Source organism: Cricetulus griseus, chromosome 9 (genome assembly GCF_003668045.3).
Source record: "Cricetulus griseus strain 17A/GY chromosome 9, alternate assembly CriGri-PICRH-1.0, whole genome shotgun sequence".
Classification (NCBI taxonomy): domain Eukaryota; kingdom Metazoa; phylum Chordata; class Mammalia; order Rodentia; family Cricetidae; genus Cricetulus; species Cricetulus griseus.
The window spans coordinates 8,558,440-8,619,387 of record NC_048602.1 but is presented as its reverse complement, the minus strand read 5'-3'; the positions used below and the strand labels follow the sequence as shown (position 1 = coordinate 8,619,387).

Here is a 60,948-nt window from a genome sequence, read left to right as displayed (position 1 = left end):
AATATATTTTCATCATATTTTTCTCTTCCCCCAACTCCTCCAAAATGTTCCCCACCTCTGCTCACCTGACCTCATCTTCTCTCTCTCCCTCTATCTCTTACTCTCTCAAAAATAAAACAAATAAAAACCTGTAAGATAAAAGCTACCAAAATGAAACAAAAAGCTTACAAAAGAAATGTGGAATCTGTTATGTGTTGGCCAACTCTTCCTGGGCATGGATTTAAAAAAGGAAACACTGTGTGAGTGTGTGTGTGTGTGTGTGTGTGTGTGTGTGTGTGTGTGTGTGTGAGAGAGAGAGAGAGAGAGAGAGAGAGAGAGAGAGAGAGAGAGACAGAGACAGAGAGACAGAGAGACAGAGAGACAGAGAGAAAGGGAGAGTTCTCTCTTACATTTTCTTTTTCTTTTCTTCCTTCCTTTCCTTTTTGTTTTTTGTTTTTGGAGACAGGGTTTTTCTGTGTACCCTTGGCTGTCCTGGAAGTAGTTCTATAGACCAGGCTGGCCTCAAACTCACAGATATCCACCTGCCTCTGCCTCCCGAGTGCTGGGATTAAAGGAGTGCGCCAATACCACCCGGCCAACATTTTATTTCTTTGTTTTTCTTCTTTGGGATCCAGAGATTCCCAAAAGGGATCCAAAAATCCCCAAAAGTCAAGACTCTCTCTTCCTGCCTCTTCCCATACCTAAAATGTCACCAGCACCACCCAGCACAGAATTGGATGACAAACCAAAAGAAGGGCATCTAAAAGCCATCTTCCATTCTAGCCTCTAAGCTTTTGCAAACCTGCTGCCTCGCTCTGGATCAGTCTTTCACATTATCTCATGCATTTCCCAATGCCATTGAGGTCTCCGTCCTTCAGGAACCCAGCCTGGAGGCCAGACATCAGGGCTGGGTTAAGTCAGTCTGGGTTCTCAACTCACATCCAGATTCTATGGAAAATATTTATGGGTTCTATGAATGAGGTTAGTGTTTGGGTTGGCTCCTCTGCTCTCAGCTGGGGGTGAGTAACTTCCTGTTGCACTTTGGACAGGTTACTTTTCTTTCTTTCTTTCTTTCTTTCTTTCTTTCTTTCTAAACCCCCTCTTGGTAGGACTGAGGGGAAACTTAGGGCCTTCAGTAGCTAGGCAGGGGCTCTACCACTGAGCCACCCCCAGCCCCTCACTGGGGGATTCTAGGCAGGGGCTCTACCACTGGGCCACGCCCCCAGCCCCTCACTGGGGGATTCTAGGCAGGGGCTCTACCACTGAGCCACACCCCCAGCCCCTCACTGGGGGATTCTAGGCAGGGGCTCTACCACTGGGCCACACTCCTAGCCCCTCACTGGGGGATTCTAGGCAGGGGCTCTACCACTGAGCCACAACCCAGCCATTCATTGCTGGATTCTCAGCAAACACTACCACTGGGCCATTCCCTAAGTCCCTCCCAATTTTTTTTTGTTTGTTTTTGTTTTTGTTTTTCCAGACAAGGTTTCTCTGCGTAGCTTTGGAGCCTATCCTGGCCCTCGCTCTGGAGACCAGGGTAGCCTCAAACTCAGAGATCCGCCTGCCTCTGCCTCCCGAGTGCTGGGATAAAGGCGTGCGCCACCAACGCCTGGATTTGTTTGTTTGTTTGTTTGTTTTTTGCCCCTCCCAATTTTTAAATTTCATTTTTTCATTTCATTGAGTTATAATCCACAGAAACCACCATCTGCAGTGTATAATTCAATAGTAAAGTCGTGTGATGCAGGCCCCACTGAAGACAACATGGATTCTTGAGACACCCCCCCACACACACACACACACCTGTGATTCCTGGTGTTCATGGTCCTGGATTGTTAAGGGAATAGAACACTGCCTCTTCCTCTTCCATGCTGGGAAGGTTTGGTCAACTACAAAATGAAAGCTGAGCATGGTGGTGCACACATGTAATCATAGACACTGGGAGGCAGAGGAGAGCAGGATCAGGGGTTCAAGTCCGGGTTAGGCTACATAACAACCTCTTAGGAGAAAAAACAAGCCAGGCTGTGGTGGCCCACACCTTTACTCCCAGCACTTGGGAGGCAGAGGCAGGCACATCTCTGTGAGTTCGAGGTCAGCCTGGTCTACAGAGCTACACAGAGAAACCTTGTCTCGAACCCACCCCCCAAATAAAAGAAAAAACAAAATAAAAAACCCAAGACCCTAGTAACTCTGAAACATGATTACTCAGAAAATTAGAAAGAGAATGATAGAAAGGAAGGAGAGACAAAAAGACAGGAATCTGGGAAACTGCCCAGAGAAAAGAAGACGGGAAGAGAGAGAAACTGAGACAGGAGGGCCAAGAGAGACAAAGCCAGACTCGGTGAGAGTCATGGAAAGTAAAAGTCAGTCTTGGCATCAGGAATGGTGCGTTCGTGGATGACTGAGTGACTCAGCCAACTGTGGAGCTAGCTTTTGGGAAAAAGGAAAGGGCAGGCAGAGGCCGAAAGTACAAAATAGGTGTTTTAATTGACAATTTTATAAAAGGGATTGACAGGGGACCCAGGACTGGACCACGCCAGTCCAAGGGGCCGGTGAGCGGGGCTGGAAATGACAGGAGCAGTGAAAGGCACCCCTCTGTGTCTGTCTGTCCATCCGAAGTCCGGACTGGCTGACATCCTTGCACACTTGCAGACTCGAGGGAGGCAGGCGCGCTCTGGAAGCTCACAGTGCGCAGGCGTAATGGGACACTAGGGGCAGGTGCTCAGGCCCGAGGTCGCGCAGGCGCACAGTGATGTGGCTGGTGCGTGGGTGCAAACCCTGGACGGCAGACACAGCGGAAGGAGCCATCGGTATTGACACAGCGTGCATTGACACAGAGTGGGGAGGTTGCCTCAGCCTCGTCACATTCGTTGACGTCTGTGGGAACGGGTGAAAAGATTGTTACTTGAGCCCGGGAATGAGAAGCCCATCTCCCTTGTGAGGTAAAGAACCACAGATGCCGAGCCTCAACTGCACAATGCTACCTGCTGACTGTGTGAGCCCAGGCAGGTGACATATGTCTGTGTCAGTGGGATGAAAAGCTTTCTGTGCAAGTCTGATGACCTGAGTTTGATCCTTGGAACCCAAGTCAAGGTAGAAGGGGAGACCTGGTGCCACAGAGTTGTATCCTGACCTCTACATGTGTAACACGGGCATGCATACAGTAATAAAGAAAAGCTAAATACGAAAATGGATGGATAGATAGATAGATAGATAGATAGATTAGATAATATCTTCAGGGTTTTTTCTGTATTCCCAAGTCCGGCTTTTCTGGTACTCTGACATCATCTTCCTCAGTCAAGCTCCACCCACCCCAGGGCAAGAATAAATTTCCTCCCCCAAGGATGCGCTGGCCCCTGTCTGTAATGAGCTCCTTTCTTGGAGGTTCCTGGTCACCCTCTGGTCAGGCTTGCTTTCAGGCTTCCCTCTGCTCCCCTTTCTCACCGACACAGGACATGCGAGTGATGTCCAGGCGGTAGCCATCGAAACAGTCGCAGGTAAAACCTTCGGGAACCCGCACACAGCGGCCATGGGCACAGCCATCCAGGATCCCGCACTCCTCAGCCTCCAGGCCTTCATAGGGCTCAGCCAAGGCTGCTGCAGAGAACGAACACAGGGGGCAGCTGTGATTGGAGCTCTCCACCTTAGGTCCCTTTGTCTCCTCTCTCTCTCTCTCTCTCTCTCTCTCTCTCTCTCTCTCTCTCTCTCTCTCTCTCTCGTGTGTGTGTGTGTGTGTGTGTGTGTGTGTGTTAGCCTAACCCGCCCTTCCCACTCTCAGACTGCTGGGGGCGCCGTGCCAAGACCGTTTACCATGCTCAGTTCCCCTAGGCGTTGCTATGCATGCCAGGCTGGCCTCAAACTTGCAACAATCCTCCTGCCTCAGCCGCTCTAGTGCCGGGGTTACAGGCGTCAGTCACCCACCACTCCTGCTCTTGTATAATTCTCACCCCGACCCACCTTCTGCCTTCTCTCTCAGCACCCCCACCCCACCCCGCCTTGCGTTTTCTGTTTGTCTGCTTGGCATCTCTGGCCGCACTGCTCACCTGTATAGCCTCCGCGCTCCGAAGACTCCTCAGGCTCTGGGAAGGAACCACGGGTGTCTCTGGACCGGTATGGCCAGCCTGTGCCTCGGCTGGGTGGAGCAGGAGCCTCCGGCTCGCCATAGGGGCCGCCGTCGTCCTCAAAGTCTGGCATGTCGAAGGGTGGGGCGCCATAAGGGGCCTCCCGGCGGGCAAACGGTCCAGGAGGGGGTGGGTAGGGGTCATAGGGTAGCACAGGCGGTGGATACAGGTCTGGCCCGTAAGGAAGACTCTGGTAAGGTGGGCCTATATCTGGGCCGTATTCGTAGGGGATTCCAAAGCCCCCCGGGCGCGGCGGGCCGTATGCAGGGGGGCGCAGCACATTGCAAAGGGCCTCGAAATCGTCTGTGAACAAGGTCAAAGACATACCACGGTCAGTACCCACGGCTCATGTACCCACCCCCATCAACAGAGGAGAAGCACTGGGGCAGAAAGGAAGGAGCAGGGCTTTGGACAGTTCCAGGATGATTTGGGGATTCTGAGGTCCTAGGATCCAGTGTCCTCCCACTGCAGCTAAGAATTAGAGTCTAAGGCTGGAGAGATGGCTCAGATGGTTAAGAGCACTGGCTGCTCTTCCAGAGGTCCTGAGTTCAATTCCCAGCAGCCACATGGTGGCTCACAGCCATCTGTTATGAGAGTCTAAAGTGCTAGAATTTGGGGGACCCATGGGAGCTAGGGTGAGTAACCCAAAGAAATGAGACGAAGATGGGTTTTGGTTTGGTTTGGTTTGGTTTTTCGAGACAGGGTTTCTCTGTGTAGCTTTGGAGCCTATCCCAGCACTCGCTCTGGAGACTAGGCTGGCCTCGAACTCACAGAGATCCTCCTGCCTCTGCCTCCCGAGTGCTGGGATTAAAGGCGCGAGTCATCACCGCCCGGCGACAAAGGTGTTTTAAGGCTGGCTGAACACTGGGAGTTAAGGGGCCGAAAGTGCCTGGAGGGAGCTTGCATCTCTGGGACATGGAAGAATCAGCCTGGGATTTGGGGATCATGTTTTTAGGGGGCTAGTAGGCGGGGACCAGAGATCTTTGGGGCTGTGTTGAAATCTTGATAACCTGGAGTGTGTGTATGTGCACGTGCACACATGTTGTGTGGACAAGTGCTATGGGGATCTAAGGGTCTGGAGTGAGGTGTCTCCTAGGTTATGTCTTAGGTGCGTCTAGAAACCAGGAATTTAAAGATAAGAGACCCAACCCGGGCGTTGGTGGCGCACGCCTTTAATCCCAGCACTCGGGAGGCAGAGGCAGGCAGATCTCTGTGAGTTCAAGACCAGCCTGGTCTCCAGAGAGAGTGCCAGGATAGGCTCCAAAGCTACAGAGAAACCCTGTCTCGAAAAAACAAAAACAAAACAAAAAAAAAAAAAAGAAAGAAAGAAAGAAAGAAAAAAGATAAGAGACCCCAGAGCTGATGGGGCTAGACCTATGGGAGCCACTGGTTCAGACCTTGAGACTTCTGTTGCTGACACTTAGAAGTCTTAGGTCTGTGACTAAGGCCTTGGGATAGGCCACACACATGTAAAGACACCAAGAGGACCTATGAGGGCAGTGTAGACATATACAGTACCTGAGTCCTGGGCGGGGCAGAGAGCACAGTCCATACCCCAGGCTTCGCCGTAGAGACAGCAGCACTCTGTGTAGGTGGCCTGCCGGTCTAGACGAGGGCGACTGCAAACAAGATCAGGCCCCACTTCCTGCCAGCATACTCCCAGATTGTCATCTATGGGCAATGACAGAGGCATCAGGGCAGACTGGGACTCCCGCCCTCCCACACAGACCCAAGTCCAGCCTCCAGAGGGCTCTGTGAGATGGGGGTAGGTGTTTTCCTTCCCTGGGCATCAGTGTTTTGTTTTGTTTTGAGATGGTCTCTCTATGTAACTCAGACTGACCCAGAACTTGTGGCCCTCCTTCATCCATCTCTTGTGTAGCTAGGACCACAGGTAGACACCACCACACCCTGCACTCTGAGCAGTGTTTAAATGAAGCCTCAAACTTTAGGGATTTTTGTAGCAACAGAAAATGGGAAAAGAAAATTTGGGGCCGAGGACCAAGACAAAACAAGAGACACAAGGAGTGTGTGTGAGAGAGACTTAAGATAGGTGGACAGAGACTTAAGAGTGTGTGTGTGTGTGTGAGAGAGAGAGAGAGAGAGAGAGAGGAAAAGCCAAAAGAGTGAGCATAGTAGAGTAGAGCAGGCCTGTAATCCCAGTAATTGAGAGGCTGAGGCAAGAGTTTAGGCTAGCCTGGGCTACACAGTGAGACTCTGCACTTTAAAAAACGGAGAGGAATCTGGGGCCCCAGAAATGTGTGCGGGTATACACAGCAAGTGAACGAAAGACTGACACTAAAGCTTTCACCTTCAACCACCGGGCCAGGTTACCCCGAAAGAGAAGTGACCCCTGTCCACTCACACCTGTAATCCCAGCAATTAGAAGGCCGAGGCAGGAGGATTTCTATGAGTTCCAGGTCAGCCCGTACTACAAAATGATAATGATTTGGGGAATCAAAAAGCAAAAAGCTAAACAGTGTGGACCAGAGACGTTGCGCAAAGAGCCAGTCTCGATGCTCATCCAGGTGTTAGGGGTGTGGCCTTGACGAAGGCGTGGCCTAGGATTCTAGGGGCGGGGGTGGGTGGGGCTGGGCGGGTGGGTGGGGCTGGGCGGCCGTGGGCGGGGTTACCGAGGCTCTGGCTCTCGTTGGAGACGCAGCGGCGTCGGGAGCCGTCGAGCACCAGCGGGGGCTCGCAGGTGCAGTGGTAAGAGCCCACCGTGTTGACGCAGCGGCCGCCTTCACAAGCCGGCTCCTCGTCGGCGCACTCGTCGTTATCTAGGAAGGCATGCGGTGGGGGTGGGGCGGTTACCAGGTTGAACTTTAACTTCCTCGTCTCCCCGGGCTCACTGACAAGAGTGATGGATGCGGTCTAGACTTCGGGAGGACTTCCTGCTGGGATAGCCACATTCCTTCTTGGGACTGGCACGGCCCGGGTTGGGGGCGGGGGAAGGTGGGTTCATACCAATGCACTCCAGCCGCTGTGCGTGATAGTAGAAGCCGTTGCTGCAGTAGCAAGAGTAGCCCGGGGCGGTGTTCACACACACTCCGCTCTTGCACACCTGGTCCTGGAAGAGCTGGCATTCATCAACATCTGCAGGAAAAGGCGGAGACAGATGAAGGCAGGGGTGGGTGTGATCTGGGGGAGACAGGCGAGCGTGGGACAGCCAGTCACGGCAGAAGAAGACAGCAATGGCACCCAGAAGCTGAGACAAGGGAAAACGGGAACCAGAGGGGAGCTCGAGGCAGGGGAGACCCTAAAGAGAGTCAAGGTGAAAGACAGAAAATGGAGCCGGGTACGGTGAAACATGTATGTGATCCCAGCAGTCAAGAGGCAGAATTCAGAAGAAAAACAGGAGTGCAAGGTTAGCCTCTGCTGCCTAGCAAATTCTTGGCTAGCCTGGGCTACCTGACCCTACACACACACACACAAAAAAAAAAAAAAAAAAAAAAAAAAAAAAAAAAAAAACACACAAATTAAAAAAATAGGAAAGAAAAGAAAGGAGCACTGGGCATTGGTGACGCACGCCTTTAATCCCAGCACTCAGGAGACAGAGGCAGGAGGATCTCTGTGAGTTTGAGGCCAGCCTGGTCTACAGAGGGAGTGCCAGGACAGCCAGGGGTATACAGAGAAGCCCTGTCTCAAAAAAAAAAAAAAAAAGAAAAAAAAAAGAAAAAGAGGAAAAACCCAAACCATAAAAGGAGAAGGAAAGGACAAAAGAAGGAAGGAAGGAAGGAAGAAAGAAAGATGCAAGACATTGGGTGACTCACAAGTTTGAGGCCAGTCTGAGCTACTAGTGAGATCCACGCCTCAAAAATAAACAGATAAGAAAAAAAGCAGAAGAAACTGAGGCAGGGTGAGACAGAGCTGGGCCTCAGAGTTGAGGGTGGGTGGGGGTTAAAGTCTGGCCTTACCTCTCCGGGCGCTTAGGTCTCCACTGGGCACTAGGTAGCCCCGGCCGTGAGGACACAATGACTGGTACTCAGCTGCACACAGAAGCAGGGATGAGTTCTTGCCCGAGCCCGCTACCAAGTGCTAAAGCCCAGGCCAGGTCGTGCCCACTTCTCAGCTTTCCCCACCCAGGTGCCCACCTGGTGTCTGATGGCTCCCTCGTGTCCTGGAAGCACCAGTAACTCGATCCTAGACCTAAACATACCTCTTTTCGAGCTCCGCCCGCCCCCCCGTATCTCCACCCAGAGCGCAGGCTCTATGTCTCCCCACTGGGCATGCTCGCCCACCTGTCTCAGTGCCTGGACACTGCTGGATGCGGCAACCGCTGCCCCAGCCTTCACCCACGGTACAGCAACACTCCTGCCACGTCACGTTCCGGGCCAAGATATTGTCACATGCGTCTGGAGCCGCTGTGTCGAAGTAGCATTCTCGGCGCCCACTGCTCACAGGTCCCTGCCTGGGTGGGCTGGGTCTTCGGGGTGGGGGTGGGGGTGGAGGCCTGGCTGGAAGATTGGGGCCGGCAGGTGCTTGGGGCTGTGAGCCTGGGAACGTACCTGAAGAAACAAATGGCTTTAGCCAGGCATGCACTGTGTCTCCTACTCTCCCATGTCAGTGACGGGGAAAACAGGCCCAGAGGGTACCAGCCATCAGTAGCCGAACAAGACGGCACACTTAGGGGGTTAGCGGGACAAATGAGGTCTCATGTGACTCAGCATGACCCGTGCCTCTACATACCAAGGGCTAGGATTATAAGTGTGCCTCCATCATACCCAAACCTGGAGCCCTATGAATGCTAGGCAAGAAATTTGAAACCTAAATGACAATATATATTATGTATATTATATTATGTATATGGATTTGATTGGTTGATTTGATTTTTCTTTCTTTCCTGTTTTCTTTTTCTTTAAAGATTTATTTATTTATGTATATGAGTGCTCTGTCTGCATGTATGTCTACAAGCCAGAAGAGGGTATCAGATCCAACTATAGATGGTTGTGAGCCACCATGTGGTTGCTGGGAATTGAACTCAGGACCTCTGGAAGAGCAGCCAGTGGTCTTAACCTCTGAGCCATCTCTCCAGCCCATTTCATTTTTCTTTTTTTCTTTTCTTAAAGGTTTTATTTATTATGTATACAACATTCTGCTTCCATGTATATGTGCACACCAGAGGAGGGCGCCAGATCTCAAAACGGATGGTTGTGAGCCACCATGTGGTTGCTGGGAATTGAACTCAGGATCTTTGGAAGAGCAGCCAGTGCTCTTAACCTCTGAGCCATCTCTCCAGCCCGTTTTATTATTCAAGATAGGGTTTCTCTGTCCTGGCACTCTCTCTGGCTGTCCTGGCATTCAATTTGTAGACCAGGCTGGCCTCGAACTCACAGAGATCCTCCTGTCTCTGCCTCCTGAGTGCCACTGCCTGGTGAAATTGTTATTTAATCAATATTATTTAGTAGGCTAGTCTGGCTGGAAACTCACAGAGATCCTCCTGCCTCAGCCTCTAAGTGCTGGAATTACAGGTGTGAGCCAACATGCCCGCTTCATTTTGGCTTCTCACTCCCTCCTGACACTCCTGTATTCTTAGCTTCACAATCTCAGCTGTAATCAGGGACAGGTGACTGCCTGTGCTTTCCATGTGTTTCCTGGGTCTTCACACCCAGCTGGTGCCAGACGGTATCAAACACGTTCCACCGCCAGGCAGCCTCACGGCTCGTCCACATGGCTGGCAGATGTTTGTCCCACCCACTGTGTCTCCCCACTCAAGGCCCCTGCTCCAGTCCAGCTCTGCCCTCTCCTGCCCCGACCCTTCCACTCTCCATCAGTTTCACACGGCATCCCTGGGGAGATCGCAAACCCTTTCTTGGTTGGAACTGAGCCATGGTGCTCCATGCCCCAAGGTAAAAACCTCCTAAAGCAACTGCCCAGAGCAGTAGCGACGGACACACCCTCTGAGTATATCTGTGAGGGCTTTTCTAGAAAGGACTTCCAGAAGACCCACAGCCATTTCCCACGGGCTTGGGTCCTGGACTGAATTAAAAAATGGAGGAAGGAAAAGGCCAGCTGAACCCGAGTTCCCCGGTGGTCTCCACCTCCTGATCTATACGCTCCTGCCGCCGTGGACCCCACAGACGGACTACGCCATCACATCTTGAGCCAGGATGAACCCTTCTCCCTTCCGTGGTCACAGTTACACAATGCCACCTCACACACTTAAGCTCCTTGTTTCTGTTCATCCACTTAGTTCAGACAGTGACCCCTTCAGAAACCCTCCAAAGCCTCTTCTCATGCTGGCCTGGGTCTCGCCTTTTCCCCTATAGCTCCCTTTGCTCTTCCATCCTCCCAGCAAGTCCAGATTTCTCTATTGTATCATTAGCTAGGGCTATCTTTATCTCTTTGTTGTTTCTTTGTTTATTTTCAATACTGGGGATTGAACGGGGGCTTTGTGCACACCAGGAAAAATCTTTATTGCTGAGCCACGTCTCCAGCCCCTCACTGGCGGATTCTAGGCAGGGGCTCTACCACTGGGCCACGCCCCCAGCCCCTCGCTGGCGGATTCTAGGCAGGGGCTCTACCACTGGGCCACGCCCCCAGCCCCTCGCTGGGGGATTCTAGGCAGGGGCTCTACCACTGGGCCACGCCCCCAGCCCCTCGCTGGGGGATTCTAGGCAGGGGCTCTACCACTGGGCCACGCCCCCAGCCCCTCACTGGGGGATTCTAGGCAGGGGCTCTACCACTGAGCCACGCCCCCAGCCCCTCACTGGGGGATTCTAGGCAGGGGCTCTACCACTGAGCTACCACTGAGCCACGCCCCCAGCCCCTCACTGGGGGATTCTAGGCAGGGGCTCTACCACTGAGCCACGCCCCCAGCCCCTCACTGGGGGATTCTAGGCAGGGACTCTACCACTGGACTATGCCCCCAACCCTTCACTGGGGGATTCTGGGTAATTTTTCCACTGCTGAGCCACACCTCAGCCTTTCACTAGTGGGGTCTTGACAAGCACTCTGCGACTGAACTCTATATATACCTAGCCAACTTTTACTTTTATTTGAGACAAGGAAGGCCTAAGTTGCCCAGGTTGTCACTGAACTCACTTTACAGCCTTAAACTCTCAGCCCCACATCAGTTTATTGAGTAGCCACAGGCCTTCCGGCACCTGGTTTAGCTCTCCGTTGGATGCTGAGGCCATCAGGGCAGAGATTAAGCCTCTCTGCTTACTCCTGTGTTCCCAATACGCAGCGAGGGCCTGAACATGCTATTGGAGGAACATCCAGATGGCCTATGTATACATGCCAATTGGAGGGATCTAACAGGGTTCCAGCCGGGGGCTAATTCTCTTGAATATCATGCCAAAGGCTGCAGCCTGCAGCTCAGTGCAGAACACTTGCCTACTGTCAATGTCATCCTGCGTGTTCTAAGGCTGGGCTGGGGCTCAGTTGTCAGAGCGCTTGTCTGCCTAGCATGCACAAAGACCACAGTTTGATTGTCAGCATCACGAAAGCCAGGCGTAGCGGCACATGCCTGTGATCCCAGCACTTAGTCGAGGCAGGAGGACCAGATGTTCAAAGTCATCTCAGCTACACAGAATTTCTGAGCCGGGCGGTGGTGGCGCACACCTTCGGTCCCAGCACTCCGGAGGCAGAGGCAGGCGGATCTCTGTGATTTCGAGACCAGCCTGGTCTACAAGAGCTAGTTCCAGGACAGCCTCCAAAGCCACAGAGAAACTCTGTCTCAAAAAACAAAAAAAGAAAAAAAAAGAAGAATTTCTGGCTAGCCTGGGCTACCTGGAAAAAAAAAATCGGGCTTTCAAAGTGACCTCTTGGGTAAAGGCACTTGCTTGTCATGGAAGCCTGGCAATTTGAGTTCAAGCTCAGGAAGCCATGTAATGGTGGAAGGAGAGAACCAACTCCCCAGAGTTGCCCTCTGACCTCCACATGCCCATCATGGGACATAGCCATGTCTACACGCATGTGCCCACCACATCATACACTTTAACAAACTAAAGGCTGAAGAGATGGCTCAGTAGTTAACCTCACTTGCTGCTCTTGTGGAGGAATCAGTTAGGTCTTCAGCACCCATGTAGCTTTCTGGGGCATTCACACACACACACACACACACACACACACACACACACACACACACACGCACATAAATACTCACTCTCCACACACACATTAAAAAACAACAACAACAAACAGCTGGGCGGCGGTGGCGCACGCCTTTAATCCCAGCACTGGGGAGGCAGAGGCAGGCGAATCTCTGTGAGTTCAAGGCCAGCCTGGTCTACAGAGCGAGTTCCAGGACAGCCTCCAAAGCTACACAGAGAAACCCTATCTCGGAAAAAAAAAAAACCAATAAATAAATAAACTTATAGAATAGAACCCTTTTTTAAAAAAAAACTGAAATAATTGAAAACCTCAAAAGAACATATGAAAATTTTAAAAAATTAAAGTAATAGCATTTGACTGATGGAAGGTATCAACACACACACACACACACACACACACACACACACACACACACACACGGTTGAGCCACATAATTTTCCCACAGGACCAGAGGCATTTGTTAAGTGAATGAATACATGAATCTTACCAGCAGGAGTCCGTGGCGGAACACAGCGTCCAGTCATGGGGTCGAACTCCTCAGGGCTGGTGGGGCAGACACACAGGAAGGAGCCTTCGACATTTTCACACAAAGCAGAGCCACACACACCCTGCAGTGTGTCACACTCGTTTACATCTGTGAGCAGGAAATACATCGAGAGGGTTATGAACTCCTGTGGTTCAAGATGTCCAAGATTTCAACTATAATAGACTGGGCTGAAGAGATGGCCCAGCAGTTAGGAGCACTGGCTGCTCTTGCAGGGGACTTGGGCTCAGTTCCCGCATCCACATGGTGGCTCACAACTGTCTGTATGTCCAGTTCCAGGGGATCTGGTGGCCTCTTCTTGCTTCTACAGGCACTGTGTGCGTGTGGTACAGATAAACACTAGATACATAAAATTCAAATAAATATTCAAATATAATGGACTATAATCTGTCTCTGAGGAGATATGTCTTTTAAGGTAGGATCTCACTGTGTAACCATGGATCACACTCGGTAGACCAGGCTGGCCTTAAACTTGTGGCAATCCTCCTGCCTCTGCTTCCTAAATATCAGGATTACATGTATGGGCCAACATTGCCAGCTTTTTGTTGTCATTGTTTTATAAAAAACAAAACCAAAAACCAGCCAGGTGGCAAATGCCTTTAATCCCAGCACGCAGGAGACAGAGGCAGGCAGATGTCTGTGATTTCGAGGCCAGCCTGGAACTCTACACAGAGAAACACTGTCTTGAAAAAAACCAACCAACCAACAAACAAAAACAAAACAAAAAAACAATAAAGCTCCTAATTTGAACTAATAAGAAAAATTAAAAACAACAACAACAATAAAACCTTCTGCACGTGTGCGCGCACACAGTTTTACTCTTTAATCCAGTAATAGTTTGCCCTCAGCCTAGTGATAATCCTCCTTCTTCAGTCTCCTAAGGGGCTGGAGTTAGAAATTTACACCATTATACCTGGTTAATTTTGATTTTTAACTATTTTTTGTTTTTGAGACAGGGTTCTCTGTGTAACCTAGGCTGTAACTCACTCTGTAACTCACTCTGTAGGACAGGCTGACCTCAACACAATGTAATATTTTTTTAAAAGGCGTGTGTGTGTGTGTGTGTGTGTGTATGTGTGTGTGTGTGTGTGTGTGTGTGTTTGCATGCTTGTATGTGTGCCACGTGCACGGGTCCAGTGGAGACCAGGAGGGGTAGGATCCCCGGGAACTGGAATATAGATGGTTGTGAGCTACCTCGTGAGTGGCGGAACTGAACTGTAGTCCTAACATCCTGTCCCCTAGAGTGGGCATTTTTTAACAGCCCAGATCCTATGGTCTACTTTTCTTCTGGTTAGGAACCCTAACTATTCCTTGGAGATTTTCTGAGTTTCCAAGTTAGCCCCATGCATCCCAAGTTCAGCCAAGTCTCCTCTGGGGCAGAACCAATCAGGTTACTTCGATTCTCCGGTGGTAGATGGTGACCTCACCACACCAATCAAAGCCAGTCTCCGACTTTCTGGGTCACCACCTCCTTAGCTCTACAGCTGCCAGGCCGAGGGTGTCAGCCCAGACAGAGCTGGGGCCACCTGTCACTGCCTAAAAACAAACCCAACAGAGGGAGACAGACAGCTTTGCAGCAGCTCTTGGCTCCAGTTCCATCTGCACTCACAGACTTGGCAATTTCAATGCCTTCTCTCCTCTCAGCTGTTTCTTATTTCATTTTCTGTGTTGAGTGTCTGCCTACACGAATGTATGTGCATCACTTGAGTGCCTGGTGCCCTCGGAGGTCGGAAGAGGGCAGCAGATCTTCTGGAACTGGAGTTACAGCTGGGAGTCACTGTGTGGCTGCTGGGGACTGAACCTGATTCTTTGCAAGAGCAGTAGGAGCATAATCCCAGCACTCACTCGGGAGGCAGAGGCAGGCGGATCTCTGTGAGTTCGAGGTCAGCCTGGTCTCCAGAGCGAGTGCCAGGACAGCCAGGGCTACACAGAGAAGCCCTGTCTCGGAAATAAGTTAATTAATTAATTATAAAAGTATATGTATTTGGCAGGGCATGGTGGCACAGGCCTTTAATCCCAGCACTCAGGAGGCTAAGGCAGGTGGATCTCTGTGAGTTCGAGGCCAGCCTGATCTACATAGTGAGTTTCAGGTCAGACAGAGTTTCATGGTGAGATCCTGTCACACACACACACACACACACACACACACACACACACACACACACACAGAGAGAGAGAGAGAGAGAGAGAGAGAGAGAGAGAGAGATTTGGGGGCAGGAGAGACAGCTCAGTGTTTATGAGCACCTGTTCTTCCAGAAGACCCAAAGTTCATTCCCACAACCCACTTGGCAGCTCACAATTGTTCATAACTCCATTTCCAGGGAATCTGACACCCCTTCCTCCAAGGACACCAGGCACACATGTGCTACACAGAGAGACATGCATTCAAGCGAAATATATATATATTACACACACACACACACACACACACACACACACACACACACACACACATATATATATATATATATATATATATATGTAGTGGTTTTTTTTTTTTTTTTGAGACAGGGTTTCTGTGTGTAGCCCTGGCTGTCGTGAATTCACTCTGTAGAACAGGTTGGCCTCACACTCAGAGAGAGATCTGCCTTCCTCTGCCTCTCAAGTGCTGGGATTAAAGGGGTTTGCCACCATCATATATATATATATCAAGCAATCAAGCATATATCTCAAGCATATAGGTGTGTATCTCTACATGTATGTGGGTGTACGTATATGAGTGCAGGTGCCCTCAGAGGCCAGAAGCGACAGATCTCCTGGAGTCACAATTTTCAAGCCTCCTGGCAGGGATGCTGGCATTGAGACAGCAATCCACGCTTTTAACTGCCGAGCCATTTCTCCATCCCTTCCCATGACTTCTTAATTATCTTTTAAGAAGTAAATGCTGTTGGAGAAGTGACTCAGTGGCAGAATGCTTAACTAGCATATTAACTAGCAGGGTTCCAGGTTCCATCTCCATCACTTCGAGAGAAAAAAAAGAAAAAGAAAATTGATGCCGGATGTCTTCCTGTATGCTTTGAATATGTGTTGTTTGTATTGGTTGATGAATAAAGCTGTTTCGGCAAATGGCTAAGCAGAGTAAAGCCAGGCAGAGAATCCAGAGAGAGAGAGAGAGAGAGAGAGAGAGAGAGAGAGAGAGTAGGCAGAATCGAAGAGACACCATGTAGCAGCTGGGGAAGCAAGATAGCAAGATACCAGGGCAAGATCCACAGAGTGATAGAAATGGGTTGACAATTAAGAGAGAGCTAGCCAGTAAGAAGCCTAAGCCACTGGCTAAACAATTGTAACCGATATTAAGCCTCAATGTGGTTATTTCATAAGTGGCTGCGGGGACCTGATGGTTGGAGAGAAAACTGGTCCAGTGGGACCAGAAAAGACAGAGAAAAACCCTCCATCTATGCAAAACAAACAACAAAAAAGTAAAGCCATTGAGAACCGCTAGCTTAAGGTCTGCATAGTAAGACCCTGTCACAACCCTCATCCCCCCCCAACAGAAAAAGAAAACATAACAAAGCCTGTGTTTGCATTTGTGAAAATCAGTCTCATGCATTTCACTGTATATATATTGGATCTCTAGGGCCAGTAAGATGGCTCAGTAGGTAAATGCTTTCACTTGCTGCCAAGTCTAATGACCCGAGTTTGGTCCCCAGAGACCCACATGGTGGAAGGAAAGCACAGACTTCTCCAGGCTGTCCTCTGCCCTCCACATGCACTGGGCCTCTAATGAAAATATCTGTGAAGACATGATGAACTCTAACTAATGATACACAGACTGGAGATTGGCTTATGACTGCAATTCCAACACCTAAGAGACAAAAGCAGGAGAATCAATGCAGGCTGAAGGCCAGCCTGGTCTATGGAGTGAGTTCAGGGTCAGCCTGGTCTTTGGAGTGAGTTCAATGCCAGCCAAGGCTAGAGTGAGATTCTTTTCCCCAAAACAAACTCTCACCGGGCGTTGGTAGTGCACGCCTTTAGTCCCAGCACTCAGGAGGCAGAGGCAGGAGGATCTCTGTGAGTTCGAGGCCAGCCTGGTCTACAAAGCTACACAGAGAAAAAACCCTGTCTCGGGGAAAAAAAAAACTCTCAAAAACCCTACAAATATGTTCAAACATCTATAGATGGATATATTATAAATAATAATGATGATGATGATGACAACAGTGATGGTGACACTGGGTCTACATCATGGGCACGCAGGGATTCAGCCTACAACTTTCTCTATTTGCTGGGTGTAGAAATATCTGTCAGATCTGGTGGCCCAGAGCTGCCATCCTGGCTACTAGGGAGGCTGAGGCAGGAGTTTCACAAATTCAAGGCCTACCTCAGCTGCAAAGTGTGCTCAAGGCCAGCTTTGATAATTTAGAGGTTCTATTTCTAAATAAGACGTAAAAACTTGGCTGGAGCCGGGTGTGATGGCGCATGCCTGTTATCTCAGCCCTTCAGAAGTGGAGGCAGGAGGATCCAAAATTGGAGGCCATTCATGTCTACACAGTGAGTTCAAGGCACGAGACCCCTTCCCCTGAAGGGAAAACAAAAACAAAAACAAAAGAAACAAAACAAAAAGCTAGAAGAATTTGGGATGTAATTTCATCGAGAGGAAAAAAAATTAACGAACACACAAATCTTAATTGGGGATTGGAGAGAGCACTTACTGCTCTTGCAGAGGACCCAGGGTTCAATTCCCGGCACCCACACGGTGGCTCACAACCATCCATAACTCCAGTTCCAGGGCATCCAAGGCCCTCTTCTGACCTTTGCGGGCACCAGGCACGCATGATGCATGTCAATATATGTAGGAAAACATCCATAAAATAAAGTGAATAAATCCTTAAAAAATAAAGAAACAAGCAGCTGACTAAGGCTTTTGTCACTTGACTTTTTTGGGGGTGGGGTGGGGTTTGGATTCAGGGTCATATCCTATCGCCCAGGCTAGCCTGGGACTTTCTATGTAGCTCAGCCTGGCCTTGAACTCACAGCAGTCCTCTTGTTTCTGTCTCCCAAATGTTGGCACTACAGAAGCGAGCCACCGTGCTTGGCCCTGCGGCATCGATTTTGGCTTTGCTTTTTCGAGACAGGGTTTCTCTGTGTAACAGGCGTAGCTGTCCTGGAACTCTCACTGTAGCGCAGGCTGGCCTTGAACTCACAGAGATCCCCCTGCCTCTGCCTTCCAAGTGCTGCGATTAAAAGTGTGCGCCAGTATCGCCCAGCTGCAGGGTAGTTTTAGCCTGTATGTCTCAGACCTTAGATTCCGGGAACTAATTCTGCAACTCTAGAGGCTCACGTTTCTCCAGGAGAGTGGAGATGGGCAGGGCCAGACCACCCTACTCCCCCTCTGGTCCCACCCACCCCTGCAATCCCTTACCCACGCAATGACGCCCGTCCCGTGCCCCCTCGTAGCCTTGGTCACAGACGCACTGGAAGGACCCAGGCAGGTTCTGGCACACGGCGTGGGCACCACAAAAGGACCGGTTCCGGCACTCATCCACATCTGTAAGGACCAGAAGGCCATTTCAATAGAGCCATCTCGAAAGCTCGAGTCCCTTCCACGTCCCACCTACTACCCCGTGGACACCCACCCTGGCACCCGCCCCCTGGGGTGGGCTGATAGCCGGGGTCGCAGGCTGGGGTGCAGCGGTAGGAGCCAGGGGTGTTCTCACAGCGCTGGGCTCCACAAATGGCAGAGCCGTATTCTTGGCACTCGTCCACATCTGCAGGGGAGAGTAAGGAGGGTCAGAGGGAGGAGAGTCAAAGGCTTGGGGGGGGAGGTTGTGTCCTAAAGCCACTTCCAATCCCTAAGACTGAGAAGTCCCTGAGCATGGTATTCGAAGAGTCTAGGAGTTCTTAAGTCCTTCCTGCCATTTCTGAAAGAGCTCAAAAAGAACTCCACCCATCTCAGGGCCTTTGCTCAGGCTGTTCTGGCTGCCAGGTTTGTCCCCACAGCTGTGTACACCGCCCCCGGCCCCTCATTTCACTGACATAGCAAAGTCAAGATTCCCTGACCAATACCTTTCAACCACTGTCCTGGCTATTTATTTTTCTCCCCCCCCCCCACCCCCCGCCTTTTGTTTTGTTGAGAATTTCACACGAGTACTGTGTTTACGTCATTTCCGCCAATTCTTCCCACTGCTCCAATTAATTCCCTGTCTTCCCCACTTCTGATTTCCCTTTCAAATCCGTGACCTCTAGTTCCTACGGCCTTCCTGGGTTGTGTTTTTATTTATTTTTTTGTTTTTTTTGGTTTGGGGCTTTTTGTTTGGTTTGTTTGGAATGGGACAGGGTGTCACTACACAGCCCTGTCCAGGAACTCACTCTGTAGACCAGGCTGGCCTTGAACTCACAGGGATCTGCCAGCTTCTGCCTCCCGGGTCTTGGGACTAAAGCCATACACCACCATGCCTGGCTTATTTTTCTTCACTTTTAAATTTTGTTTTGCTTTAGAGACAGGGTCTCACGTGGACCAAGCTGTCCTTGAATCCTGTGTAGCCAAGGAAAACCGTAGACCCCTCCTGCCTCCACCTTCCAGTTCCTGGGACTGTAGGGGTGGATGCTACCAAATGCGATCTCCCTTTAAAGCTAGCGTTATTTATTTATTTTTTTATTTAGGGCCTCATGTAGCTTAGGCTGGCCTCAAACTTGCTACATAGCCAAGGATGACCCTGAACATTTGATTCTGCAGCCTCCACCCCCCCAAATGCTGGGATCACAGGACAGTACTTGGTTTATCCGGTGTCTGTCTGTCTTGCATTTGAGGCCGGTGCCCTATCAATTGAGGGACATTCTCAATCTCACAGCCTCTTTCTGGGATTTTGTTTGATTGATTGATTAGTTGGTTGTTTTTTCTTGACAGGGTTTCTCTGTGTAGCCCTGGCTGTCTTTGAACTCTCTTATAGAGCAGGTTGGCTTAGAACTCACAAACATCCGTTTGCCTCTGCCTCCCAAGTACTGGGACTAAAGGAATGCACTACCATGCCCAGCTCATAGCCTCTTTCTTTCTTTCTTTCTTTCTTTCTTTCTTTCTTTCTTTCTTTGTGTTTCATATGACTGGTGTTTTGCCTGCACATATGTCTGTGTGAGGGTGTCAGATCCTCTAGAACTGGAGTTACAGACAGTTGTGAGCTGCCACATGGGTGCTGGGAATTGAACCAGGGTCCTCTGGAAGAGAGGACCATCTCTCCAGCACCCATAGCCTCTTTCTTAAACCCACCTTTAAGCCAGCATGATGGCACATGCTTGTAATTCCAGCACTTTTGAGTCAGAGCCAGGCGCTCTGGTGAATGACTAGAACACAACACTAGGAAGGCTGAGGCAGGAGGATTGCTGCAAGTTCCAGGCTAGTGTATCCTACTATAGTGAATTCTAAGCCAGCCGGGAATACACACACACACAGACACACACACACACAGACACACACACACACACACACACACACACACACTGGGGGAAGAGGTGGGGACAATGACAGGCTGTCTCAAAACAACAACAACAAAAAACCAAGTTGAAGTTCATTCAGCATGGACCACACAGCAAGACACTTTCTCAACAAAACAACCCTGGCATTATATCTATAAAATCATTGGTCTGCAAATAGTGACCATGCAAACACCACACCAGCAAGGATTTCTGCCTGTCAAGGCATCAACAGAGCCTGTCATACAGAAAGGGCTTCAAAGTTATCTGTGGAATGATTCCTGAATTTATTTACATAGTTACTCCCCATATTATCTCAGGAGGGCAGGGGTTTTGTTGGCTCATTTCCTGCTGTGGCCCCAGTGTCTGGTGTCCAGCAGGTACTTACTGAAATCTTTGGAATTAATGATTGAGATCTCAGGAAATTCGATTTGCCTGAGTCAGAGGTTTAGCCACTGGGCAGGGAAACACAGCCCATAAAAGTTTTGTTTCATGGGTTACAGAAAATACTGACCTACACAGCACCCCTTCCCTCAAAAAATATATTGGAGCAACTCAGTAAGGGGAGGGCTTCTAGCTCGTTCTGATTCCTGATAAGAAAGCCCCCAGCCTATAATTAAACACAGAAGTGGCTATTTTCCACCAGAAAAACAGTGCTGGGAGAAAGGAAGTGTTAGCCGAAGGACTCTCCTAGGTTTTTGAAGCAGGGTACCTCTCCTCTGGTTTCCAGGGGTGCAGACGACAGCAACCTGTCACAGATTTGGGGAGAATCTGTCTTACCATCACAGGTGCCCTCAGGGCCAGCGTGGTAGCCAGGATCGCAGTCCCGCACACAGCGGTAGGAGCCGGGGGAGTTTTCACAGCGCTGAGACCCACACAGGGCAGGGCCCCGTTCACGACATTCGTCAATGTCTGAAGACAGAAGGGAGACAAAGAGGGAGCAGGAGAGTCAGGAGGGAGAAGCAGAGGTGATGGGAAGAAAGGAAAGGGTGGGAGGAGAGACCGGAAGTCAGGAGAAGCAGGGAGGCAGCGGAGTGGGGGGGGGGGCGCTCTCACCAAGGCAAGAGGCAAGATCTGGGCCAGCGCGGTGTCCAGGAGGACAGAGGCACTCGAAGGAGCCGTCCGTGTTGGTGCAGATGCCGCTCTGGCAAAGGTCCTCCTCGCTGCACTCGTCCACATCTGCAGGACAGAGCATTCGAAACCCAGGGCCACATTCTGCTCTGCTGAATATTCCAGGCCACACCCCTCCAATTCCCCCATCCCGACTGACCCTCCAAGCTCCAAAGCCATCAAAGGAAGGCCTCACCCAATCTGCTTTAGGCCTTACTTTTTTTTCTTTTTTTGTAAGCCCTGCCTCCGGTCAGAGGTCCTTCTAATCACTACCCAGATGTCGGACTCCAACTTTTCCTGACATATCCTACTCCTTCATGGTTGCCACCTCCAGGCCTCCCGTGATCCATGTAGATTGCCCAAACCCCCCAAAAATTCAGAGTCCCCTTTCGCCCTCCTTCCCCTTGTCCCTGCTGTAAGCCCACCCTTTCCATGCTCAGATACAGCCTGGGGACTGACCCAGACAAGAAGCTCCGCGTGGTCCGGGCCGGTAGCCAGGGGCGCAAGTACAGGCAAAGGAGCCATCTGTGTTGAGGCACTCTCCGTGGGGGAAGCAGAAGTCGCCTTCCAGACACTCATTTATGTCTAGGGCACACAAGTGTCAGGGTTGGACTGTTGGCTCCCCAATGCAAGCCCTGAATATAACGTAACCCCACCATCCAAGTCGAAACTTTGAAGACTAAGTTATTTTGAAAACTCCTTTCTTAATCCACTTTACATCTCTAAATAGGCTTTGCCCAAGAATCCTGGCCTGACTCTGGCGAGCTAGCTGTCTCACCTGCACAAGGCCCAGGTCGACCAGATGGCGCCCGGTAACCTGGAGCACAGCTACAGCGGAAAGAGCCTTCGGTGTTGGTGCACTGGCCGTGGAGACCACACGGGGTGCCCGAACTGCATTCGTCCACATCTGTGAGAGTGGTTGAGGGGCTCAGAGGGGTACACCAGAGCAAAGGGGTTAGTGAAAATCATGGGAAAGGGTCTTGAATGGAGGACAGATGAGCGTGCTGGAATTAGACGTCCGATGGATCTGGGTTTCTTTTTCTGTTTGATTGTTTGTGTTTTTTTGTTTTTCGAGACAGGGTTTCTCTGTGAAGCTTTGGAGCCTGTCCTGGCACTCGCTCTGGAGACTAGACTGGCCTGGAACTCACAGAGATCCGCCTGCCTCTGCCTCCCAAGTGCTGGGAATTAAAGGCGTGTGCCACCAACGCCAGGCTGGATCTGGGTTTCTAAGAGTCCCTCTACTGGGATCCTGGGGTCGGGGAAAGGGGCTCTAGATTGGCACAGGGGATCAGAAATTAACTAAGGTAAGGGATGAATTAGGGTATTATTGGATAAGATTCTGCTGAAATAAATGCATCACAGTAAGCTGGAGTTAGAGGTTACAGCCAGAGTCCAGAATCCTGCCTGCTGTCAGGGGTGAGTGTCAGGGTCAAGGGTCAGGCAACCGAATAAGTTCCAGGGAAGAGGTTCTGAGAAGGGGTGTGGACAAAGAGTAAGATAGAGTAAAACGATCAAGACTGTAGGTTTTCTCATTAGGATCAAATGACAGAGTCAAACTTAGGGTCATGGGTCACATTTAGGGCCAGGAGACGCTGAGGGTCCAGAAATGTATTATTGCTAAGAGTCGAAGTCAGGGGTTGTCATCTATAGTCAAGAGTCACCCTATAGTCAAGGGTCAAGAGTGTGGTTGCGTCAGGCACTGCAGGTGAGGGGGACACAGCGTCAGAGTCAGACTCCCATGTAAAGGGACTGAGGTCCAGGTCTCAAGTTATGGGTCAAGTTGGGGTCACAGACTAGGTCAAGGGTCAAAAATCTGGGCGGTCAGGGTTAAGACACAGGTCCCAGGTCCCAGCTGGGCCTGATCTCACCAGTGCATCTGCCGCGGTGCAGGTGGTGGCCCGCAGGGCAAGGCCGGCACTGGAAGGAGCCGGGTGAGTTCACACACTCCTGCCCAGGACACGCCAGGTGGTTCTCACACTCGTCCACATCTGAGAAGCGGCGGGCGGGAAGAGCGGCCTTGAGGAAGTGGCTCCAGGCCTCCTCACCCGTCCACACCCCTCCCTCCCTCCCCGGCCTCACCCTCGCACTCGGAGCCGGCAGTGTTGGCTTGGAAGCCTGTAGGGCAGACACACTGGAAGCTTCCTTCTGTGTTTTCACAGCGGCCATAGGCGCAGGGCGAGGGGCTCCGGGCACACTCGTCCACATCTGGGCAGGAGATGCCAGTCAAGCCAAGGAAGAGGCCTGGGCTCCTCCCTACTGCCATCCCCACGTACCCCAACATTCCAGCTTGGGTTTATTTGAGACAAGATCTCACATTGTAGCCCAGACTGGCCTTAAACTCACATCAATCCTCCTGCCTCAGCCTCCCAAGGGCTGGGGCTACAGATAGGAAGCCATGTTAGCCAGCATTCTACGCCTGACCCAGCCATCCGGGTCTTCCAGGGCTGTCTCCCATTTTAGTCTTTCAGTAAGACCGAGGCACTGCCACTGTTATCTCTGCTTCAAGGTTCCCCAAATATTAAAATATCAATCAAATCAGGGTGGACAGATGGCTCGGCACAAAAGGCACCTCCGTTAAGCCTGTCGTCCAGAGTTTGATCCCCGGGACCCACATGGTGGAGGGAGAGCACTGACTCCAGTAAGTTGTCCTCTGAGGTCCACCCTCCTACAGTGGCACCGGTCCATCACCCTCTCACACCCTTCCCCTGCATTAAATAAACAAGTAAATAAATGCTGTTTTAAAAATATTTTAAACGGTGGCTGGAGAGATGGCTGGGTGGTTAAGAGCACTGGCTGCTCTTCCAGAGGTCCTGAGTTCAATTCCCAGCAACCACATGGTGGCTCACAACCATCCATAACGAGATCTGGTGCCCTCTTCTGGCCTGCAGGCATACATGCAGGCAGAACACTATATAATAAATAAATCTTAAAAAAAATTAAAACGGGAAGAGGGTCAGGCATTAATTATAGGTGGATACCCTTAATATCAGCACTCAAGAGGCAGAGGCAGGGAGGGTCATGAGTTCAAGGCCATTACGTGTGGAAGAGTAGGAAGGAGCTCTCTCAGGAAGAAAGGAAAGGAGAGAGAATTCAGCCAGATCTGGCTTTCTCAATATTCTGCTCTCCTGACCTCTGTCACAGAGCCATCCTAAGGCCTCTCTACTCCCAAGTAATGTCTCTCTCCATCCCCACACCAAGCCACGCCATGGTGCTGCAGGCTTGGGCTCAGCACCCTCACCTTGGCAGGGGGCCCCCGGTCCTCGGGAGCGGAAGCCAGCTGGGCAGGCACAGTGGAATGAGCCCGCAGTGTTGTCGCAGCGGCCTGGCCCACAGGGCGGAGGCTGCTGGGCACACTCGTCCACATCTTCCTCACACGTCGAGCCACGGAAGCCAGCAGGGCAAACACAGCGGAAAGAGCCGGGCAGGTTTTCGCAGACCCCGCGGCCGCAGAGGCCTGGGCTCTGGGTGCATTCATCCACGTCTGCAGGCAACACCGGGGGGGGGGGTCCTCTGGTGTGATTCACGCCCCCCCCACACACACCATGCTACACTCTGTCTGAGCTCCCTTATCTCGTCTTTCCACCCTCTCTTATTCCTCCTTCCTGTCTTCCAGCACTCGACTCTCCACCCTCCACCAATCCAGGAGGGTGGATTGGCTCCTGGAACTCTACCTGGCTGGTCCCCATGAACTGAGCTACATCTGTCTTCCATAACTCAGCCATCTTTTCCAGCTACTCCGTCCCTTCTCCATCCTCCATGACCCAGCCCTTCTGCTTCCCATCACTTGGCCTTTCCACCCTGGTCTGCGTCCCCCATCAGTAAGCCACCCTTTGCCCCATTGCTCAGTGTCTCCGACCTCATCGCTACCTATCCACCCCTCACCTTACACCCTCTTTCTTTCTGTCCCCTCCTAGACCCCTCACCCTGGCAGCTGGCTCCGTGTGGTGCAGCCTGGTACCCGGCGGGACACACACAGAGGAAACTGCCTGGCTTGTTCTCGCAGCGCCCGCGGTCACACGGCGGCGGCACGCGCTGGCACTCGTCCACATCTGTGGGCAGAACCCAGCAGACACACACTCAGTCCCTGAGTCCCTGGGACGAAGATGAGAGGCAGAGGGAGGAGCAGCCGGGGGCAGGACGAGGGCGGGGCGAAATTAGGACCGAAGCTAGTCTGGGGCGGAGCTAAGGAGGTAGGCGGGGCCAGAGTGGGTAGGCTTAGAGCCAAGGCGGAGATGGAGCCCGGAGGTTAGTACAAGAAGGACCCCAGCTGAGAGCCAGATCCTGGGAGGGGACACATTTGGAGAGGACAGGACCTGGGAAAGGACAGGGGCAGGAAAGGAATCTTTGTGGCCCAAAGGAAGAAAAGGAAGGCAGGGACAGACCAGAGCACAAACTGGCAGTTTGAGGTGAGAGCTGGGGGTGGAGTCAAGATTCAACTGCACAGAAATTGCAGAACTCAGACGGGGCCTGGGGGCGGGAGCTAGTCGAGGATAGGGAGGGCGGAGCTAGTGAGAGCAGAGCTTGGACAGGATTTGGACAAAAGCTGGGCCACAGGCAAAGGAAGGGCCAGGTTAGGTGCAGAGCAGGGGTGGAGCCGAGCTGATCTTAGTGCGGTGGGCAGGGCAGGGCAGGAGCTGGACCGGCGTGGGGAGGCGGGGGCGAAGGAGCAGGAGTGAGTGGTTCTGCAGAGAGAACCGAGCCAAGACCCAAGCAGGGGTGGAGCCTGGGGCCGGGCGGGGCGGGATTCTCACCCAGGCACTCTGTAGCCCGCGGGCCTGCTCGGAAGCCCGGGCCGCACACGCAGCGAAAGCTGCCTGGTGTGTTCTCGCAGCGCCCGGGAGCACAGGGCATAGGCACGCGGCGGCATTCATCTACGTCTGGGGGCGCGAAGCAGGCTAGTTACAGTGGTGGCCAGGCAAAGGCCTCTCCACCCCAGCCCCGGCTTCACTGAACCCCCTCTGCCCAGCTCACCTACGCAGCGAGTGCCCTGGGGGTTGAGCCGGAAACCTGGGTCGCACGCACAGGTGTAGCCACTGGGCCGGGGGACGCAGCGTCCAGGACCACAAACCTGGGGGTTGCGCTGGCACACGCTAGAGGAGGGACCTGGGGAAGCCAGCCAGCCAGGTTCCCATAACTCTGAACCAATTGTCTTTTCCACCCCAGAACAGTGCCCTTTGTTCCTTTAAGGTGACTTGATGAGTGGCCCCCACCACCAAGTGTGATCTTGGAGAACCATGCTGTCATTTACCCTTCGAGGGTGTCATCCGATCTGCCTGAATCTGCCCACAGTGACATTCACATATCCTGTACTTGAGAGCTATCTTCTTGAAACCCCTCACAATGCCCGCTTTACACGATACGAAATGGTGTCTCAAGATTGAACTGCTCCTAAACTGTGACCCTAGTACCTGAGGGAGCCACTACCCAAACCTTCAAATTCTTCCGTCTCCCCACCCATCCTCGTGTCTTTCACCTTTCCTCGTTTCCCAACACCTTCACTCTGAAGCCTTGCCCCACGGTATCTTGGCTACCACCCTCAGATTCTCACCGCACCTGATTCGGGACTCTCTGGACCAGTCCAAGCAGGGATGCTGGGCAGGGGAAATTCAGGAACAGGCTGGGGTTCAGGTCGAGGCTGGGGTTCAGGCCGAGGCTGGGGTTCAGGCCGAGGCTGAGGTTCAGGCCGAGGCTGAGATTCAGGCCCCGGTCGAGGTTCAGGCCGTGGCCGGGGTTCGGGCCGTGGCCGGGGTTCAGGGCGAGGCCGAGTGGGCAGAAAGCCTGCTGAAGAAAGAAGATTTGTTTGGGGATCTAAATTTAGGTGCTCTTACCCCTCCCCTCCTACGGACCTCGGGCAGCACCAGGAAAATGATATCCCTTCCATTCCAGGGTGCAGCTCACCTGTGGGTGGCCTAGCAGTGGCTGGGGGTACGCGCGGTTGAGTGAAGGGTACTCGCGGTGGTGGATCCGGGCTCAGTGGTCTGGTGTTGTAGCGGAGGTCGGAGGCTGAATAGTGGTAGCCGGGGCCAGCTGGGCAGATCTCCCGAAAACCCTCTGGGAACAAAGCAAGGGGGTGTCAGGGAAGGAGACAGAATGAGCTCTTTGGGGCAGGCCTTGGCTGGGAACAAAGCTTGACCTGAGATAGCGTCAGGAGTCTGGTTTCTATGCTGGATGGAGTAGTGTACTGGCCAAAGAGTAAGACGTTCCCGAAGCCAATGGCAGAGCCATGGAGATTTCCTCATTTGGGATGGTGGCAGAGTTCTCGTGAGCCTAATTTGAAGGTTATATAGCCCAGGAGTGGGTGTGGCTAACCACAGAGGTGAAGCCCAGGGCTGAGTCTAGGTTGATGAAGTAAGTGGTCAGAGGTTGCCAAGTGTAACCAAGGTAAAGCCAGGTTTGGAGCCCCTGGGCCTTAGAGACCGACCGCAATACAGAGTCTGCGTGTAGGAAGGGATGGGTCGGGAGGACTAGCTCACCTGAACCATAAGGTGGGCAGAGCTGGCAGCCACGTCCCCAAGCTTTGCCCACACGGCTACAGCAGCAGATCTGTTTGGTAATGTTTCGAAGAATGGGCAGCGAGCATCCGCCATCATGGAGCACTCGGTAGCAGGGCCCCTTTGCCTCCGAGATCACGTGTTGGGCTGGGGGGGGGGATGGGAAGAAATTCCTCAGGGCGGGTGAGGAGTTCAGTGGTTCTGGGAGGGGGGATAGGGGGAATGGTCTCAGGGAAGATTTAGTGGGTGGGTGCAAGGGGCATTTAGGGGAGTCTGGGAGAGAGGTCTGTAAAACAGCTGAGGGTGCCCAGGGCTTGAAGCAGGGCATGAATGAGAAGCCAAATGTCAGAATCAGAAGGCTGTCTGGAGGTCGGTCAAGGGTTTGAGAGAATTTGGAGGTCTTAAAGGAACTCAAGATTCTGAGGGGCTTGGATGTAAGAGTTCTGGGGGGAGGGGGTGGCTTCTGAAATCATCACAGAGACCTCTCTAAGGTTCAGGATAAATCTGAGGGGGCCTTGAAGGGCTTGTGTATCTGAGGGAATTGAGGTCCATGAGCACTCTGGGGTCTGGTCTAAGGTCAGCAGCGGTTTGAGAGCCAGCTGCAGAAAGCCCCTCCCGGCGGCTCACAGATGCAGCTGCTGCGTGAAGAGTCCAGCAGGAAACCGTCCGGACACACACACGTGTACCCGCCACGAGTGTTGGCACACTCCCCGTGTTGGCAACGCCCACCTGTGGCGCACTCATCCACATCTGCAAGAATGAAGGAAGTTTTGGGCCAGTCCAGGGACGAGCTCCCTGGCTGCCCCGCCTTGCAAGACAAGCCCGGTCCCCCGCCGTGGCGGCTTACCTACGCAGGACCCATTAACCCTCTCGAAGCCGGTTGGACAAGGTCCATTTGGGCCATTCACTCGGTTGGAGTTCCCTGTGGAGAAAGGAGGGGTCGGGGGCAGGGACAGGTTGGCAGAGAGACAACCAAGCAGTTCTGAGGAAAGAGTAAGTGGGGAGGGCTAAAAGGAGCGCGGTGTGGTTTGAGTACCAAATCGGCTTCCTTTGGGCAGCTTAGTAGCTAACTCCCGGAGATCTAGAAACGCATGGATGACACCAAGGCACAAAAGTCGATTGAGAAGTGTGACCAAAATGAGAAAATAGAGTCAATGGACTCAACGCTAAGAGGGGGAAAAAAATCTAAAATAGAAATGACCCCTGTCACAAGGTGGGTATAACTAGAATTCGTGGCTGAGGTTTATCTGTGCCCGGAGGAGGAGAGGCGAGGTTTGGGGACGACCTGGGGCTTACCCAGGTGTTCCGAGCACGGCTGACAATCATGAACACCCCAGGCCAAGCCCTCCCCTCGGCAGCATACTTCCTGAGTCCGGAGCCCGGGCAGCGGCGACGCACACTGTTGGAGAAGTGATGCGTGAGCGCGCCCCCGCGCGGTGGGATGCTTTAGGGGGATCCCCCAGCCCGCGGGCCTGGTCTCACTTCGCTTCCGCGCAATTCCCTGAAACAGTAACCGAAGCCCGAGGCGTCTGAGTAGCCGTCCTCGCGTGGCGCGCTCTGGGCCAGCACTGTGTAGGGCGCCGCCGCCTCGGCCCGTGCTGCGGCTTCAGCCCTGGCTAGGGCTTCAGGGTTCGCCTCTTCCCAGGGGCCCGACACACGCTCCACCTGGTGCACCACTACGGAGGCCTCCTGGGGGTGCTCCACGTGCACGCTCACCATCGATGCTACACCTGAGCAGAGGCAAGACGGACAAAGGGCCATGTATCCCCCGAGTTCTGCCTTGCAGGGAGGAGACCGGAGGGGTGAGCTGAGGCGGTCAAGAGTATAAACTTGAGGTTTGGGTGAGTTTCTTTGTGTGGAGGGTGGTAATGCAATCTGGCTTGCAATTGTCAATGACACCCCCTCCCCCCGCCTCTGTATCCCCAGTGGTGGGATTAGAGGTGGAAGCCACCAAACGGGCTTGGGAGGGTAGCAGAGAAGTCAACAAACTTGGTCAGAGAATGGTCTGGTTCTTCAAGTGAAAGGCGATCAGAGGCCCTTTGGCTAAATTCTCCTCACCATGTTCGTCATCGCGATGGTTGGCTAGTGGCATGGTGTACACGGAGCGGGTAAGGCCCGGCATGGCTGGGGCTGGGGGCCGGGCCCCGGAGGAATGCAACTGGCAGAATTTGCCAGCGAAATCCGGGGGGCAGAGGCAGCGGTCAGGCTTCACACACACACCGCCGTTGTGACAGATCAAGGGACATAGGTCTGTGAAGAAAGCAAAGACACACAAAAAAAATCAGTACTATGCCTAGCAGACAGCCGTGTGTCATTCAGATGAACCCAAGCTAGCTCCATCCCCAGCGCTATAACGCGAGGCCTTCTTCTATCTGAGACCTTAGGTATCTTTTTCGTTTATTTGCTTTTGTGTTTTGAGGTAAGGGCTAGTGTAGCCCAGGCTAGCCTTGAAAACTCAATATATAACCGATGCTTAAACTAATCCTCCTGCCTCTGATTCACAACTCCGATTATAGCAGTGTGCCACCACCGCACCAGGTTTTTATTTTAGTTGTCTTGTGGCCACTGTCCAAATCTGGCCGACTTATCTGACTATATCGGTTGGGTCAAGTTGCGAAGCTATCTACTACATAGGCCCGCCTACTAAGTGGGCTCACTCAGGGCCGCCCCCTCCAGCCCCCTTCATTGGCTTTCCCATTTTCTGGCGGAGTTCGGCGTAGACTGTGCTATCCACGCCCACTGGGTCACCTCTGCCCCACCATAGCTCTCTTTGCCCAACCCAACACTTTCCCCCTTTCGGCCTCGTTAGCTGGAATCCAAGACATCCCAGCTTTTCTCTTTGGCCAGGCTCTCCTTTCTAGTCCCGCCCACATGGCCTTCTACCTGAGATCCTGAGCTCCCAGACACCTGGCAGCGTTAGTCCCGCCTGCCCACTTTCCTTCCTCTAATTTGTCCTGACTCCCGACCCTCCTACTCCTGGGAGAGCTAGGAGAGCTAGTCCCGCCTACTCCTCCAGACTGCAGCTAGCAGTTTTAGTCTTCCCTCCCGCCTTCGGTAGCACCGGGCGGGGCAGCTAGCGGGGACGAGCATCTACTCCCCTCTGCGCGCCCTCTCTGGGCCCCAGGCCACCTCTGGGCGGGGCACTGCCAGCTGTGCGGCGGTGTAAACAAAGAAAGGGGTGCAGCGGGGGCAGGGCGTCGTCCCCGCATTCCGGACCCTTGGGGAGCCCCGGACTGCTGAGCCAAAGGAGGCCGGACGTGTCTTTCGAGGGCACCCCCCCTTCCTCCCCTGGGGCTGCCGAAAACAGCTGGAGACAGCTGCGCTCAGGGGAAGGAGGGAGCAGACAGCCCGGGCTGTCCGGGGAGGTGTGTGTGTGTGTGTGTGTGTGTGTGTGTGTGTGTGTGTGTGTGTGTGTGATTTTCTGAGTCCCAACTGTACAAAAGAAATCACGGGGGGTGGGGTGGGGGAGGCACGACCTCAATTTAGACGAGTCAGGGGACAGGCGTCCTTGGAAGGTATGAGCGAGAGAGGAGGCAGTACTCAGGGGTTCAAAGATGACCACGATTTCTAGAAGGCAGGGAGCAGCTTGCTCGGAGCCAATCTAGCCTCTCAGCTAAGAGTCTTTCAAGTCCTTTCGGAGAGTTGCCTAGAAAACAGGACTAGTATTTTCTGGAGGCGGGGGTGTGGCCCATGTGAGGGTGCTGAGGACAAGGAGAAGCGGAGTCTGGAAGTTTCCAGCACATTTAGAATCTCGAGTTGCTAGGACCTTAGGATTCTGTGAAAGTCTCACTCCTTCCTAGCTAAGGGCCTGGTTATCCCGCGTCTTGATTAGTGGCTGTGATTTTAAAAAGCGCAGTTTCTGGAGTGTTCTTGGGAGGATCCATTGATTGAGACCAGTTCTGGGTTTCTCTGAAGATAGGTAGTAGTACAAAGTTCCCAGGGAGTGGGGTGGGACAGAACTTTAGAGGAACCGAGAATCTACATTAGAAAAACTGAAGAGAACGGGGGGGGGGGCTGGAGCTGGAGGGGGAGAGCTATCTCCACTTAGGGCTTGTGCTTGAGGGTTTCTGGGGAGAGGGAAGCCTTTGGGTCACAATACTATAGTTCTCCAGGGAGGGGCGCAGCTAGGAGGAATACCTCCAAAGACGGAGAAGGAACTTGTCTGAGTGTTTGACCCCGGGTTAAGAGGATCTTAGGATCCGGTGGTCAGAAAGCCGGATCCCCGGTCGGGAGCGTTAAGTCTAGACTCCAGGTGCCTTAATGGGGTTCTTTAGAAGTGACAGAGCTTAAGAAGGACTCAAACTGAGAAGCAAGATTGCAAAAATGGCAGTGTCTCTGGTAGGCAGAAGCCACCAAGGTTAGGGGCATTTCTCAGTCTCTGAAGTCATTCCATTGCTTGCTCTTGGATTGAACGCAGGAGCCCCCCGCCCCCCTCTTCCTCGATCCCAGCTCAGATGCCCATACCAAGGGTTTACTGCTAGGTGGGCTAAGCTAACGTCACGTCCCACACCGTTGGACGAACAGGGAGCTAAGGACATCAGGGTCTTGCCGAGGTCAGCCCGCCTTCACATGTCCCTCCTTGTGCCTCCAGGGGCTTGGCACCCGCCTGGGCACGGCGCCTGGCACGGGCGAGTTGGGGCTGGGCTGGGAGGGAGTGAAGGAAGGAGGGAGGAAGGGGCGGAGAGAGGGAGTGGTAGCGGGCGGGGGCTCAGGCGGGAGATGAGCTCACGCCGGCCGGGTTGGGCTGGCTGGGGGCCAGCCTGGGCGAGTTCTCGGCGCCAGGGGCCCCACTCCCCATTCCAGAGGGCGTGAGGAGTGGGAGGCAAGTAAAGCCCGACCCCCCAGAAAACCATTCCAACCCCCACACTCTGGGATAGCAGGTGGCGCGCCCTCCCGACCTCACCTGAACCCCCAAAGTGCTCCCGTTGTCTAGAGGTGGCTGAAGCGCAAGCTCGTCCCCCACCTCCCCCAGGGGGCGCCCTTTCCCCAGGCCTCCTTTCTGGATATCTGTCGCACGTGGAACTGCAGTAATTCAGGTCTTGCCGAAAGACACTGACTTTTCTGAGCCCCCTCCCCTTCATCACAGGCAATCCCAAACCGGACTATTCTCCCCCTCCCAAAGAGACACAGAAACAGAAACTTGAGACATTCCCCCATGCGACCCTGAAACAATGCCTGCTAACTCACTACGCGCAATCTCCGAATTTGGACCCCTTCCCAAAAGTTCCCAGGTCCCTCAATTCTGAGATGCCCGCCTTGACTGAAAAGGATGAAAGCCAGTCCCAGGCCGTTCACGTGGGACACCATAGGTCCTCGAAAACACTCATTGCCCCTGAAATCAGAGCCCTAGGGACCCACTCCCCAAACCAGGGATTCGGAGCCCCCTTCCTCAAAGACCCCACGAACTCCCCAGCATGTCTGGACATGGAATCTGGGCTCCTGATGCCAACGGCATTGTCTCCGGGGGTCCTCCCTCCGGGCACTCCTCCCTCGGGAGCACCACCCCGCACTCACAGGCGCGGAAGCCGGGTCCCCCCGGGGCCGCCCCGCCGGGCGCGCCGCTGTCCACGCTGGTGGCGTTGCGGGGCGCGCAGGTCGGGGTACAGCGGGAGCCGGTGGGCCCATGGATGCAACGCAGGCCGCACACGGCGGGGGTGAAGCGCACGCGGAGACGCTCTCGGGGTCGGCCCAGCCCGGGCTGCGGCCCCAGATGCGCCAGCAGCACCAATAGCGACACCCAGAGCAGCCGCGCGCCGCCCGCCATGGCTGCAGCGCTGCGCTCCACCGCGCGCCGCCCCAGCCGCCCGAGGGGCCCGGCCGCACCCGCCCGCTCGCCCGCCCGCCGCCCGCCCGCGGGGGAGGGCGGCCGCGCCCCCGCTCAGCAACACCCCCCCGCGCTCCCTCCCGGGCGGCCGCGCGGGGGCGCGTGGGGCTGGGCGCTTAGCCAGAGGCGCGAAGGCTGGGCGCTAGACTCGCAGGGGGAAGGGGAGGGCGCCCCCTCTGCTCCCACCCGCGCTCCAACAAGTGGATGGGGCCCGCAGGGGAGTAGCAGGGAAGAGAACAGGTGGGGGCGGGCGGGTTTGCCCTCATACAGAGTGGAATCCATCCAGGGGAAATCCATCAGAGCAATGGGGGCCGCATTTGGGGAGCCAGCTAAAGCCTGGCCCTCTGACTAGGCACAGGGCAAATGGGTTTCATCTAGATAGACGACAGGGATCGCCCGTGTGGGCAGCGAGATGGCACATCTGTGGGTGACGAGAAGGATCGGTGCATAGGACGGACGCATAAAGGAATTAGAAGAGCTGGATTCTGGACAGGAGGCTCCTGGGGTGGGGGTGGGTGGGGGGGTTACACCTGAAAGAAACATCAGGCCAAGACTCTATCTACTACACCTGGTACAAGAGGTCAGAATGAATGAAGGCAAGGGGTGGGTTCAGACCGTGGGTGAGGGTCCTCACATCTGGTCTGGGGCTCACATCTGGAAAACTTTAGGAAGGAGGGGATGCATCTGGGCTGAAGGCCACACACAGCAGGAGGGGGCTTCTGAGGGTGGCTGAGCCTAGAGAGTGTTCTAGTCCGGGGTACAGAGCTAGAACAGGGCCAAGGGAGGCTCTGGCATGTAAGAGAGAAAGAAGGCCTTTGGCCCCCAGCCGTCCCGCAATCCTGGGCATTCTGTGCCCGGGCAGGCGCCAACCCGCACAATCGCTTTTGTTGTCTGGGCTGGTTCAGCCTCGCTCTCTGCTGGGCGAGTTGCCCCCCTCTTCAGTCGCAGGAGCCCGGACGCCTGGCTTCCCGGCTCCACCCGGATGGGTCAGCGCCTTTGGCCTGCGTCTAGTTCTGTCCCTGGCTCACCTCTTACTGTCGGACGCGGGGGTCCCTAGAGGTGGCCGCGTCCTGGGGAGTGGGGGGTGGACTGAGCTACAATGGGGGACTGGTTGGCGGCGGCAGCACCGTGGGAACCAGACGGCTTTATCTGGCCCGGAACCACCCCCCTCCGGCCCCTATGCGGAGGAAGGGCGGATGTTCTTACCCCGGGCCTGGCCGGCAGGGGCGCGATGTGGGGGCCTCCTTTTCAGCAATGCCCGGGCCCACGGCCCTCGGGGCCGCCTTTGCCTCAGCAGAGCTCGAGCCTCCTGCAAACTGGGTGGAAGGGGACGGAAGAGGCTGTCACCGCTGTTAAATTGGTCCCCTCACCCCCACGGAAAGGGCCTCCTGAGCCAGAAGCACTTCTAGGAATGCCTCAGCCCAACACTGCCCCCAGACCTTTTATGGGGAGCAAGCCTTGGATGTTCTTTAGAGAAATACTTTCAGAGAATAGACTAGAGAGAGAGAAGAAAAGAGAGGAATGGAGAGAGAGGAGAGGAGAAATGAGACTTAGAAACGAAAGGGACATAACAGGAACAGAGAGATGAGACGGACGGAAAGAAAAAGGGGGGGGGACAGATCAAGAGGCAACGAACCAATGATTAAGCTAGGCAAGGAAAAGAATAAATAGAAATACAATGACTGAGAGTGAAACACCAGCGGATGTGTGTTGGGAGAGGGTCGATGTCCCCGAGGGAGTGGAGGACCCGGGAGTGGATGACCTTATGCTTACCTTAGTGGCTGCCAGTTGAGGGACACCCGTCTCTTGTCCTCAGGGCTGGGACTGGGCACTGGAGGTGTTGGGGTCAGGCACCCCTGGAGACCTGTGCACCTGTCAAGTGGGCAGTTGCGAACCCTGCAAGAAGCTTCCGGGACAATCAGGGACTCAGGGGAGCATCAGGAAGGCCGAGCCTCAGTCGATAGCATCCATCTCTTCGTTTTGGATGAGGCCGGAGAAGGAGGCCCCTCATTCCCTCCCTACCCGTATCCCACGTGTAAGAACCTACCTCTGGTGCAAGGGCTCCTCCTAGGTGTCTGGCCTAGGCAGCAGCGACAGGCAGCAACACTGTAAATAGAAGGGTGGAACTTGTCAGGCAGCTGGCACCCCAAAACTCCCCAAAGGAGGGCAGGGGTGGACCCCAGAGAAGAAACCAAGACGAGACTTGCAAGCAGATAAGTAACCTAACTCGAGGCACTTCTCTGCATGCCTGTGCAGCTAGAGGAGGCAAACTGGCCTAGACTTTCAGTTAAGGCCACAAAAAGTTTTACATCTATGTATCTTTTGAAATTCATCATCATCAATCATCACTATTCGAGACAGATTCTCATTATGTAGCTCTGGTTGGCTTCGAACTCACTATCATTATTTGGAGAGAGGTCATGCTCCGTACCCCTGGCTGGTCTCGAACGTACTGTGTAGCCCAGGCAGCCCTCAGACTCACGACAATCCTCTTGCTCCATCCCCTCTAATGCTAAGGTTGCATACGTAAGCCACCAGGCCAGGGTTACAATGATCTTAAGAAACATTCAAAGGAGGTCTCTAAGGGCATCTCCAAGCCAGGACTGTCTAGGATCTAGAACTCCGCCCACTACGAGGTCGTCGCGAGTCGCTACTCAGTCGCCATCCTGAGCCTGGCCGGTAGGTGTCGCCGCATACACAGACCTCGGCGGCTGTGCACCGCGGCGTCTGCATAGACTGTGGGTCCAGCTCAGTGCTGAGGTGGAAGGGGATGCCGGAGTGCAGGGTTGGGAATCCTGAGGCCTGACTTCTATCTGGATCCTGCCTTTGCAGGCTGAACGTCCTGGGACCAGCATCTCCTGGTCCTCGGGCCTCAGTGTCTGAGAGGAGAGGGTCTTTGCTGGACATGTCTGCGAGCCACAGGGTCTCTACGGTCACAGCGTTGCATCCCAGCCCCCCACCGCCCCCAGACAAGTCCATTATCCCCATGTGAAAGGGGGGCGAGGAAGGAAGGTGCCCGTTCAGGCCCCGAGAGAACAACCCTGGAAGATGCTGAGAAAGGGAATCCAATGCTCGCACCCGTTCCACGCGAGTGAGGCTCAGTGGGTGAGCAGGCTGCCACGGGGGAGCCTCCGAGACCCCTCAATCCGCTCGCCATCCCTCCCCCCTTTTTTTCCAGGTTAACCCCTTCCCAGCCCCGCCCCCGGCGCGGCTCGGGTTACTAAACGCATTCCCAGAGACCGAGCGAGCGAGGCGGGCGGGCGGGCGCGGGAGTGGAGCCCGCTGCGGCCTTTGTAACGGAGCGCAGGGCCGCCAGGCGCAGGCAGGGCCGGGGTTCTAGGCAGACCCTGTCCTCCGATCCTGTCGCCCGCAGAAGAGACCGGTACCTGTAACCCTCAAGTTAATAAACCATCCTGGATCTCGCCACCAAACCATTCGTTATTCATTCAATCCAGGGGAGCTCTGACCTCAGCAAACTAGAGCATCACAAAACCCGAGGATCCCCTAAGCAGGCTCCGCCAGTCCCCCAGCCCGCGGCCCACTCGCGTCTTCCTAACCCGTTAGAAGAGTCCAGAAGTCCTTTTCAATTAATCCAGCGCCCCTAGAACCCCAGAACACGGCAATTTTTCTTTTAGCTCTCACCACGGCCTTCCAGCACCTTATTTTCTTGAGCACTCAAGAAACTTGGGGAGCTCCAGGCTAGTTCAAGGGCCCCACCCATCTCATCCTAAGACAACTGGAAACCTTACCGTGGTAACAAATGGGGTCTCTCACCCCCCCACCCCCAGTAAATTCGGGAATTGGCTGGAGCCTCATCTATCCCACCATCCTGGAGGGACTCCTTCAAATTCTCGGCACTTCTCGAATTTTAACGCCTCCACAATAGGCGCTCCTAATAGATCCAAGCTTTGGCTATAGCATCCTACCCAAAGGATTTGCCTTGTGGTCTCCTACATCTGAAGGTCTTGCTCCTCCGGGACCACCAGACTTACTGGGGGCAGCGTGCACGAGGAAGAAGGGTCTGCAGTGGGCTTACCCGGCCTGGTGGCCCGGGACCACCGTGTCCTCGACGGCCTGGCTAGAGCTGGGGCTGGGGCTGGGGCTGGGGCTGGGGCCGCTAGCAGAGGTGGCGGCTGAGAGCAGCAGCAGGAGGAGGAGGGGGCGGTGGCCACCGAGGCCAGACCGGCGCATCCTGTCGGGTGCAGAGTCCGCGGCTCCGGGAGGCAGTGTGTCCGTCCAGTGGGTCCGGATCGGCCTGGCCCCAGCCCCGCCCCCTCCCCCGCCCCAGCCGGAGGCCGACTCACTTTCTCCACGGTGCAAGCCTGGGGCTGTGAAACTTCCCGCCAATCAGATCCCTGCGCTGCCAGCGCTCTGAGAGAGGCCAATCGGTTCGCGACAGGGGAGGAGCTAGATGGACAGGTGCCGGGCGGGGTGGCGCCGGCGGGGTGTCTCTCCTAGAGGTGGGATGATTTCAGGAATCAGGTACTAGCTGCCAGCATCTCTCTTGAGCCAAGGCCCCAAGTGACAAAAGTGGTTGCCACCGAGATGGATGCTCAGGGCGGTCCAGGTCCTCCAAACTGGACTTAGGCTAGCAGGCCTCACCCCTCGCTCCGCGCTAGGGGGGTTCTTTTAGAATGTAGCTGTCTGGCTAATGGAACTGATGGTTCCCCATGCACCCACCTACCAGGCAAGAGACCAGATTCTGTTGACGCGGTGGCACTCCCTAGGGTGAGGCAGGGAGAGCCTGAGTTCCAGGCCAGCCTGGGCTACATAGTGAGCCCTTCCTCCCCGGACACCTCAAATCTCGAAGAAAAGAGAATGTAGCATTGGAGTACCAACCTCGCACCCGCCCCAGGTGTCATCCATCTCTGTCCCCCACATCAAGCCTGCCAGAAAGATGGTCCTTTCCCAAGGCCCTTTCCCAAGGTTGTTTCAGCCTGACCATCTGCAAAAACTTGTCCCTCCCAAGTTCTGCCCTTCTGTGAATCCAGGCTACGCCCTTGACCAGGCAGCTCCCTGAGGACTCCCAGCTCTACCCCTCCCACACCCCTTTCTGCCTTGGTCCCTAGAAGACACCAGAACCCCTTCCCTGCCTCACTCCTTAAAGTCTCCCCCAACCACCAATACCTTTGTTCTTGAAGACCTCCAATCCTCTCCTTTGGGGTGGGGTGGAGGAGGAGCCTAGGCTACAGGAGATCTAAGCCCACCCAGTCCCTTTAGTTAGCTCCAGGGTCCAGGCCTTCATCACAACCTCCAAACTCAGTGAGTCTCAAGCCCAGCCCCTCTTCCCTATGAACTTGAGTTCCAGTCTGACGTGGTAGTGTCAGCCCTGGAATGCCAGCTCTTGGGAAAGGGGAGCCTGAGAATCTCCAGGCCAGCCTGGTCTAGCAGCAAATTCAGAACCTTCCTGGGCTACATGGCAAGAACCTGGTTCAAGCCTGACAGTGGTGGCGCACGCCTTTAATCCCAGCATTTGGGAGGCAGAGGCAGGTGGGATCTCTGTGAGTTCGAGGCCAGCCTGATCTACAGCGCGAGTTCCAGGACGGGCTCCAAAAGCTACACAGAGAAACCCTGTCTCAAAAAACAAAACAAAACAAAACAAAAGAACCTATTTCAAATAAACCAACCTCAAGTTCCCACCGTCTTTACTCAGCCTCACAACCCCCTAGAGCTCCAGGCTGCTCCCACCTTGCCTCCCCCCTCAAGTTCCCTCTTTTGCTTGAGCTTCAGACAGAGAAATGGGGCACAGTTTCCCTTGGGATCCCAAACCCCATCTTCCTCTGTTGTTCCATTTCTGGGCTTGAAGCCTCATCTCTCAACAGTTCAACTGTTTTGTTCCTCGGTTTTGCTTGGACTTGACCTTGGATGTCTGCTCCTCCTACTTGACCTCCTATGTTTGAAGACCACAGGTGTGCGCCCACCATTCACCAGCCAGCTCGTTGACTGAGAGAAAGCATTAGCCCTGCCCCCAGGCATATGGGGGTTCCAGCCAGAGAGGGTAATCAGGCCTCAGGCTCTACTACACCACCCTCCGCAGACTGAGAACAGGGAATGTTCCAGATTCACGTTGTCACTATTCCCATTTTTCCAACGGAAGGTATACAGGACGCACACCCCACCCCTCCCTGCAATGAGCCACACGGGCTGACTCACACAGCCACTTTCCCACCATGACCGCCACCTACAGCAACACCTGCCTCCATCCCACGGTAACACCTAGAAATCAGGGCCCACCCGGCTGTACAGGGACATGCAGGCCCCAGGAGCAGTCGTGTTGGCCGCCAGGGCTCATTCACGGCTATTTGTAGACTGACCCAGTGCAGTAATGGAGTGCTAGCTTTGACCATTAACTGCTCCACACTTCTGTCTTTGTGTGCCACCCCTAAGTCCCTGTTCACGTGGCCCCGTGGGACACCATGTCCCTCACCTGTCTCTCCCCTCCCCATATCCTACCCTGTGGCTGGAGCATTTGCTGGGGGCGCTGCCGAAATTTCTCCCTTCTGCCCAGGATCCAGGGCATCGTCAATGCTCGTTGCTAGGCAACAGCCTCTGGCTCACCACTGCAACTTCCGGGGATGGCAGGGATGGGACTGGCTTCCCTTCCCCCCTGAATTTGGAGTCTCCAGTTGCCATTTCTTATTTTCAGGTCATTTTTATGTTATTTTCCAGATCCTAGTAGGATCGCAACACTTCAAAATCCTCTAGAACTCTGAACCACAGCCTTCTAGAAGATTCTCCACATTGTTCTCTCCTAGGTACACTATTTCATTCCTAGTATTGAAAAAAAAAAAAACCAAACACTTGGATTTGACAATATGCTCTGCTTCTTCTGGAATCCCGAGCATTCCAGAAATACAAGAGTTTTCTGGCATGGGAAAAAAAAATAATGTCAGTGTTCTAGGCTTCTGATCATCACAAAGCACCCTCACATTTTAGATTGTCTGACACTCTAGCTCCCACATACCCGTAGATTCCTTAGAATTCACATATCCCCCAGGACTATCCTGGCATGTAAAAAAAATTCCAGAGTTTGGGGTTCACGGGCATTCCAGAGCACCCAGGTTTTAGAGCCATTCACCTTTTAACACTCCAATTTGTATCCCTGATGCTCTGGCAATCCAGAGAACTCTATTCTACTTTGGATTTTTTTTTTAAGAGGCATGGAATAAGACAGTGTCTCATGTAACCAAGTCTGGCTGCAAACTCATGTGGCAGAGGATGACTTTGAACTCCCCACCTTCCTGCCTTCGCCTCAGGGGTGCTAGATTCTAGGCATGAGCCCTGGAATTGCCATGAAGTGGATTTCAGGGAATTTTCACATTCCTTCTTGTTTTCTCTGCATCTCAGCAGCCTGGGTCCATTTCTACATCCAGTAATTTTCAGCATTCCTACTAGTAAGGCATCATAGGTCAATCCCTTGTCTTCTGCCTAGGGTTTTGTTTTGTTTTGTTTTTTGAGACCAGGTCTCACACTATGTAACTTTGGCTGGCCTGAGACTTACATGTAAACCGGGCTGGACTTGTACTCAGAGAGATCCACCTGCCTCTGCCTCCTGAATGCTGAGCCTAAAGGCCTGCACCACCATGCCAGACCAATGTGCTTTTATAACCCCTCTTCTACTCTGTCCATGAGACTGACCTGATACCAAGCTTCTGAGGGCCCATGGCCTAGGTTAGGACCATGGAAACCCTTCATCATTCCTACTACAGTGACTGGTTCAGGAACAGTTGCTTGACTCAATTCAAACCCATGAAAACCCATCCTATGATTTATTTGTGTTTGTTTGTTTTGTGTTTTTTTGTTTTGTTGGGACTTTTTTTAGGGGGAGGGGTTCTGTGGAGCCAAGGCTGGCCTTTCTTCTTTTTTCTCTCTTTTCTTTTCTTTTTTTTTTTTTTCAGGGTATATGTAGCCCTGGCCATCCTGGAATTCTCTATGTAGACCAGGCTGGCCTCAAACTCACAGGGAACCACCTGCCTCTGTCTCCTGAATGCTGGGATGAAAGGCGTGCGCCACCACCACCTGGCTCATACTGGACTCTTTAATTTGTGTGTCAGTGTTTTTGTTTTGTCTCTTGGTATGAAAAATACCTGGAGAAAGCTACTTACAGGAGGGTTTATTTTGGCTCATACCAAGGGTACAGTCCATTGTGGCAGGGAGTCACTGTCACATTGTATAAACAATCAGGAGGCAGAGAGCCATGTCCACCCTCCTTTTCATGCCCTTGGGGATGTCAGCCCATGGGACAGTGCCATCCACATTCAGGGTATTTCTTCCCACTTAAATAAACCTACTCTAGACCATCCTTTGGAACACACAGAGGCTAACCTAAGCTAGATAATTGCCCTCAAGTGTGAGGCTTGTCTCTTAGGGGATCTTAGATCCTATCGGGGGCAGTATTAACAAATTGAGATCTTCCGGTCTCAGTCTCCAGAGTGCTGGCATTAAAAGTGTATTAATGAGTTAACCACAGTTATCTCAGTCCTGTGATTCTTTTTTTTTTTTTTTTTTTTTTTTTTTTGGCTGACAGGACGCAGGGATGGGTAATCATCTTGACTGCAGACAAAGTATCCCAGAAGGAAACAGAGACAAAAGGTAGAAAGACATTCTAAGCCTGAAGTCAGGGGGTAAGCCAATACGTACTCTTCTTTGCTTAATCCCCAAGACGAATGACAGATGTTTTTGATTTTTGCTTTGGTCTTTATTATTTATTGACAGGGTCTCTCTACATAGCTCTGGCTGTCCTGGAATTCACTATGTAGACTAGGCTGGCCTCAGACTCACAGAGACCTGCTGTGGATTAACCCTGCTGTACAACACTGTGAAGATGAGCTGCTCTCATTGTTAATAAAGTGCTGACTGTGGCTGGGCAGGATTTTTGGAGCAGAGAGAATGCTGGGAAGAAGGAGGGCGGAGCTGGAGGAGTCAGACTGCGAAGAAGCAACATGGGAAATTCATAAACGAGGTGAAAGGGCCTCGGGACAGCGCGTAGATGAATAGAAACGCATTAATTCAAGTTGTAAGAGCTGGCTGGAGATAAGCCTAAGCTATTGGCCCAGCATTTATAATGAATAATACGTTTTTTATTTTTAATTTTTTTATTCATTTTACATACCAACCACAGTTCCCCTTCCTTCCACTCCTGCTCACCTCTCTTCTCCCCTAGCCCCCCCCCCAATCCTCAGAGAGGATAAGGCCTCCCAAGGGAGTTAGCTAAGCCTGGCATTAATAATAAGTCTTGTGTGGTCATTTGGGGAGCCGCTTGCGGGACAGAGCTGATTGGTGGTCCGCCGAAAAGTCCACCAACAGAGGTCTGCCTGCCTCTGCCTGGCCAGTGCTGGGATTAAAGGCGTGCTCCACCATACCCATAGCAATGTCTCTGAGGTAAAAGCCTAGAACCTGATTGGTCCCTACGTCTCCATCTTTTCCTGGGGAGGCTCGCCCCCGCAAAAAAACAAACAAACAAACAAACAAGAATACAAAGTGTTGGCAGTGAGGATTTTATTAGGGAGGTGACTTTGGCTTTTAGGAAAGGAAGGCTAAGGGACCTCAGTGACTCCAAGGGGGCCCTGGCCCTGGCTCCAACAGGAAGGCCTGAGTCCCCCGGGGCCAGTCCATAAGAAGGCACTGCGGTGGTTAGGTTCAAAAGGAAGTTTCGTTAAGAGTGTTCTTGGGGGGTGTCAGGGGAGTCCCAAGACCTGTGGAGGGCCGCGGAGCCGGTGTCGGTGGCCGTCGGGGCTCTGGCACACCCCTCACCAGCTCCTGGCACCGATCCACGAAGCTTCCTGCCCCGCGCCGCCGGACCTCTGTCTGTGGTGGGCTGGGGCTCCCTCTGTGGCCGGACAGGGAGGTATTGCTGGAGGCTGAGTGGAGACTGAAAGGGAGGGAAAGTCGGTGTCCCCCCCTGTGTCACCATGCTGTTTTCCACAGTACAGAGGGAAAGTGGAGCCACAGCTACCTGGTAAGAGAGGTCCTGGGTGAGGGGCTAGGGAAAGTGCCCCGAGGGGAAGCCAGTGGAGCCAGTTCACACTGCTCCAGCTGGCCCATCAGCTCCTCTTCCGTCAGGCCACCTGCTGGGGATGTCAAAGAAACAGGGTCAGGGGTAAAATGGGGGGGGGGTGAGGAGGGGGCAGGTCACAGGCCAAGAGCAACCAAGGTAGGAGAGAAGAAAGCAATGCAGAAATGGATGGGCTGGGGTCAGAGGCAACGTAAGAAAGGGCTGGAGGACAAGAAAGGTCTAAAAGGGACAGCAAAGGGACCAGAGGGCAGGGGCCTGGGAAGAGAAACCCCGGGCAGGGTGGGGCCCGGGGCAGGATTGAAGCGGGGCAGGGAGTACCAGGGGTTTGGCCCAGGCCATCCATGGCAGTAGTCAGGTCCCACATGGCCAGGCTGCCATTGGCCTGGCCCGTGAGCAGGTAGCGTCGGGGCCTGGAGCCCAGCCGCCTTGAACCCTCACACTCCAGCACTGTGAAGGCGGTCGTGGGCGAGCCATCCACTGAGCGGACAGAACACACCCTGTGGGACGCAAGGGGACAGGAGTCATCAGCCTGGTCCCGCTACTCACAGTCTTCACCTCTGAGCGTTCAGGTCCTGTCCCTCCCACTGAGCGCCCGAATCCTTATCCAATCCCATCATGGTTTTGTGTGTTTTGAGACAGGGTCTCATGTAGCCCAGGCTGGCCTGCATCTCGCCAGGTAGTTGAGGTTGACTTTGAACTTCTGATCCTTCTGCCTCTACCTCCTGAGTGCTGGGGTTACAGGCATGTACAACGCCCTGTTTATTGGGCACTGGAGGGCAAACCCAAGGCTTCAGGCATGGTAGGCCCTCACTCTACCTACCCGGCTGCATCCCCAGCCCCTTTGATCTGGTTTCGATTCAGCCATCTCCGATATTGTGCCTTCCCCGCCCCCCCCACGCCACATTCATGTATTCCAGGGGGGCCACAGGAGCGATTATCTCATCAGTTGCTTCTGCCACCTCCCACGGGACTCCTGGCATCTTTCGTCCTGTCCCCCACTAGTCTCTTGGCCCAAAGTCATCCTTGGCTTTTGACCTCTTGTCCAGCCCCTTACAAGGACATAGCTTCCCATGCACTCAGAAAAAGGCCTGCGCTGCGCTACACAAGGACCAGGCCCATGACCCGGTGGCTCTTCCCAGACTTGGCACGGGCTCCGTTCTCAGCAGACACACCCTCTCCCTCCCTGACTTCTGTTCCTTCCTACTTAGCAACAACCCCCCCCCCCGCCTCCTTTTCAGGTCACCTGCTGTGGACTCCTAGAGATCCTGCACCTCATCCCACCCTGACACTCTGCCGGCACCCCCTTCCCACTCGAGTGCATGGGCCGTCGGTGGGTGTCAGTGGTCCAGCACAGTGACCTGGGCTATCTCAGTCTCACTCTCACACATGTAACCCAGAGGCCCACTCGCCCTGTAGCCTCTGCTCCATCAGGACCCCTCCCGGGCCTCCTCCCTGGTCCTAGCGCTCACCGCTGCCCCGTGGAGGAGAGGCGCACAAAGAGCTGGCTGGCATTGGGCACCACCTTCTGGATGAACACCTGCTGGTCATCCCGCTCACCGTAGGGACCTGGGGTGGGGGGGCAGGGAGGGGTAAGGGCCAGCCAGGGTCCACGGTGCCTCCATAGCCCGTGGCACTAGCCTTCCCCAGCTGCTGAGCCAACGCCCAGACAGACCTAGGTCCTGCTCCCAGGCTATTGCAGTTGGACAGAGGCAGACGGAACTAGGGGCTCCCAAGGATCCACAGCAATCGGGCCTGTCGGGAGATGGTCGGTGGGAACCAATGGCCCGAGAGTGGGGTTGGCTGGGAGTATGAGAGGCCAACAGCAGGGCAAGGGGAAGCAGGGCAGGGAGAATGAACAAGGGGCAGGGCGGCCGGAGGGCGACAGAGCAGCTAAACCAGCAGGCAGAGGTCTACGGGGGCGAGTGGGACCCCACATGGCTCGGGCAGGTCTGCGGGAAGGGGTCAAGGGCCAGGGACAAGCAGGCACCGATGTCGTTGCCAGCACTGCAGCCTCCGTGCCCGTCGGCGGACTCCAGCGCCAGGATCTTGAAGGACGCTAGCGGCGTGGAACCGGGCTGGGTGGAGATCATGCCTCGGAAGCGGGTCACGGACCACGTCCGGACATGGTTGTTGTCGGCACAGACTAAATAAAGAGCAGGGAGACAGCAGAAGGTCAGTTTGACCCTCCTGGTCCCCCAGGGTGAGAGAGAGCCCTTTTGGAGGTGTGAGGGCCCGGCTGCGATGTTTCCCTTCAGGAACTCTCTCTGCCGGAGTGCCAGCAGCCCACCAGATGCCCAGAGAAGCGGTTGGGGTCTGACCCCATGTTACCCTCTTCATCTTTGCACCTCGTCTCTTTCTTTTCTCAGCTCCCTGATGCTGTCCGCAGGTCACACTCGGCTAAAGCAAGGACCTCAACACCGGCCACGGCCCTCCCTATGCATTTATCTCCCACCCACTCTCCCCATTGGTTCCTTTGCACTGGTCCCCCTGACTGGGATGCCTGGCCTTCATTTCTGCTCTAAGGTCCTCAGACAGCCTTGCCCTGAATCAGCCCTCTTTTTGTTTGTTTGTTTGTTTCTGTGGCTTTGAGGCTGTCCTGGAACTAGCTCTTGTAGACCAGGCTGGTCTCGAGCTCACAGAGATCCACCTGCCTCTGCCTCCCGAGAGCTGGGATGAAAGGCGTGCGCCACCAACGCCTGGCTGAATCAGCCCTCTTGCATGACCCTCACACACTTGAAAAGGAAATGTGAACGGAGAGGTGAGGTGGTACACTCCTGTGAGCCTAGTGTTTGGAAGGCTGGATCCAAAGGATCCTAAATTTAAGGCTAGCCTGGGCTGTGTAGGGAGACCTTATCTCAGCCAAAACTCCAGCGGCTGGGTGATGGCTCACTTCGCAAAGTGCCATTTCAGAATGAGGGCCTGAACGTGGAGTCACGAGCTTGTCATCCCCACTCTGGAGAGGTGGCGATGGCCAGGTCCCTGGGGCTCTCCCACCAGCTACCCTAGCATATGGGCAATCTCCAGATCCCATAAGAGTCTTAAAAAACAGGATGGACAGGCTGGAGAGATAGGTCAGCAGTTAAGAGCACTGGATGCTCTTCCAGGGGAGCCAGGTTCAATTCCTAGCACCCACATGGCGGCTCACAGCTGTCTGTAACTCCAGGATCTGACACTCTCACACAGACATACATACATTCAGGGAAAACAACAATGTATATAAAATAAAAACACAGCAAAGCAGACAAACAAAAAACCCAAAATGAAGAGACAGCTAAGTGTTTTAGAGCATTTGCAGAGGAACTGAACTCAGTTCCCAGCACCCATGTTGAGTGCTGAACAACCACCTATAACCCCATCTCCAGGGACATTGACACCCTCTTCTACCTGCACTCACATACACATATTTTTAATATGTATTTATTTATTATGTGCACAGTGTTCGGCTTGCATGTATGCCTGTAGGCCAGAAGAAGGCACTAAATGTCATTACAGATGGTCGTGAGCCACCATGTGGTTGCTGGGAATCGAACTCAGGACCTTTGGAATAGCAGGCAGTGCTCTTAACCGCTGAGCCATCTCTCCAGCCCCACATATTTTTTAATTTATTTTTTTTTTTTTTGAGACAGGGTTTCTCTGTGTAGCCCTGACTGTCCTGGAACTCACTTTGTAGACGAGGCTGGCCTTAAACTGGAAGTGATTCTCCTGCCTCAGCCTACTGGGTGCTGGGATTATAGACCTGAGTCACTGTGCCCATTACAGTCCGTCCTCCGCTTCTGTGATTCCCACCTGGGGCCTCCTGTTAGCCCCAGCCTGGGAGAGCTGTCCCCACTGAAAGCACAGTCCTCCTGGCTCGCAGCTCCCTGCTCCCAAAGCTGTCCCTCCTGCAGGGGGACCCACCTGAGATGAGGTGTTTCTCTGACAGCATGATCTTGGTGACAGGGCTGCGGTGCACGCTGAAGGTCTGGAAGAGCTGGGGTCCCGAGCCCACGGTCTCGGGGTGCTGCACGATGACCCGCACAACCCCTGAGCTGGTGCCATAGGCAATCTCAATCCAGTTCCCACTGTCACCTTAGGAGAGGCCAACAACAAAGAAGGTCAGTCATGGAGACAGAGCCAGGGCAGAGAGGTCGAGAGAGGGAGGGAGGGAGGGAAGGAGGTGGGGGAGCGACGGGTGGGGGGGACAGAAGACAGAGAACACGGGACTAAGAAGAAACACAGGCGGGGCTGGAGAGAAGGCCCAGTGATTGAGAGCATTGGCTGCTGTTCTGGAAGACCCAGGTTCAATTCCCAGGGCCCACATGGCAGCTCACAGCCACCTGTAACTCCTGTTCCAGGAGATCTAATCCCTTATTTTGGTCCCTTTGGGTGCCAAGCATGAACACAACATACTTACATACGTGCGGCAAAACACTCATACACATAACCCAATAAATCTTTTAAAAAATTCCAGAAAGACACAAACAGAGAATAAGAAGAGAGTCCACCTCCCAGTGTCTCGGGGACTCCACGGACATTTCATTTTGAGAATCTTGAAACTTTTTTTTTTTTTTTTTTTTTGAGACAGAGTCTCACTAGGTAGCCCTGGCTGATCTAGAATTCGATATGTAAATCAGGCTGGCTTTGAACTCATGAACTCACAAAGATTCCCCCCTTAACCCTCCACCTCTGCCTCGCTGAGTGCTAGAGAGGTTCCCAGAAACAAAACAGCACTGTAAAAAACACAGGTGGGTAAAATACAGAATCAGCATTTTGTGCAGTGGCCACAGGCCACATAGGAACGTAGATATCAAATCTAGGAGACACAGAGATGAACCAAAGGGCCAGCCTGTGATCCCAGAAGTCTGGAGGCTCAAGCAGAAGGATGAGGTCTTCCTTAGTTAGAGGCTAGCCTGGGCTACAGAGAAAAATCCTGCCCTCCCCCAAAAGGGTGGAACTCCTTGAACTTGGATTTGTTTTGTTTCGGTTTGGTTTTTGGAGACAGGGTTTCTCTGTGTGTAGCCCTGGCTGTCCTAAAACTCACCCTGTAGACCAGGCTGACCTCAAACTCACTGAGATCTACCTGCCTCTGCCTCCTGATTGCTGGGATTAAAGGCGTGTACTACCAATGCCTGGCTCTTTTCCTTCTTTGGGGGGGACTTTGGGAGGATTCTTTTAATTAATTTGGGGGGGGGGTTCGAGACAGAGTTTCTCTGTGGCTTTGGAGGCTGTCCTGGAACTAGCTCTTGTAGACCAGGCTGGTCTGGAACTCACAGAGATCTGCCTGCCTCTGCCTCCCGAGTCCTGGGATGAAAGGCGTGCGCCACCACCGCCCGGCTTAATTAACTTTTTATTCATTTTTACATACCAAACACAGTTTCCCCCCTCCCCGAGCTTGCATTTGTCTACTATCTGGCATGTATCCACTCTCCTGGTTTTATGAATTATGCAAATGTCATGTCCTGATGGAAGATGGAGAAGACATAAAAATGAATTGACAGTGGCTTGTCACAGACAGGCCAGCAGCACCTAAGAGGGCTAAACAAAAACAAAGTGAAACCACATGCTGAGGGAAATGAAAACTAATGAGTCCCCTCCTGAGGAATCACACGAGACACGGCACACAGCAGGGCCACAGCTACAGACCAGTCTGGGGCTGTCCGGTGACAACAGCAGGGACAGAGGCTTCATCGTAGCTTACTGGTTTTGGGGGTGAGGTAGACGCTGAGTGCAGTGACCCCATCTTCTGCTGGGTCTCTGTAGAGCTCACTGACAAGGAGGTCGTTGTCCTTCATCCGAAGGGGAAATTTCTGTACATCTAGGTGGGCAGGCAGGGGTGGGGGGGATTTGTTGGAGGCTCCCGCTGCAGCCCACCCCTCAGACGGCAGGAGGAAGGACACTGCTCACCTACGTAATAGATGGAGCCATTGCTACAGCCCAGGAGGAGGAAGGAGCCAGCTGCATCGTAACTGGTGATAGGCTGGACCTCTTGGACCTGAGGCAGGAAAGAGGCAGTAGTGTGGGACGCTCCTGGCATCCCTGCCTTTCTCCCACAGTGCCCATTGCTGTGTGCCCAGCCTGGCCAGGCTACCCAAGCCTGCGCCTATCACTTCCAGCCTTGCCAGTTGCCATCTGTGTCTACCTCTAACATCACAGCTCTCCCCGTAACATCAGGCTCTCCCCGTAACATCAGGCTCTCCCTGTAACATCATGGCTCTCCCTGTAACATCACGGCTCTCCCTGTAATACCATGGCTCTCCCTGTAACATCACAGCTGTCCCTGTAACACCATGGCTCTCCCTGTAATATCATGGCTGTCCCTGTAACATCACAGCTGTCCCTGTAACGTTACAGTGCTCCCTGTAACTGACCTTTGCACCTTCCTCTGTATCTCAGACTGCCATTCATTCCTTGGCCCTCTTCTCTACTCTGTTTTTGATGAGTTTTTAAAAGTTATTTTCTAAGATCATGTGTGTGAGTATCTGTGTGTGTGTGCCCACAGAAGCCAGGGGTGTCAGAGCCCCTGGAGCTGGAGTCATAGGTAGCTGTGAGCCACCTGGTGGGGGTTGCTGGGAATGGAACAGGAGACCTCTGAACCATGCATGCTCTTAACTGTTGAACCGTCTCCCTGGCCCCATTTTTGTTGATTTTTGACCCAGCCACGTGTAGCTCAGGCTGGTGTTGATCCTGCTGAAAAGCTCAGGCTTCCATTGAAGCGCTGACCCTCCTGCCTCCATCTTCCATGTACTGGGACTGTATGGAGGCCAGTGCCACCATGCCTGGAAGTCTCTTAGACGTGTGTGTGTGTGTGTGTGTGTGTGTGTGTGTGTGTGTGTGTCTGTCTGTCTGTCTGTCTGTCTGTCTGTCTAGTATGTTTGTCTATCTAGTATCTTGTTTAGCACTAGCACTGAAGGTAGAACTTAGGGCCTCCTTCCTGCTAGCCAAGCACTCTACCACTAATCCACACCATCCCAGCCCCTCAATTGGGAATTCTAGGCAGGGGCTCTACCACTGAGCCACGCCCCCAGCCCCTCACTGGGGGATTCTAGGCAGGGGCTCCACCACTGAGCCACACCCCCAGCCCCTCACTGGGGGATTCTAGGCAGGGGCTCTACCACTGAGCCACGCCCCCAGCCCCTCACTGGGGGATTCTAGGCAGGGGCTCTACCACTGAGCCACGCCCCCAGCCCCTCACTGGGGGATTCTAGGCAGGGGCTCCACCACTGAGCCACGCCCCCAGCCCCTCACTGGGGGATTCTAGGCAAGTTCTCTACCTTGTTGTTAACAGCTCTGGCTGTTTTACTCTCTCTCTCTCTCTCTCTCTCTCTCTCTTTCTCTCTCTCTCTCTCTCTCTCCTCCCTTCCTCCCTCCCTCTCCTTTTGAAGTAGGCTGCCACTAAACTGCCCAGGCACTCACTCAGTAGCTCAGGCTGGCCTTGCATTTTATCCTCTAACCTCAGCCTCTTGAGTAGTTCAGGTTGCAGGCCTGCACCACCAGGCCCAATCTGGCTCGGTGGTTCTGACTTTCCTCCATTTCTTTAGCTTCTGTGCCCCTCACCTCCACTGGTTTTTCCTGTTTCTCTCTCTGTGTGTGCTTCTTTCTGCGCCTCTGCTCTCTCTCAATATACTTTTGTAAGAGAAACACAATACAGCTCCACGTTTTTCCTCCAGGTTTTGGACATGGCCTGGGCTGGGTAGAGCAATGAGCACCTGCATCTCCCTCTCCTGCTTCCTGCTTTCAACCCCATCTCTGCGTCTGCTCTCCAGTCCAGGGCTAGAAGAATACTGCCCCCTCCTTTCCGAACCCATCTACCCTTCATGCCGGTCCTTCAGCCACTCCTGGATGCTCCAAGACAGGGTTCTCTGTGGAGCCCTGGCTGTCCTGGAACTCGCTCTGTAGACCAGGCTGGCCTGGAACTCACATAGATTCCCCTGCCTCTGCCTCCCGAGTGCTGGGACTAAAGGCGTGCGCCACCACATCTGGTGTTCCATGGACTTTTTTTTTTATCTCACACCCACTATAGGGTTATCTCTCTAGGCAGTGTGAAATAGGAAGGAACTCGCGGGCCTACACAGTCTAGACATTGGGGAAGAGGGAGCCAGGGTGGCCCAAACTCACCTGCCAGTGCTTGGTCACAGCGTTCCACACTCCAATGCGCCCTGTGTGGCTTGTGGCAATGAGCTGATTCCCAACAAAGAACAAGGCCTCAACTGGTACTCCCAGGTGGAAGACACCTGCAGGTAGCAAGGAGAGATTGGAAGCCTACTGCAGGGGTGGGGGTGTGGCTAGAACCCCAGGGGCTATGGGTTGAATTGGAAAATGGAATCCCTGTCGCAAAGAGGATTCCAGGAATTACACAGCAGTGTTGATGGGTGTGGAGCTCTAAGGGGAGGGAGAATTCTAACATGTAGAGGTTTCCAAAAAAGGACAAACCCTCCTATTGAGGCAAAGGGCTATGACAGTAGAGGGCTGAATTTTGTTGTTATTGTTGAGTCGGGGGTCTCATGTAGCCCAGGCTAGCCTCTACCTTCTGTGTGCTGGATTACAGCTGTGTACCACCATATCTGGTGTTGGCATTAGATTCAGGATTACATGCATGACCCCCCTCCACTTTTCAGACACATAAATAAATAAATATAAAAATAAAATATAGCCAGGTGTTGGTGGTGCATGCCTTTAATCCCAGCATTTGGGAGGCAGAGGCAGGCGGATCTCTGTGAGTTCGAGACCAGCCTGGTCTCTAGAGTGAGTGCCAGGATAGGCTCCAAAGCTACACAGAGAAACCCTGTCTCGAAAAACCAAAAAATAAAATATAATCAGTGTGTTAACTGGGTATGGTGGCACTTGGGGTGGCTGTGGTCCAACATTCAGGAGTTGAGGGCAAGGCTTGAGCTACATGGTAAAACTGTATCTAAGGCAAAATGAAACATGTAAGATTATGAAGGTCTGGAACATTCTCTCACGAGGTAAAGGAGTAGGACATAGAATTCTTATTCTTCTCATATGGGTATCCAGTTCCATGGGTTGGGTTATTTGAACAGATTACAGAATTCTACAGGGTTCTAGAAAAGTCCAAAGGGCATACCTATCTCAGAGCCACCGCCTTGTGCCTGGAGAGCCCACAGAAGAATCTCGCCACCCGTGGCTGCAGCCACCATCTTGTCATGCTCACCCAGAGCGCCACCAAGCACCCGAGCTGTGAGAGCCAGGCGCTCGACAGGCCAGTCCAGGCGTGGGCTGGAAAATGCTAGCTGCCAGCCAGAAGCTTCCTTCAGCCTGTGACATTGGGGGAACATCAGCAATCCCCATCTCAGAGCCTCCGTATCTACAAGGGTCAGAGCCTCCCACAATCCCATCATCACCCTCAGCACCTGTAACAGACGAGAAAGTGGGTATAGGCCACAGCAATCCAGTTGTGGTGACCACAGACCAGTCGCACCATCCCTGGCTCCTCTGGTTGGCCTTGGGGGGTAAGACAGGAGACCAAAGCAGGGTCACAGGGGCCCAGTTGCTCTGACCTCCTAAAGGACAGAAATTTAAGCTATATCTGGTGGTGCAGGCAGGCCTTGTAATCTCAGGTACTTTGGTGGTTGAGACAGAAGGAACACAAGTTCCAGACCACTCTGGGCAAATTCCTGGGTCTCTGTCTCCAAACAGAAAGTAAAGAGAAGACTGGGCGCAGGGGAGTTGGTTCAGCATAGAAAAACAGTTCTGGCAGAAGCCAGACAGCCTGGGTTCAATCTCCAAAACCCACGTGGTACTTCTGACCTCCACAAGTGCACTGTGTTACGTATTCACACACGCATATATATGCTCACAATGATGATAATTAAAAATAATCAAACAAAGACAAGGGCTCGAAGAACCCACATGAAAGTTCATACTCGTAATTCTAGCACTCGGGAGGCTAAGGAAAGAGGGCTGGGATGGCTTTGAGCTCCAGGCCAGCCTGGGCCAGAGTGAAATCCTGTCTCAAAACATAAAAAAAAAAAAAAAAGAGAGAGAGAGAGAGAGGTTCTACAATGCCAGAGTGCATACTCTAGGCTCAGTCCCACGCACAACACACATGCACAAGCAAAAGCTTACCTGTTGGGGATGGAGGCGTTCTCTCATCCAACATTCGGCCCAGCAGCCCTGCATTACCCAAGTTGGGGGGCATGGTATTGCTCCGTCGAACAGGGGCTGGACGTCCCCCGACTTGCTGGGGCCCCACCAGGCTGTGCCGGTTTCTCCGTTTCACTGGGAATACTACAGTGAGGGGACCATCAGTCACCAGAATTATAATCATGGTGGCCGTCAGTCTATGAATACTTCCGCTACAACAGGCATGAATTCCCTGTGTAGGTCACAGTGCTCTGGCGAAGCTGTTCTGTGGTACCAAGTACAGCATCCAAGGACCCAGAAGCCTATTACTGAGAAAGACCCAGCTTGGTGCTGCTATGTGGGATATTAATGCCTTTTCATTACTGGGTAATTTCAGCCAGGCCAGCAGGCAGGTCTGTAGTCGCAATCTACTTGGAAATCTGGAGCTGGGGAGATTGTAAATTCAAGGCCAGCCTGGGCAACGTGTCGAGGCCCAACAACGAAACAGTAGAGGGGTAGTAAGATGCCTCCGTAGGTAAAGGTGCTTGCTACCAAACCTAACGGTATCGACTCTGATCCTGGGCCCCAAGTGGTGGAAGGAGAGAAACGATTCCTACGAGTTGTCCTCTCTCCACACACAATTCTCTCCCCCATGTGCCCCAGTAAACAAATACATGTAACAACTATTATTTTAAAGTAAGAATAGATGGGGTGTAGATTAGCAGTGGAGTTTGTCCCAGACTTTACCAGGGAAGGGCTGTGGGCCTGAGTCAGAAGTAGAACACTCGCCTAGAATTCCCCAGTCAAGGTTTGGGAGTGTGGCTCTGTGCAATGGCATCTGCTGAGCACACACAACACCCTGGGTGCCAACTCCAGTGCTACAGCAAACACATAATAAAATAATGAAACTAACTACAGGGGCGACAGAGAGGGCTTGTGGGTAAACTACTAGCTATACCCCTGGAGCTAGGAAGGCGAACCAAGATGAATCCTCATACTTTGCTGGCAAGCCAGCCCAGCCAGGTGGTGAATTCCAGGTTCACTGGGACAGCATCTCAATAATAATAATAGCTATTATTATTTATTATTATAGAATAAATTAAAATTTCGGTTATCTTCCCTCCTAATAAGGGGAACCCTCTTCCTTGGGAGACGGAGCATTGTTCTGGCTTTTTGTTGTGGTGTTTATTTTGAAACATGGTCTCCTAGTGTAGCCCTGACTATCCTGGAACTGGATACATAAAGCAAGTTGTTTTCCAACTCACAGAGATATCCCCCTGCCTCATCCCCCTGAGCTGGGGTTAAAGGCATGTGCTGCCACGCCCAGCTGTCTATTCGGGATTTATTTTCATGTTCCTAGTGTATTTGTGGTATAAAGTTAGCATGATGATGCTATTCTTTTTTTTTTTTAAGATTTTATTTATTTAATATGTATACAACATTCTGCTTCCATGTCTATCAGCACACCAGAAGAGGGCACCAGATCTCATAACGGATGGCTGTGAGCCACCATGTGGTTGCTGGGAATTGAACTCAGGACCTCTGGAAGGGCAGTCAGTGCTCTTAACCTCTGAGCCATCTCCCCAGCCCCATGAGGATGCTATTCTTTACATGTTTGTCTTTTTATTTCATGTTTCCTTTCTGAAAAAACTCAAACTACACCTCCCATCATGCTCATGGAAAATGCTGTTTCCTAGTTCCTTTCCAAACACGCTGATAAAGAACTACAACTCCCAGTGGAGCTCAGGGCTCCAAATGCAGGTACCTACGAGTTTGTAGCTTTGTGGGAAATGTAGTCTTTAACCCAATCTTCCCCTCCCCAGCGTCTACTGGGAGTGCCCACCTGGAGGAGGTAGATAGCCATTGAAGAGGACATTTCCGCAGGAGGATCGATCCAGCTCTTCCCTTACCTGCAGGCGGCGAACTGCAAAGGAAGGACTCCAAACTTGGTCTTGAGGGATTCTAAGGCAGACCCACGTCCGTCTCCCCATTTGTTTTCCCACAGAACTGCCGACTCCTTCAGAGCCAGACCCACACCGAATGCTCTTAGCTCTAACCCAAACGTCTTTCTGACCGGGGGAGTCAAATCGATAAAGAATGTTTGGGAAATAACTGAGGGCGCTGACTGATGGGAGTCGGGAGGGACACTCGGAGACTTCTACTTACCCAGTGGAGTGAGCCCATAGAATTGGGCTTCATGGAGGAGGCTGGACCCGTGGATACCCCTGGGTAAACAGAAGAGACTCGGGGGTAAAAGTCTGGGGGGTAGGGGTGAGCAGCACGTTCTGAGGGTTCTGAAACGGCGCTCGTTTTGACAGGCTTAAGATTTTAGAGAGTTTGAGTGGCGGTGCACACCCGACACCCCAGAAACTCTGAAGGAGAGGTAACAGGAGCAAAGCAAGTTTGAGGCCAGCCTGGCAACCAGGGCTACAGAGCAAGGCCTCATCTCAAACAAACAAGCAAACAAATACATAAATACTGTTTTTAAAAATCTAGGGAACGAGCCGGGCGGTGGTGGCGCACGCCTTTAATCCCAGCACTCGGGAGGCAGAGGCGGGAAGATCTCTGTGTGTTCGAGACCAGCCTGGTCTACAAGAGCTAGTTCCAGGACAGGCTCCAAAGCCACAGAGAAACCCTGTCTCGAGAAAACAAAAAAACAAAAAACCAGGGAACAAAGATGAGCGGTACAAATGTGTGCATATATTTGGAGAGGGGGTGGCTGTATAACGTGACCAAGACTGAATAACTCTAAAAGAAATGGAACAAAGGAACATCCGGGGAAGGAGACTTTCACGCTTGGGAGAACTCACCCCCCTTACCCTTCACCAACCTGGGGTCTAACTCTTTGGTGCGCAGGAAGTTGAGGATGGGGGCAAAGACGGTGGGGTCCCTGTCGATGAAGATCTGCAGGGGGTGGGGAGGGCCTGGTCAGGACCGGGAGGAAAGAGGGGGTCCTGACCCCCTCCCAAAGGCCGTCCCGCTTTTGACTTTGCCCCACTCACAGCTCCGGTCTCGTCTTTCAGAGTTGAGATGCGTCCGCTCAGAAGGCTGCACACAGCAGAGGGGAAGCCGAGGGGATGTCGTGGGCCGAGTTGCAGAGGTGAGTAAGGGTGGAAACCGGTCTCCCCACGCCCTCTCCTCCCGCCCCCTCCCACCCTCGCCCCAAACCGGCTCTCCTCATCACCTGGAGAAGAAGGAGTCCGGGATCCAGGTGAGCGTCTGCCGAGAGGTGCTGAACCTGGGCGGCGGGGCGAGGAGGAGACAGGCGACGGGGAGGTGAGGACGGCTGCCTCCTCCCGCCTGATCCACGCACCGAACCTTCCCTCCTTGGCCATTTTTCTTTCTTTCTTTTTTTTTTTTTTTTTTAACTCAAGCGCCAAGCCTCCATCCCGGGGCGGAGCAAGCCTTGATGGACAGGGATTAGCACCCCCACTCCCCGAAGAGGCGTGCACCCCCGCCCCAGTCCCGTAGGATGGGGCCTCGGGGGCTCCCCCAGACTCACCGCTTGCCCCCCACGTTCAGATGAATGACTTCCCCGGGGGCTCCCCGACTCGGGACCCCCCCCTCCTCCGCTGCGGAGGTCGCGGCAGCAGCCATGGCCCCCCGGGCGAGCCTGCCGGTCTGCACCCACTTCCGGGTGCGCGCAGACCCCGCCCCCGGCGCTCGCTTATTGGTCTAGAGACTCCGGGGTTCTCCGACGATTGGACCGAGCGCTCGCTCGTGGGAAATTACGTTCTCTGACTCTTTAAAGCCCGGGCGGTCTTTCCTGGCCGGGACGGGACGGGACGGGACGGGACGGGACGGGACGGGACGGGACGGGACGGGACGCGACGTGACGCGCATAACTCTCCCCTCCTGTGTCTCGACTTCTCTTTTCTAGGTGTGCAGATCTTGAGATGAGCCTGCTGCACCGCTGCTGGGTGAGTCGGTAGAGTCTAGCACGCCGTCTTGGCAGCCTGGTCCCCACCCCTGCCCGCCCCACCCTCCAATCCTGTCTCACACGAGCAAAGAAACCAGCGTAGACCGTCAAAGCCAAAGGGGTTTATTATAGGTACATACAGTGTGCGCCTGCCACACCGCCCCGCACCCCTGGCCCTGGCCCTGGCGTCGTCTCCGGGCAGCCACTGGGGCTGCCTGTAACCCTGATCCCTCCACTCCCAGGGAGGTGCTCCCGCCAGAAGCATGCGGGGGGGAGGGCTTCCCCACCCCCTCCCCTCGGGAAGTGGCATTTACAGCTGGACGGGGGGTGGGGGTGGGGGGAGAGGAAGACAGTTTTGAACTCTGAATCCCCCTCCTATTAAAAGCCTTCGCGGATGCGGGGCGGGGAGGAGGGAAGGAGGTTGGGGGGGGGAGGTCTACGTTTTTGCAAAAATAAACTAAGTCGGGAATTAACCGCATGGCTCTGAGATGGCGGGGTGCAGGGGCCAAGGGCCCCTTCGCTCCCTCTTCCCAGACAGATCAAGGCAGCATTGGAAGTGAGGTAAAGGCAGGGAGGGGATGTGTCCCCTCCCCACCCCCTAGCACCCTGGATGGTCCAGGGGACCTCACCAGCGCCCCCGTGTCCATCCTTAGGGAGGAGAGGAGGCCAACGAATACCACCACCTCCCAGGTCCCTCGCCACTCCAGCTTCTTGGGGCAGGATCTGACGATGGGGCAGGGGGCTTGGCTCAACTGGCTCCCTGCCCGTTCCCACCAAGCTCAGTTATTGCATAAAAAGAATGGAGCCCCAGCACCTGGGGTGGGGTTGGCGAGCGGGAAGGGACCGAGATATGGCTATAGGGACAGCATTCCCCCACCACCATTTCTTGGAGTGCAGGAGAATTCCCTTCCATTCTAGGGCCCACCGTGACACGTCCGCCTTGGTCGTTCCTGCCCTTGCGGATGAGAAGGTGTCTTTTGTGTCCACAGTGCGGAGAGGAGGGGCAAGGAGACTTGTCAGACTCCAAGGGGGGAGGGTACCTGGAGTCACTTCCGGCGCCCGCTGGCCCTACGCTCCCCGCCCTCGCGCTTGGGGTTGCCCTCATCCGTGGATGATGTGGTAGGTAGCGTCTGGCTCCAGCGGGCCATCTCGGCGTGTTCTGCTACTGAGCTAGCCACAGCCTCCAGCCAGCCATTCATCTCCTCCTGGCGGAAGAAGCAGGACAGGTCTGTATTTGGAGGAGGATCTCAACCACACTTCCCTCCCCTAGCTTAGGCTTCTTCTGTGATCGGGTAATAATACCGACAGGGAGGCTCTTCTGTGGATTTATTCACTTAAACAGAGCCAGTAGCATCATCTATAAAACGCCCTCCCCCCCCACACACGAAGATGAGCAATCCAGACGCAGAGAAGCCTGCAGAGCCCTGACGTTTACCAGGCCCTGTACCAACTTATTTCGCTTTTTACAAAAGCTCTGAGATAAATTATTCGGGGGGCCAGAAAGAGAGCTCAGCGGGTAAAGGTACACTGGAGCCCCATGAAGTGTTTGATCACCAGGACCCACGCCGACTCCTCTGCCTCCACACGGGAGGCACAGAACACGCACCCACACATACTCATGAATACACACACACAAAAATAAAATGTAACGGAGCAGGGTGGTGGGGCACCCCTTTAATGCCAGCAATGGGAGGCAGAGGTAGGAGGATCTATAGAGAGAGAGTGCCAGGTCTACATAGAGAAACATAGTTTGTGTGATGTCTGAGAATGTATTGTGTGTGGGGGGAAGGGCTGCGCACATGTGGGGAGGCCAGAACAGGATCCAAGTGTCCTGTTCTGTCACCCCCAGCCTAATTCTCTCCAAACAGGGTCTCCTGGAGAACCTGGAGCTGGGCTCACCAGCAAGGACCTGTGAATCTCCAGTCTTTCTTTGCCCCCTACAGTTATGGGGTTGTCCATGGGCAGCCATGCCTGGCTTTATTTATTTATTTATTTATTTATTTATTTATTTATTTAATGTGAATGCTGGCATCCAAATCACGTCCTCAGGCTTGGACAGCAACTTTCTCCGCCCCCCCACCCCCACCCCAGCCATTTCTCTAGCTCCTATCAGGGGATATTCGTGATAAATCACATCACCTCTCTTTAGTTCAAACAACTGTGATCCTCCCCACCCCACCCCACCCCAGTGCACTCAGGATAAAAATCCTCCCCTGGATGCCCCCCCCAATACCAAGAGATCCAGCCCCTGGGACTCTTTCTGGGGCCATTTACCTCACCTCAACTGCCCTCCTGCAGTTGGCTGTCAAAAGCCTTTGCAATTCTGCCTCTTGGGTTATCTCTATGGGGATCATACATTTTCCCTTTTGTTCAGGCAGGGTACCCCAGGCTGGCCTCAAACTCACTCTGTAGCCCAGGATTGGTGCTCTTGCTTCCACTTCCCATATGCCGAGATTATAGAAGATAACCATAGTCAGCCTTCATCACTCCCTTTTTGTGTGTGTGTGTGTGGGGGGAGGGGTCCAAGATAGGGTTTCTCTGTGTATCCCTAGCTGTCCTGGAACTCGCTCTGTAGACCAGGCTGGCCTCAGACTCACAGAGATCCACCTGCCTCGGCTTCCTGAGTGCTGGGACTACAGGTGCTCATCCCTATCACCTGGGCTTTTTGTGTTTTTTTTAATTGTTGGTATGAATATATGCCATGTGTGTATGGGTGTCCTTGGAGGCCAGAAGTGGGTGTTAGATCCCCTGGAGCTGTAGTTACAGGGAGTTGTGAGCTGCATGGTGTTGAGAACATGGGTGTGGAGAACAAAACGAGTCCTCTGGAATAGTAGGGACTGCTCTTAACCACTGGGCCGCCTGTAGAGGAGCCTTGGTGACTCCCCTTTTAAACTTACACCTACCATCTTTCTGGCCTCCTGAGTGGCCATGACAAAGAAGGACATTCCTTCCATCACCCCTGTCCCAGTAAGCTCCTCTGGCCTCCCAGTGCAGCTCTGATAGGTCTGGCCTGTGTGGTTCCTTCTATAGCCCCAATACTTTGGATCAGGAACCAGCCAGGAAACTCTACCAGTTAGAGATCAACCTATTGGGTGAAGGGACCAGCTCTTACCTCATCTTTAGCCTGGAGCAAGAACTCGCTGCCATCATGGGTCCTACAAGAGACACAGGACTTCAGGAATCTTGAGGGGCCCAAGCCCTGTCCCCATTATCCTTTAATGAAGCCAAGACCCCCCTGGGGAAATAAAGCACAGCGGAGACCCCCCACCCTTCTGCCCATGGGAGGTACTCACTGCAGCTTGAAAACATGCTTCTTTTTCTTGTAGTCACTAGCCACCTCGCTGGTGGCTTTGTGCAGGCTGAGTGGTAGTTCCCCACCATGGGTGCCCCCTGATGCTGGGCCTTTGGAGTCCTTGTAGAAGCCTAG

At 53.5% G+C, this 60,948-nt stretch overlaps 3 protein-coding genes across 6 annotated transcripts in view; all 3 read right to left on the bottom strand.

Moving 5' to 3' along the window:
- Positions 1-2,698: 2,698 nt before the first annotated feature.
- Positions 2,699-37,719, bottom strand: Ltbp4 (latent transforming growth factor beta binding protein 4). Of its 4 annotated transcripts, XM_035449406.1 has the most exons (34): positions 37,565-37,719; positions 35,576-35,634; positions 35,302-35,434; positions 34,735-34,844; positions 29,763-29,954; positions 29,187-29,434; positions 29,001-29,103; positions 28,552-28,626; positions 28,332-28,454; positions 27,687-27,851; positions 27,112-27,264; positions 26,958-26,991; positions 26,767-26,855; positions 26,185-26,316; positions 25,965-26,090; positions 25,137-25,262; positions 24,452-24,694; positions 23,293-23,418; positions 23,082-23,201; positions 21,992-22,120; positions 21,673-21,798; positions 21,160-21,282; positions 20,884-21,015; positions 18,273-18,404; positions 18,059-18,184; positions 12,640-12,786; positions 8,336-8,602; positions 8,012-8,083; positions 7,062-7,190; positions 6,728-6,874; positions 5,616-5,768; positions 4,020-4,400; positions 3,421-3,573; positions 2,699-2,853 (listed from the first exon to the last, which is right to left on the bottom strand). In XM_035449406.1, exons 1-34 carry the CDS (start codon positions 37,717-37,719, stop codon positions 2,699-2,701), a joined length of 4,884 nt encoding a protein of 1,627 aa, XP_035305297.1. The 4 variants fall into 4 exon arrangements, with proteins under 4 accessions (XP_035305297.1, XP_035305296.1, XP_035305299.1 ...); XM_035449405.1 differs by having other exon boundaries at positions 26,767-26,991; XM_035449408.1 differs by lacking the exons at positions 34,735-34,844; positions 35,302-35,434; positions 35,576-35,634; positions 37,565-37,719 and adding an exon at positions 33,219-33,468.
- A 5,287-nt stretch (positions 37,720-43,006) lies between these two features.
- Shkbp1 (SH3KBP1 binding protein 1) lies at positions 43,007-57,246 on the bottom strand. Its single transcript, XM_027430437.2, has 18 exons — positions 57,105-57,246; positions 56,787-56,840; positions 56,605-56,650; positions 56,433-56,506; positions 55,769-55,827; positions 55,446-55,526; positions 53,606-53,767; positions 52,891-52,981; positions 52,605-52,795; positions 51,638-51,753; positions 49,427-49,514; positions 49,221-49,337; positions 47,441-47,611; positions 45,531-45,686; positions 45,013-45,109; positions 43,862-44,040; positions 43,484-43,598; positions 43,007-43,399 (listed from the first exon to the last, which is right to left on the bottom strand). The coding sequence occupies exons 1-18, from the start codon at positions 57,197-57,199 to the stop codon at positions 43,168-43,170; spliced, it is 2,124 nt and encodes a 707-aa protein (XP_027286238.1). The 5' UTR covers positions 57,200-57,246; the 3' UTR covers positions 43,007-43,167.
- A 377-nt stretch (positions 57,247-57,623) lies between these two features.
- Positions 57,624-60,948, bottom strand: part of Sptbn4 (spectrin beta, non-erythrocytic 4) — an 82,664-nt gene continuing 79,339 nt past the window's right edge. The window contains exons 33-35 of the mRNA XM_027430438.2: positions 60,815-60,948; positions 60,634-60,676; positions 57,624-58,726 (exon numbers count right to left, since the gene is read on the bottom strand). The exon at positions 60,815-60,948 is cut by the window's right edge and continues 40 nt beyond it. Coding sequence (XP_027286239.1) covers positions 58,568-58,726; positions 60,634-60,676; positions 60,815-60,948 — 336 coding nt within the window. The 3' untranslated portion in view covers positions 57,624-58,567. The remainder of the gene's footprint in view (positions 58,727-60,633; positions 60,677-60,814) is intronic.

Coding starts and splice junctions, on each gene's coding strand:
- Shkbp1 (XM_027430437.2), bottom strand. CDS start 57,199: ATGGCTGCTGCCGCGACCTCCGCAGCGGAGGAGGGGGGGGTCCCGAGT. Junction 56,841..57,104: donor CTGAACGTGGGGGGCAAGCG/GTGAGTCTGGGG, acceptor CCCGCCGCCCAG/GTTCAGCACCTCTCGGCAGA. Junction 56,507..56,604: donor TGAAAGACGAGACCGGAGCT/GTGAGTGGGGCA, acceptor CACCCCCTGCAG/ATCTTCATCGACAGGGACCC.
- Ltbp4 (XM_035449405.1), bottom strand. CDS start 37,719: ATGCGCCGGTCTGGCCTCGGTGGCCACCGCCCCCTCCTCCTCCTGCTG. Junction 28,627..29,000: donor GCCGTGCTCGGAACACCTGG/GTAAGCCCCAGG, acceptor CTTTCTCCACAG/GGAACTCCAACCGAGTGAAT. Junction 12,787..18,058: donor GGACGGGCGTCATTGCGTGG/GTAAGGGATTGC, acceptor TCCTGCTCACAG/ATGTAAACGAGTGTGACACA.